Source organism: Uloborus diversus, chromosome 2, assembly GCF_026930045.1.
Source record: "Uloborus diversus isolate 005 chromosome 2, Udiv.v.3.1, whole genome shotgun sequence".
NCBI classification, from domain to species: domain Eukaryota; kingdom Metazoa; phylum Arthropoda; class Arachnida; order Araneae; family Uloboridae; genus Uloborus; species Uloborus diversus.
In genome coordinates, this window is record NC_072732.1 from 2325144 (window position 1) to 2397232 (window position 72089).

At 34.5% G+C, this 72089-nt stretch overlaps 1 protein-coding gene across 1 annotated transcript; it reads right to left on the minus strand.

The window, feature by feature from the left end:
• Window positions 1–2794: 2794 nt before the first annotated feature.
• Window positions 2795–50147, minus strand: LOC129217741 (centrosomal protein of 83 kDa-like; the record flags this gene model as incomplete). Its single annotated transcript, XM_054852080.1, is given in 8 exon segments — window positions 2795–2903; window positions 9358–9478; window positions 19365–19488; window positions 28697–28872; window positions 33580–33861; window positions 36298–36407; window positions 40723–40811; window positions 49956–50147. Coding segments are annotated over 8 exon segments (1050 nt in total), but the record flags the coding sequence as incomplete, so codon positions are not given.
• Between the last annotated feature and the right edge of the window lie 21942 nt (window positions 50148–72089).

The window sequence follows — 72089 nt, forward strand, 5'->3', positions numbered from 1 at the left end:
TTCACTTCTGTGTATTTCACTTCTGTGTTAAGAAATATGTGATATCTTTGAGTCTGTTCATATTGTATTTATTAGGAGTTATCATTATGTTCAGCAGCATGTGCAATTTTCATTGCTCTAAAAGTGTTTGAGAGGGGCAGACAGGAAATCTGTTGTGAGACTTTCACCTTAAGAAAGTGTGCCTTGCATATGTATATTTGTAAAAAGCAATAAATGTAATGTATGTGTCAAATTACGAATAAAATGTTAAGGGTCTTACTTCCCCCCTCCCCCCAGCACATTTTCTCTTGACAGCTTTCAGGTATTCTTCAAGAACTTGCAATCACCCCTGAAACCTGTCTAGGGCTTTTCTATAACGATACGACAGCTAAAAATGCTTTAATATAATCTTTTACAAGAAAAAAATCACAAGAAGGTCTTTTTTACAAAAATAAAGAAAACTCACACAAATATTTTGCCTTTTCACAAAATGGGGACCCAAAAAATAAAATCTGGATCCACCCCTGCCCTGTATAGCCTTCTACTTTTAAAAGATTGGTCATGAATCTTATTTTAGGACATTATTGTTGGAAGTGCCAATCACTGGTGACTTGCCAATTACTGGGGGGGTGTTACCCTAGAGTGCCTTATTTTGAGCACAAATGCCAATCATATGTTTTTTCTTACGTCAAATAGTGAGGAATTTTTTTTTAAATATTGAATCGTCAGAAGTTTCGGCAGAAAAACAATTTGCTGTCACAGAGCATATAGGAGCAGAAAAACTTATTAAAGCAGTTAAAGCTCTGAAAAAAAGTCAATCATTTTTCTAAATTTAAACAGCATTTTCTCCAACTTTGAGTTTTTTTTTTTTTTTTTAATTATTATTATTTAATTGACTATTAATTTTGAGTAATACATGAGTTTTTTTTTTTTAATGACTCATTTTTTTGACAGGAGTTGCAGCCTTTTCTTTAGTTTGTTAAAGGCATACATACATGTGTGTACATGCATTAATAGAAAATATATTTAAATTTTTACTTAAAAATTTGTGTGCGTTGTGGAAAAATATATGCATACAATTTTTTTAAAGCATAGTAAATACTTTTAGGCACTTATAAACACCCCTCAAACTGCTTTAAAGCATTCCTTAACCATTACAGTTTCTTCCATAAAGAACTGAACGTTTACTGTATTTAAAAAATAAAAAAACTGCTATTCAACATGAAATTCTTAAGATGCACAAAATGAATGACCAATGGGAGTAAAAGATATAGAATAAAACAACACTGTACGCACTGCATGCAGTAAAATTAAAATGATGCACAAAATAGTACTGTACAGTAGATACAATAGTAATATTTACGAGTTAAAAAATGAGGATACTAATGATGATTTATGCTCCAAGATCAGATCGTTATTCTTATCTAATACATTTTTAAATACGTTTCAATTTGTGGCTACATCTCCTCTACCTGATCTTTTTATTAATCCACAATGCAAGAGCGCTCGTAGCTTCCATTTTCATAATTTTTACTTTGCTAGACTGCTCTGCAAGCTTCAATACTGAAACTAAGTTCTAAACTTTTACGGACATCTTTTTGTTTTGACTTTTAATTGTACATATGGAAGATTCACTCATACTTATTGTCGCGCTACCTTCGACGTTTTGTAATTGTTCAAGCATATTAAGAATCTTAGTCTTTTAAAAAAAAATATCAGAAACTTTCTTTTTCTTCACATTTTCAAACTTTGGATGAAGTTGACACTAAGGTGCCATTATGGTTATTTGACGCACTAGACTAGTTTGGCGTGGGAACTTTGGCTGTCAGTGATGCTCAAAGGGACGTAATACCATTCACGAAATCAATATTAAGTAGCCAAAAACGAAGCTGATACTTCCTTCTAAAAAAATTCATGTTGTGGGCGAAAAATTTGCGTCAGCTCTAAAATTCGTTACGCATGAAAAATTCGCGTTATAGCCATTTCGCGTAAGTCGGATCGCATTGTAGCGGGAGTCAACTGTACAAGAATATTACTTGCATTATCAAAATGAGTGTTTTCATGTGGGATACTGAACAAAAAAAAACATTTTACAGGGTGGCGACAGAAATTGTGAAAAAAGTTCCCTGACATTTCCCTGATTATGTTCACCAAATTTCCCCGATTTATGTTTACCAATAATAATAGTTTCCTTCCTTCGCTCTACTTTAAAACCATTGATATTAAATAAAATGCAGTGTTTAAAATGTTTTAAACCGTTAATTTAAAATATATTTTTAAAAGACGCTCCATTTTTCAGTAAAAATAGTACATTAAATTCTCTACAGGGAAATATTATAGGAAAGCTAAAACAAATACTTTACTTCCAATAACCAGTTAGCATAATAATTCTAAGAAATTATTAAAATAAATCAATGTTTTGACGTTGAGTAAAAAAGATGCACAAATATGCAGCAGGGTATAACTGAAACTCATTAATTTTAATTTTTTAAAACAGATAATTGGGGGGGGGGGGAATGCATAGAATTTGAGTACTTAATTTTGCAAACGAAAATTTTTTTTTCCTTCATTTAATCAATTTTTCCTGAATTTTGGTTATTTTTTCAAAATTCCCTGATTAATAAAGTTCTCTGACTTTTCCCTGATCTGTCACCACCCTGTTTTAAATATTGTTAATTTCTGAATGCTGTGCCAAAAATGTTTAAATTCAAAAAAACAAACTCTCCAAAATTTCTGGGCGTTCCCATCTTCATAAAGGATTTAATACATAAAAGAATGAGGCAGACAAAAGACAGGATAAAGAAAAGAAACAAACCTTTGATATCAAATCCTCAGAATTATTCTTATGTATGTCCACTTCGGTTTTCAAGCTGGCAATCTCAATCTCGTAGGCCGAGATCGTCGCCATTAATTTCGCTCGAGACCTGAAAATTCAAATTTTTTTTTTAAAACTTAGTCGCCATTGGTTTAGTAGCCACTTTATCCCAGATACTGGTCAATGCCACATTGTACATACATGAATATTTATACTTTAAAAATGGAATAATGAAAATTTAAGAACTGCAGTCACTTCAACCGTGCGTTTTGGTAGAAACAGAAGCGAGGGGGAAGTGAAATATTTTCATAGCTTGCAACACCTTTTATGGAACACTATTTCAACTACGTTCTTAAACATACAGGGGCAAATCCAGGATTTTTTTTCTCACTACCTATTTTTGTGAAAGTACTGTATCAATAATCTATTTTTGTGAAAGTTTTTTTTTTATTAGCATTGTGTTTGGGATCGTTCAAAGGCACATTCGACTTTTTGTTAAGAAAATTAGAGCAATTTAAATGGTAGTTAGAACGGTTCAACAGTCGTTTACTATTATTTCTAACTTTTTTTTTTCTTGGGGGGGGGGGAGAGGGCTAAGAGGTAGAGAAATTACCATTGTATCTCAGCTCAATAGACTTTGTACTGTGTACAATTCAGGAAATTATCGTCCCCCAAAACTGATGCTACGTTGCGTAAATGCAATTTGGCGGAAAACAGCTAAAAATGAGTTTAATACAAAGAAAAAGTTGTTACCTAAGCGATTGTTCATATAAATCATCTTAGCATTTCATTTTATGAGTAAACTGTGTTTTGAACAGAAAAACAAGTTTTCTATTTTAGAATACAGATTTTTGTAAAATTTTCGATTTTTTAATATTGTTTCTAGAATGTGCCGATTTTCAAAGTTAGTTTTGTGAAGCTGCTGATTTTATAACTTGATTTTTGTGAAAGTACCGTGACATCAAATTTCGTGACATCAAGGGTTTCGAGATAAAGAGGTTCGAGATATCAAGGTTCGACTGTATATATAGATATTAATATTTTCATTCATTTGACGAAAAATATTTTTAATAATCAAGTTTAAAATATTTCAGTGGAATAATATTCGATTTTTCACCTTGCCCACGGCAAAAAAAAAACGAAAACACCCTCCCACTTTTTTAAAATACAAATTGGTTGTCAAAAACAACAAAGTATTGAAATGCAAGTTTTATTACACATCTATTACACAAGTTTTATTATACGTTGTTGTCTGTTTAAGTACTGTCACTATCCAATTTCTTCATTTTGAAAAAAATTAGTAATCTGAACTCTTTTACTTTGCACCATGTGATTTTCTAATGTCATTATGATACGGAACATCCAGTGAGAAACCGAGGATCATTTTCACATTATCGATTGAGTACGACGAAATAGGAATGACATGTCATAGGCAGGGATGGCAAGTTTTTGCCGGAGGCGGAAAAAACCATGGTTTTTACTGCCCGGCAAAAATAGGTTTTTGCCAGTTTTTGCCAAAGTGGCAAAAATAGATTTTGTGTTAACAACTTATGGACAGTTTTTTTTTCCTTTTATATAAAAGTAAAAGCATGTAAAGATTTTGATAAAAGGCTTTGCCATTTTCTGTAGAGTGAGCTAGTATCACTAAAAAGAAGAGTGAATATATAATGCACATATTGATTAGCTTTTTTTCCTTCTTTTTAAATTCTTCTCTTGGCTATCCATTTTCCCAGTAAGTGAGAAAAAATGCATTATTTCTTTAGTGAGGAAACATTAATACTTTTCTATATTCAAGTAAATATTCTGTTATTAATTAAATAGCTTAAAAATCTTAGTGGGATCAAAAAACAAAAGTAATTAATTAAATATGTGTGTATATATAATTAGAATTCAAACTTTTTATTAATTTACTAAGCTTAAGTAAACAATCTTTGTTTTAGCATTGAAGGAATTGGCTCATTCTGGAAAAATTGTTTTAGCAAACATTTAAAATCTTAAGTTTTGCAATCCCAACATTTGTTTTTTATTTATTTTTCACCTTATAAATTAGAAGTAACATGGAGAGACATAACTAAAATATTAAAGTGCATTATTTATATTATAGTGTCACTATTTCTTGATTAACACTATAATGCTACTTTATTTGCAAATAGGTTTTTGCCATTTTTTCCGTTTTTCCATTTTTGCAAAAATACCTTTTTGCCGGCAAAAAACCCAACCCTATCATAGGGTCATGTCAATAGGTCGTCATGTGAAAGTCATTATTTTTGGGTCCAGGTTTTTCGATTTCAACATTGAAACGTAATTGGTGAACCTCAAAATGAATCCAATTTTATTTCATCATACAAATTATTCAACACTTTTATTTAAATCATACTCAACAGTCACTCAAAAGCAAATTATTTAGAATTATAACAGGACTTTTCAATACAGCTGGCTCTCTGTTTAACGACGCTCTATTTAACGACTTTCTCTACTTAAAGATGACTTTCCACGGTCCCGGATACTCCACTGTAGTTTTAAAAGCATTCTATTTAAGAACGCATTCTACTTAAGGACGATTTTTTGTGGTCCTTTGAAAGTCGTTGAATAGAAAGCACACTGTACTAATACGTGAAATTCACAGCCAGGTCAGTCCATACCAGCCGAGGACTGCAGTTTCGTGCTCATTAGCACTCATCAGCCCGGCATAGGAGTGACAGAGCCGGAGGTGGAAAACCTCTTAATGAAGCCTAGAGTGCGAAACAAACCGGTGGCTAACACAGAATTAGCACTGACCAGACGAGTGACCGAAACAATGGTTCAGTTCAACTCGAAGATTGAAGGCAAGGCAGGTATATTCAGTAAGTTACCGCCCTATTGCCAGGGCTAAGGCAGAAATAGCCTTAATATATATTTCTGCCTTAGCTCTGGTAATAGGGCGGTAACTTACTGAATACACTGTACTAATGTCCCATTTTTAGGCAATTCGATGGAGCCTTTAAGACGAAAAGAGCTGCTTTCGCAAATGAAATTTTGATAGGACTCATTTTAAGGTGTGCTATTTGGCAAAGAAGTCGCTTCCACAGTTTAGAATTTTCTGAAGGGGTCGTAATCGTTTAGGGCTCGACATCTGCTACTCCGTGAACACATTTTTCCCCTGATAAACATCAGAAAATGGTTGTCGAATCCTCCCGAACGACGAGTAACTACATTCTAAAAATGCGTTTCGATCTCCCAACGCCAAAAGAAAACATCTTTTCCGCCTGAAATAAAACAACAGAGGTAGAAACATTTGCAGCCAAACTTGTTTTAGTGCGATGGATAGGGACCGCATAAAAAAAAAATCGCTCAAACGTTCATGAGAAATTATAAAAAAATTTCACAACAGTTTTTTTTTTTATGCAGTGAAAAGGGACAGCGTCTCACGTTGAAAATGATAACTTACGTGTTTAAACGGAAAGCCAAAAGGCTAAGTTCCATAAGTCAGTCATAAATATTACTTATTATTATTATTAGTACATGACTATTACTATATCTTTATACATTATATTATACTTTATATATAATATAATATATGTATTTAATATAATATAATGTATAAAGATATATATAATGTACATATCTTTATACATTATATTATATACATTAGTATAATATTATTATTAGTACATGAATATTACTATATCTCTGCTTACATAAGCAGAGATGGATACCACACAGTGGAAGATGTGAAGAAATGAACATTGGAAACTTGTTTCACTATTTATACTTGCATGCCTTGTTTGCATGTCAATGGGCATCTAAGGATGCCAACCAAAAACTGGAGCTTCACACGTGCCGAAAGAGTCGAGAAGTTACATTAGGAATGAGAACGCGGTAGAATATCGTTTACCGATGTCCATCAGAAAATGACCCCCAAAACTACGAAATAACTAGGAATTGCTTCTTCAAAAGAAATCAAAATAAACCAAATGATGATGATTTTCACGAATGTAGAAACTTTCTTGAATAAGGAATTTTTTGGGAGGTCGCACTCATTTTATAAATAATTTTTTCATTGAGTCCCAATTTGATTAAATTTTTATATAACACAAAAGAAAAAAAAAATTATTTGAATTTTGACATCTTGAATTCAAATTAAGTTTTTTGCAATCACGAGTGTGTGTATGTAGGCGTGTGTGTTTGCGTGTGGGTGTATGTGTATGTAGGCATGTGTGTTTGTGTCTGTTACAGGCATGAATGTGTGGGTAGTCATGTGTACGTGTTGGTGTGTGTGTATGTGTAGGTGTCTGTATGTATGCGTGTGTGTATGTGTAGGTGTCTGTATGTATGTGCGTGTATAGGTGCATGTGTGTGTATGTGTTTGTGTGTGTGTAGGACATGGATGCAACCTGGAGACGGTTTTCGCTATAGGAGCAGCATCGTGAAGAGACTTTAAAAGAAATCAAAATAAACCAAGTGATGATGATTTTCCCGAATGTACAGATTTCCTTGAATAAGGAATTTTTTGGGAGGTCGCACTCATTTTATAAATAATTTTTTCATCGAGTCCCAATCTGATTGAAATTTTCATATAACACACAAAAAAATAAATTAATTTGAATTTTGACATCTTTTGAATTCAAATTATGTTTTTCGCAATCACGAGTGTGTGTATGTAGGCGTGTGTGTTTGTGTGTGTGGGGTTTGTGTGTAGGGGATATGTGTATGTGTGTGTGTGTGTAGGCATGTGTGTATGTGTCTGTGTGCTGGCATAAGTGTGTGGGTAGTTAAGTGTATGAATGTGTGGGGGCGGGGTCTGTGTATGTGTGTGTAGGCATATGTGTTTGTATTCAGTAAATTACAGCCCATCAGCCGTCACTCGGCTGGTCCGTGCTAATTCTACATTAGCTACCAGTTAATTTGGCCCTATTGGGTTCCATAAGAGGTTTTCCATCTCCAGCTCAGTCACTTTCCTATGCTGGGCTGATGAGTGCTAATAGGCACGAAACTGCAGTCCTCGGCTGGAAATGACTGAGCTGGCGGTGTATTTCATGTATATGTGTTTGTCTGTGTGCAGTCATGAATGTGTGGGTAATTGTGTGTATGTTTTTGTGTGTGCGTATGTGTAGGTGTTTGTATGTATGCGTGTGTGTATGTGTTTGTATGAGTGTATGTGTATGTATGTTTTTGTGTGTGTGTAGGTGTTTGTATGTATGCGTGTGTATATGTGTTTGTATGAGTGTATGTGTGTGTGTATGTTTTTGTGTGTGTATATGTGTAGGTGTTTGTATGTATGCGAGTGTGTATGTGTTTGTATGAGTGTATGTGTGTTTTTGTGTGTGTATGTTTTTGTGTGTGCATATGTGTAGGTGTTTGTATGTATGCGTGTGTGTATGTGTTTGTATGAGTGTATGTGTTTGTGTATGTATGTGTTTGTATGAGTGTATGTGTGTTTTTGTGTATGTGTATGTTTTTATGTGTGTATATGTGTAGGTGTTTGTATGTATGCATGTGTGTATGTGTTTGTATGAGTGTATGTGTGTTTTTGTGTGTGTATGTTTTTGTGTGTGTGTATGTGTAGGTGTTTGTATGTATGCGTGTCTCTATGTGTTTGTATGTGTGTGTTTGTGTATGTGTGTGTATGTGTAGGTGTCTGTATGTATGTGTATATTTGTTTGTGTATTTGTGTAGGTGTATGTGTGTGTGTGTATGTATGCGTGTGTGTATGTGTTTGTATGAGTGTATGTGTTTGTGTATGTATGTGTTTGTATGAGTGTATGTGTGTTTTTGTGTATGTGTATGTTTTTATGTGTGTATATGTGTAGGTGTTTGTATGTATGCATGTGTGTATGTGTTTGTATGAGTGTATGTGTGTTTTTGTGTGTGTATGTTTTTGTGTGTGTGTATGTGTAGGTGTTTGTATGTATGCGTGTCTCTATGTGTTTGTATGTGTGTGTTTGTGTATGTGTGTGTATGTGTAGGTGTCTGTATGTATGTGTATATTTGTTTGTGTATTTGTGTAGGTGTATGTGTGTGTGTGTATGTATGCGTGTGTGTATGTGTTTGTATGAGTGTATGTGTTTGTGTATGTATGTGTTTGTATGAGTGTATGTGTGTTTTTGTGTATGTGTATGTTTTTATGTGTGTATATGTGTAGGTGTTTGTATGTATGCATGTGTGTATGTGTTTGTATGAGTGTATGTGTGTTTTTGTGTGTGTATGTTTTTGTGTGTGTGTATGTGTAGGTGTTTGTATGTATGCGTGTCTCTATGTGTTTGTATGTGTGTGTTTGTGTATGTGTGTGTATGTGTAGGTGTCTGTATGTATGTGTATATTTGTTTGTGTATTTGTGTAGGTGTATGTGTGTGTGTGTGTATGTGTTTGTGTGTGTACGTGCGTGTATGTATGCGCGTGTGTGTAGGATATGGATGCAACCTGGAGACGGTTTTCGCTAGAGGAGCAGCCGGTCGACGGTGATGCTGCAGAGAATGCTGGTGGGAAAATAAAATGATAGGACGCCAAAAACAGTCAAATGAAAGCAATAAGCAATCGTGATTGTTCAAAAAAAAATGCACAAAAACAAGTTTGAGTGTACTCACTGATTGGCGGAGCTGACAGTGGCTTCCAACGCTTCGCTTCGAGCGTCCATCGACTGGTCTCGAGCGTCCGCTTCCTCTTGAAGTTCCCTGACCTTCTCTTTCAACTGCTGGAATTCCTCACCTGAGAAATATTAACAGACATTTTCATAGCTGCCAACCAGGGTTGGCAAAAACCGGGTTTTTTTTTTTTTTTTTTAAAGCCCATGGATTTAGGGTTTTTTGGTTTTTAAATAAAACCATACTTGCCAACCTTCGAAGGGAAAAAAACAGGAAATTTTACTAGAGGTATATAGGTGATTCACCATCGACATATCCTCGCTACAGAATTATTAAATTATGCTTTTAAATAACACGAATACTGAATTTAAAGTGAAATGGGGATTTTTTGCAGATGTAAGGAAATTGGCAATAGTAAGAAAAATAGACTGCAAAGAAAAAACTAAATAATAAGGAGTGAATTTGCTTAAAGTTTCGTACATTCTACCAGAAAAGTAGTTACAAAAATTTAATTACTAAAATCCGAAAAAAAAAGGAAATCAATATATAATGAAAATACAATATAAAATAAGTAGGTATGGGGTAGCACACGTTAAAATAACTTCAAATATTCAAAATAATTGAAATAATTTCAAGATGCAAAAAGATTGAAATCTGCAGCAATTTTCGGCAAAGCATGTGCTTCGTTGAACATGCAATGTGGAAAGCTTCTAAAAAATTAATTTTTACTAAATGAGTTATTAAGTGGAAAAATTCTTACTCCCTGACATTGGTCGACTAGAAAATGGCGCCATGTATTGAGAAGAAAGTGAAACTTTTTGATGATTGACTGAAAAAAATACAAAAACGGGAGAAAATCATAAAAACCGGGAAATAGGGAGATGGAAGCAAAAAACGGGAGTATCCTGTTAAAAACAGTAGAGTTGCCAAGTATGATAAAACCCAAAAAAGAACCCAACTAAAGCTGGGTTTTTTAAAAAGAAATGTGGGTTTTATATATATATATATATATATATATATATATATATATATATATATATATATATATATATATATATATATATATATCTATTTTTACTGAATTCCAGCTTAATCAAGACATTTCTTTGAACTTTATGTTTCCTGTTTTTCTATTTCTGTGTACAGAGTAAGAAATATTGAAATTTTTCGTAAGATACTGTACATCCTATTACGTTTTCTGTACGACCGTTTGAAAAACCTGTTAATTTCTAAAAAATATACCTCGTTTATTCGAAATTTGTGATGTGTTGGTTTGCTGAAAATAATTCACATGAAAGCCTTTTAGATAGAGTAGTTTCCCCTGTAAAATCTACAAATATTGAGAAAATCAAATGTGACAGGACTTAGTCAAGATAATTTGAGTTATTTATTGACCAGTTAAAAAAAAAGTTAAATACATTTATTTAAAAACTTTGAAGTATTTTTTAATGCTGTTAAAAGTGAAGAAATACTATTAAAGTTCAAAATTCATTTTTTATGTCCATTGGCTGTGGTGAAGAACAAATAAAAAAGTTTAAATTGTGAAAGTATTTAAATTAATTAATTTTTTTCAAACTTCCAGGGGTCATAGCGCATTTTGACGGTCAAAAAGTAGGAAAATGTAGGACCAGTATTTTAATGCAAAAATAGGAAATTTTCAAAAATATTAAAAAGTAATTAAACAATATTTTTCATGAAAAACTTCCTTTCATATTTTTAACTTGCCAGTACATATCTTACATGCAAAATATATAAATAAATGAACAAACAAACAAAGTACAAACATAATTATATTTAACTGGAGTACAATATACACTTTTTTTTGAGGTCAACTCAACTTTTTATTCCAGTTATTAAAAATTACATTTCTTTGAAGTTTTTTTTTTTTTTTTCAAAATATCATTCTACCTTGACCCCGGAAACTTGAAAACTTTTAGAACTGTTAGTACATAAGGCTTTGCTATTTTAATTTATTATTTTTAAAGGCTACATTCTTAGTTAAATGCCTTATCCTAGAGGAAATTTGAGTTTATTGTTTCAAAGCAGTTTACGTATTACAGGTAGAATTTGATATGAAAAACATTATTATCCAGTATCGCAGGTTGACAGGCAGTATCTTGAACATTAATACGAACGAATATGTTAAGTTATATCACTGAGCAAGAACAAATGAAACATGGGTGCCCCCCTGCAAAATTAAGGGCGCACCACTCTAAATATCACCAAAAAAAACCCTACATAGGAAGCCCCTCCCCCAAAAAAAAAAAAAAATTTAAAAATTCAACGACACAAACTGCGCCATAACCCCTCTAGGTAGACACTAGGGGTGCGACATCGATGTCGATGTTTTGGAAACATCGATGTTTTTGCATTTTAATTGAAAATCATCATAAAATTTGCTACAATTTTCTTGCTAGGTAATTAAGTTTACTTATGGAGTTGCCAAAAAAAAAATCATTTTTTGCACGAATTTATAAGATCAATTTTTCTGTGTACAGGATGATTTTTGGGAAGATCACTACAAGATAGTAGATTAACTAGAGAGTGAGGAAGAGGTCAAAGCTATTGTAAAACCTGACACTAGTTGTCTAGTGCTAGAACTTGCAGTATATTTCAAGGCTTTAGTTCTTAAACTAAAGGAAAATCCTATACGTTACTACGGTGAAAATTATAACTTTAAAAATTTAGAGCTGGTAAAAGTTGCTTTAAAGTATTTGATAGTGATGGCAACTTCTGTTCCATCGGAAAGAGTTGTTTCTCTGACTGGCGGGATAGTCTGCGAAAAGAGAAATGCATTTCTGGGGAACAAAGTAAACAAACTTCCTTTTCTCAAAACTGTCAACACAAATATTCGGGGTTACTTATCGATTTCCCCCACCAAGTCGTCCCTTTATTACTTACAATTTGTGTTTAATTATTAACTAACAGTACAACACATATTTCTTGCTCTTAAAAATAATTGCTAGAACTAATTTTGTATTTTTAAAAAAATTAGCACAACTTTTTCTCATCATTCAACTGACGGTAAGTGCTATGACACATTTTTTCTTAGATTCTTTTTTGATGTAAATTTACTTTCAGTTTCAATAAGTTTGAAAATATTTCCTTATTACTATAACTAGTTTGTATTAATCGGTGCTCGTCTTATATTATCAATTTTTGTCCTACTATAATACCAAGATGTTGCGAAATTATTCTTATTAAATTATATTCATTATTTGAGGTTCAGTATTTTCAATACATTCATCGAGTACGTATTCTTTTGTATTGTTTAAATTAGTGTAGTATATTCAAAAATGTATGTTATACATTGACAAAAAGATCGATGTTTTAAAACATCGAAGTTTTTTGGTTGATGTATCAATACCATCGATGTTTTGATTTCTAACATCGATGTTTTTAAACGTCATGTTTTGCCATCGATGTCGCACCTCCAGTAGACACCCCTGATTAAGAATAAATACTTGAGCCAAATGCTATTCTATTTCTCAGAGCCCATTTCCTCCCCTTTTTTCCTTGAGACTTTGTTCAATACACTAGTAGAAACATTAAATCAAATATACAGTTTTTGCTGCACCACTTCTAGAAAAGACTTTTAAGTCAACAAGAATTTTTTCACTCAAGAATTTGTGGGTCATTCGATGTAAAATGAATACAATTTTCTACTAAAATTTATGTTACCATTTAGGGTTTCAATGAAATTGGTGCAGGGGTGACACATTCAAAAAAATCTTTTTTTTTTACATTTAAATATGAACCCCATTATGATCCATGCCATTTCCATACATACATTTTTTTTTTTTAATTTCTGAAGAGTTGCATTTTGGAAAAAAAAGATTATTTTAAATTTTAATTTCAAGAAAAGTTTGTACATCCTTCAAAGTTTGAATTTTTTGGATTTTTACATTGCTGTCCTTTCAAAATGGATGAATACTTTAAGATGTTTTTAAAGGACTTTTTATGCGTTATCGATATCATCCTCTATAATTAATTTAATCAAAAAATGCTATTGTGCAGCTAAGGGCAACAGTGGGAGGTCACTGTGGTTTTCCAAAAATTTCTTTATCCCACAAATTAGGGACATAACTGCAATTTTTTGGTACCCAAATGTCTTTTTTTATTACCACACTTTTATTAACTTTACGTGTATGTATGTATGTTGTAACGGAATCTTGCAACTCAAATTTCGCCCGCTTCCTGCGATCAATTCTTTTGAAATTTGGCATGAGACCTCATACCCGATTACAATGCAATATTCTATAATCAAATTAATTAACTATTAATTGTTAGTTTATTTCAATTTTAATCAATATTTGGCATAAATCCAACAATGTGAAGAAGAAAAATTAAAAATATATATATTTGAAAATATCTATAAAAAACCTTGGATTTTTCTGCATCAATGTTGTTCCAATGTTCTAAGGTAATCAGAACATGAGATATAATTGTTTTCAAGTAATTTCATGCCAAAATTTAGATGAGCCTTCAATTGGCATTTCATTTTTGATCAGGCCATTGACGAATGGCTTTTATTAAAATATATCTAAAATTTTCAAAGTAATATAAATTTCCGCACTCATACATTGATGACTGAGCTGGATTAGCTGGTTTAGACAGTTACTCCACAGGCAATTTATCAGCACAGTTGAATGTTTTTACAGGTCGGCTATTACGCTTTAAGGAGCATAGTTATTCTTTTTGAAGTTCACGAGACTGCGTTTCGAATGCTGCCCGAGAACTATAGGCACTTTTGTTTGTTTTGTGTAGTTTTTGATTTTTGCGAGTTCAAACACACAGATGCTTTTTAGGAGACATCATTTTACACTATGTAGAAAAAAAGGGTCTTTTCTGTGTAGTGACTCATTGAAATTTCAAATTTCAGTAAAAGAAATAAACAATAGGCTTTGACATTAAAGACAAATATTTCAGATAAGACGCAATTTTTGAACTTTCACGGTGTCTGTTCCAGATCTAGTTTCAATTAACCCCTTTCCCTCGACTTTTTTGTACCAATGACATAGAACTTCCCAGTTTCAAGTCTTTGAAATGTTTTTTGGAAAGCATCATTAAAAAAGCACTCGTAACGCAGGGGTAGAAGTGATCGACTTGTCACATATAGGACATTTTCCACAAAAAATATAGGACAAATATAGGACACATTATATGAATAGTTTTGCTATGAAAAAAGAAATAATACATACATATTATTTATTTATTCTTATCAATGGTTTTGTTTAAAAAAACCCTCAAACAAAATTATAACTTACACCTGAAATGACTTTCCTGTAGTTGAAAGAATAATTTTTGAAAAAAGTGTAATTTGTAGACAAAAAAAAACAAAGTGAAATTTATTGACAATTAACACAGCAACTCACAATTTTGCAGGGATAGTCACAAACGTTTTTATTTATTTATATAAGCTATGTCACAAACATAGCTTATATAAATAAATAAAAAACCGTCTTTGTGTTGAGAATTAAGAGGAAATAACCAATGCTATACATGAAATACACCCCCAGCTCAGTCATTTCCAGCCATAGCACAAATATACAAATATTTTGCTCTATAAAATTCCACAAAAAGAAAAGATTGCAAAAAGACTATTGGAACATTCCGATCAGAAAATGCACTGAACACAAAAATATAGCCGCGAAAACAAAAACCGAAAAAAACCACGCTGGAAAAACAAGACAAACTGCTGTTGCCAAAGGCAAAATTCTAAAACCAACTTCGGAATTCGTTCTCGAAACTCCACCCACTACAGTGACGTCATATTACTGTAGCCAATGAGAGAAGATGCCTGTCGCAGGATTTAGTGAGTTGCGTTTTTTAATTTGAAATTCGTTTGCACACGTACTTTCGACGAAAAATCCGAAGTCAGATAGTTTATTTACTGTTGTTTTAAAGAAATAAATTGGATAAAAAACAGGAATATAGGAAATATAGGACATCTTCCAAAAATATAAGAAATATAGGACGATTTTGATGCTTTTTTTTTTTGAAAATATAGGAAATATAGGATATATAGGACCACTTCGACCCCTGTAGCTGCCAACCAGGGTTGGCTAAAACCCAGGTTTTTTTTAAAAGCCCATGGACCGAGGGATTTTTGGTTTTTAAATAAAACATAAAAAAGAACCCAACTAAAACTGGGTTTTTTAAAAGAAATGTTTTTTTTTTAAATCTTTTTTTAGGGAAAATGTGGGGTACTTGTAGCATATTGTAGCGTAAGTATATGGACAAAGCGCAAAAATGGACTTGGGGTAAAAACAGCTGGAAAACAATTTAAAATTCAGCGATTTCTGAAGAAAAGTATAAAAGACGACATAACCCAAGAATGGCGAGTTTCAGATTTTTTAGTTTCCAGATTACCAACAGTTAAGGCAAAGTTACTTCACAAGTCTATTGTTCATTTTTAATTTTTTTTTTTTTTTTTTTTTTTTTTGGCATTTTACTTTATTGTATTTCATTTTGTTATGCAAAATTTCTGTAGGACTTCAAGTAGTTTAAATCCCTTCTTACTGAATTCCAGCTTAATCAAGACATTTTTGAATTTTAGGTTGCCTGTTTTTCCATTTCTGTGTACAGATTAAGAAATATTGAACTTTTTCGTAAGATAATGAAAATACTGTACATCCTATTCCGTTTTCTGTCCGACCATTTGTAAAACCTGTTAATTTCTAAAAAATATACTTGTTTATTCAAAATTTGTGACGTGTTGGTTTGCAGAAAACAATTCACATGAAAGCCTTTTAGATAGAGTACTTTCCTCTGTAAAATCTACAAATAGTGAGAAAATCAGATGTGACAGGACTTAGTCAAGATAATTTGAGTTATTTATTGACCAGTTAAATATATTTATTTAAAATCTTTGAAGTATTTTTTTAATGCCATTAAGAGTTAAAAAATGAATTTTGAACTTTAATAGTATTTCTTAGGTTTTTCGTCTGTGGTGAAGATCAAATAAAAAAGTTTAAATTGTGAAAGTATTTAAATTAATTATTTTTTTTTTTTTCAAACTTCTCAGAAAATTTTTAAAAACCCAAAAGTGGGCTAAATAATGGATTTTTTCGATGGTTTTTTTCAAAAAAAAAAATACGGGTCCAATTCGGTCAACCCTGCTGCCAACATCTACTAGAAAAAAATTCAGTAGATGTTAACGACAGATTTTTCATCTTTGGTCAGGAAAGAAAAGAATTTTTCTATTATTCTTGTTAGTACAACCAAATGTACATCTTGATACACAATCAAGAGAAACGATCAAAATCAAGGAATCGCCTGGAAAAATCAGAAGAGTTGGCAGGTGTACATGTTAAAAGAAAAACACACATTTTACAATTTAATTTATTTTAAAAATTGAGGATTCATTCATTTCAAACATTTCAATGCCTGGCATCCTTCTGAAAAGTTATTTACAGTGTTCAAACATTGCAAACTCTTCAAGTAGGAGGAATAAAATCAGACAATAAATGTAATGCCATGAAAAACAGAACCAACAAAGAGACTTGCACGGTTGGGTCATTTCGCTAAGCTACAGGGTTCGTGATTTTTTTTTTTTTTAATTAAAAAAAAAAATCGAAAAAGTCGGGTTTTTTTTTTATTTAAATCAGTTTTTTTTTAATGTTCAAAAACTTAAAAATATTAATTAATTCATTTATAAAAATAATATAGTTCATACAATAGAGGAATCCACTCAGCTTACTTTTAAAATTAAGATGAGTCCTCTAACTATTTAATACATTTTAAAGATTCATAAATACTTTATAATGGTTAGATGTAATTTTGTTATATGCTTTGCTTGAAGATAAGGTTTCCATAATCATGTACGTTTTTAGTGTAAAATAATATGTTGAACAAATCCTTTTCTAATTATATTAGTCACAGGGTTGGCCAGATTAGACCCAACTGGGTTGGACCCAATGGGTTTTTTTTTTTTTTTTGAAAAAAAAAACATTAAAAAAAACCCATTATTTAGCCCACTTTTGGGTTTTTTTTTAAATTTTTTGAAAAGTTTTTTAAAAAAATTTATTAATTTAAATAATTTCACAATTTAAACTTCTTTTTTATTTATTCTTCATTACAGACAATGGACATAAAAAATGAATTCTGAACTTTAATAGTATTTCTTAATTCTTAACGGAATTAAAAAAATACTTCAAAGACTTTAAATAAATATATTTAACTTTTTTCTTTAATTGGTCAATAAATAACTCAAATTATCTTGACTAAGTCCTGTCACGTCGATTTTCTCAATATTTGTAGATTGTACAAAGGATTACTCTAGCTAAAAGGCTTTCATTTTAAATATTTTCTGCAAACCAACACATCACAAATCTCGAATAAACACAAGGTATATTTTTTAGAAATAAACAGATTTTTCAAACGGTCGACAGAAAACAGAACAGGTATAGTATTTTCATTATTTTACGAAAAAGTTTAATATTTCTTACTCTGTACACAGAAATTGAAAAACAGGCAACATAAAATTCAAAGAAATGTCTTGATTAAGCTGGAATTCAGTAAAAAGGGATTTAAACTACTTGAGGTTCTACAGTAGTTTTGCATAACAAAATGAAATACAATAAAGTAAAATGCCAAAAAAAAAAAAAAAAAAACCTAGTAATTAAAAACGAACAAACGAGCAATAGATTTTATCACTCGAGGAGTAACTTTGCCTTAATTGTTGACAATCGTGGAAACTAAAAACTTTGAAACTTCACCATTCTTGGGTTTTGTCGTCTTTTATACTTTTTTTCAGAAAACGCTGAATTTTCCAGCTTTTTTTTACCCCAAGACAATTTGTGTGCTTTGTCCATATACTTACGCTACAATACGCTACAAGTACCCACATTTTCCCTAAAAAAAGACCAAAAAAAAAAAAACACATTTCTTTTAAAAAACCCAGTTTTAGTTGGGGGGGGGGGGGTTTATGTTTTATGTAAAAAACCCAAAAAAACCCTGGGTCCATGGGCTTTTTTAAAAAAACCCAGGTTTTAGCCAACCCTTGTACCAGTGACATAGAACTTCCCAATTTCAAGCCTTTGATACGTTTTTTTGGAAAGCATCATCAAAAAAGCACTCGTAACGTCTACCATGTTGCCACTGCGAAAACTCGAAAGAAGGCACTCACGCAGTATTACAAGCCATCGATAGAGTGCTGCCGCAAAAATGTATCGAAAGATTTCATCATGCATGGCTCGCAAATAATCATACATCAAACATTTGTAAATGAAAAAATAAATAACAATAAATTTCATATCTAACTTATTGCAATACAGTAGAAGACCGTTATAACGCACTCCTTGGGACCAGAGCTTTTGTGTTATACAGGTTTTGGCGTTATATAGGTCATTGAAACTAATATTCAGAATATATATATATATTAGCACTTCAGAATGAGTTCTATCTGCAATGAGTATTAAAACACTAATTGTGCAACTACTCATTCACAAATAAATATACTTAACAATTAAAAGAAATTGAATTATCCTGCACTTCTGCTAGCTTCATGGTTTGCATAACAGCTGCATTTTCAAGAGCCATCTGATATTTTCTCTTTACTGTGAATATTAATTTTCATTTAAAAGATTTGAATTAAGCTGGAAAGATGAATAACCGTTTCAAAATTAAATTTTCCTAACAATTTTTATGTTAGCAAGGCAAAATAAAGGGATTTTTTAAACTTAAAAACCAATTGTTTACTTCTGGAAAGTGGTGTGGTTTATAGAGAATTGCGTTATATAGGTTGGCGTTATAAAGGTATTCTACTGTATCTGCCAGCAATTTCGAAAGCATGATTTTGTGGCATATGGATGTGGACATCTGAGTGAGACGTAGCATTATTTGATCCAAAAGACCTTTATGACAGTAATCCGGTGCTTAGCCGCTGGATCGAAAGGAAATATGCTTTGATGCGACAAACATTAAAATGGCTCAAATGTCAGAATGAAATAATTTTAGACAAACTATCCCTAAAAACTGGAGTGTATTAAACTTTGAATGAGAATTACCTCTTTTATCCAGGTCATTCCTCAATTGCTCGATCATGACTCTCTGATCGATGATTTTATTGTCAGCGAGCTCCAATTCTCGACGTAAAATCAGGATTTCTCTCTCTTTCACGGCCATGTTGGACTGTAAAGGATAAAAAAATATCATTTCAAGATGAAAAACAAAGTAGAAAATATTTTTTACATCAAACACAAACATATTTGACATTCACATTCAAAAATGAAAAAGATCTGTAATGATTGCCAATCTTAATCCATAGGGAGGTATAGAGTCATGGTAAAACTCAAAACTTGCGGTCGCCAGTCGCCGAATGCGACCAAAAAAAAAATTTTTTTTTTTTGCAAGATTTTTGATTTTTTGTTTGAATCATATTTATTGTTTTTCCTTTTTTTTTTCTGTTTAAAATATAAAACCTACTGGAGGAGAGGACATATTCGTTTATTTACTTTATTTCTCCTAAAAAAAACTTAGTTTTAAGTTTCGGGGTAAATTTTCAAAATGCCGTCCTGCGTTTTCAAAATGGCACAGCGTTGTAGATTGTTTCATTTTCACCAGTTAGAAGAGGAAAATGTCTGTTCCAAAATAAATAAAGAGTAGTACAATCGTATTTATAAAACACATAAATAAAAAAAATGGCACCCTTGCGTCTAGAGAAGGTGGAAAGAACACTGCTGAAACCCTTTTTTTCTTCTGCTGGATCTTTTATTTCATTTTTTTTTGTTTTTGTTTTGTTTTATATTGTTTGCCTTTCTTTTATTTATTCATTTTTTGACACTCAGGCTTCGATTTTTATAAAATTTTGCATGCGTTTGAAAAAGCAAAAATATATTTTTGTAGAATCGCAAATGGTTTAGGTTTTACATTCTGTTCAAGTTTTTGGTATTTTGTTGTTTTCTTTGTCAAGGAACTAACTCGTCTTTTGGTTGAAAGCTGAATAATAATATTCATTTATTTATTTTTTTATAGTGTTGTGTTTTGCTTAAAGATGCATAAATGCAGATTATAGTTTGCAAAAGATGTGTTAAATAATGTCTGGGCAGGGGTGCCCGTTCCCCCCCCCCCAAGTTCAATTCACCCCCCCCCCCCCCAAAAAAAAAAATTTCCTCAACCCTCTTTTCCTTTTTTATTTTTTAGTTCCCTTTTTGTTTTGTTTTTAATGTTTTTTATTTACTTATTTTAATTATTATTTTATAAGAAAAGTTCTTTGCTATGCCAATGACATATACACACACACTAAATAAATAAATGGAATAAAATAAATTAAATAATTTAAATTAAAATAAAGTTTTGCTATCATTTTTTGAGATTTGGCTACCATTTTGTAAGAATCTGGTAGCCATTGGCTACCAATTCAAAATTTGAGTTTTGAGGTAAAGTCATTGGCATGCAGCTGTAACTAACATGTCGCATCAAAAACATTGCAGAAAATTGAGGTTTTATGCAATAGTAGTTTTTCAGCAATTTAGTCTCAAATATTAAAATACTCACAAAACAATAATATCGTACAGTTTACTGGTTAGTTTTTTGTTGTCAAAATTAATAATGCATATTTCAAACATGCATTACTTACGTTCAGAAATTCTTCTAAACTATGAAATTGTAGGGTTTTACTAGTGATTATATCAATTTTACGTCACCACGCACTGACTATGTCAAATCAACATCAGGGTTCGAAAATATCATGATATTTTCGAAAATATAAAAAATATCCTATATTTTGATTACATCAGGTAATTTGATATCAATCCGATATTTTCAATCAGCACAAACTCAAGTCTTCCAAAAAGTAAATGCATCTTCAAATCACCCTTTATTTTCTTATAGCGTTATTACAATATGTAAGCATAAAATTAAGGTTTATTTCATTATTTATATTCAATACTTCATTTAACATTTTTATCAATTATATTGAAGTTAAATTAGCATTAGCTGTTTTACTCATTTATCTTCTGCTAGCTACTCATGCAGTGATATGATTTAGAAATAAATAATATGCATTAGTTCGTGCATAGTCATGGGACATTTTCTTTTTTTCTGAACAACAATATTTAATTAGACAGATTTAATATGAATTCAAATTATTACATTACTAATAATTTTATGAATGTAAAATAATAAAATAATAGTTTAAAAAACTAAAAAAACACGCTTTTGTAGCAAAATGAACTAAAAAGTGAAAAATAATCTTTGAATGATAGTAGTTGACCAATCACTTAATTTTAATGTAATACAAAAAAGCGTGGGGTGCTGTCTATTTAATTTTTGCTTGGACAACAAACAGAAGAAATTCAGGACAACTGATAAGAAGCCCCCCCCCCCTCCACGCTTTTTTGTATTACATTAAAATTAAGTGATTGGTCAACTACTATCATCCAAAGATTATTTTTCACTTTTTAGTTCATTTTGCTACAAAAGCGTGTTTTTTTAGTTTTTTAAACTAGTATTTTATTTTTCTGTTTTTTAGTCTTATGTTGGAGAATTATGAGGCGACGAAATTATTTATAAAACAAGTGCGAGGTAATATCTTAAAGTTAAGACAAGGGCACCCCGATGGGAAGCTACTGTGAGTCATCGATGTATGTTTGCGGAAATCATATTCATATTACTTTGAAAATTTGAGATGCATTTGAATAAAAGTTTGTTCAACAATGGTCTGATCAGCAATGAATTTCCAATGGAAGGCTCACCTAAATTTTGGCATGAAATGAGTTAAAAACAATTCTATTTCATGTTCTAATTACCTTGGAACATTGGAACAAATTTTGTCTCATGCAGAAAATTTAAAGGTTTTTGCAGATATTTTTAAATAATTTTTGTGAGCATTTTTTAATGTATTTTTTAAAAATTTTCCTTTTTCACATTGTTGGATTTATGCCAAAATATTGATTGAAATTGGAGGAAACTACCAATTAAAAGAGTTCATTAATGAATTTGATTATAGAATATTGCATTGTCATGGGGTCTGAGGTCGCGTGCCAAATTTCAAAAGAATCCGATCGCAGGAAGTGGGCGAAATTTGAGCTGTGAGATTCCGTTACAAGATACATACATACATACATACATACATATATATATACATGCATACATACAGGTGAAGCTAATAAAAGCGTGTTAAAAAGGAATATTATATTTCTTTGTTATATTAATGATGTATAAATACATCATAAAAATGTAGTTCATAACTTTGTGGTTATTTTTAATCATAATTTAACAATATTACTATGATTAACGTACTTTTTATATTGAAAATACTGTTGCTGAAAAAATAAATTACAAAAATATCAAAATATCATGATATTTTCAGAATAAATATCAGATACATGTCCTGACATACATCATGATATATATCGGCGAACCCTGGTCAACATTGTGCAAATTTTGTGTCAACAAAGAGTGTTAAATTCAGATTTTAAATCAATAGCAAGAATTTCTTTCCCCAAACTTGGAGTCATGTCGCTTCTGTCTTGCGGGGGTGAGACATCATTTTAAATGCACGCACAGGAACTGGAAAAAAAAGTTCCCCAACTTTTCCCTGATTTAGTTCACCAAATTTCCCTGATTTACGTCACCAATGATAATGGTTTTCTTTCTTTGTCCTCTTTGAAAAGCATTGCATATTTAATAAAATGCAGTGTTTAAAATGGCTGTTAATTCAAAATATATTTTGAAAAGATGCTTCTTTTTTTTTTTTTTTTGATAAAAATAGTATATTAAATTTTCGACAAAGAAATATTATAGGAAATCTAAAACAAATAATTAAATTTAAGGAACCAGTTAACATTAGAATTCTAAGAAATTAGTAAAACCACTCTTAGAGACATGGAATCATGATACAACTAAAAAATTTAAATGGAAATAATCTTGAACTGAATTTTCAAGCAGTATAATTGTTGCTGCACGAATAATGATAGTTAAAGCATAGAAGTAACGTTTTACTTACATAAATCATTAATAGACATATTTATGTAAAACAAAATTAAAATCTTTCAACAACATGTCATAGTGAGCTATTCTCAAACCAAGAAGTTAGGTTTTAAAGAATGAATACAGCATTTTAACTATTAAAAAATAATAAAAATATTTCTGTACACAGCTCAATTTAAAATGATTTCATTAGTTGTCGAAAAAAATTTTAGATTGTTAGATTACTTGAGTGACAAACAACATTGAAATGCAAAAACAATTATTAATTTCAAAATATATATGCATATGGTTTTAAAATAAAAGCATTTTAAGTCTGAAAAAAAAAACCTTCGTGTAATCTGAAGTGACAGCAAATAATACCATAGCAAAAAAAAATTCATTTTCAGCCAAAATTCAATTTCTTAATGACAATGTAAGAATTTATCACCATTAATTCAAAAAATAAAGATTTCTTCTTGAAATTGTGATACTCTCATCGAATGCGTGGAAGGCAAATTCAAGCTAGCTAAAATGAACAACTTTACAGACACAGAAGCAATCGTAGGAAGTTCATCCTAAGATTGAATACTTTGACCATGAGGGAAAAAGATGCATAAATATGCGGGGGCACTGTATAATTGCAACGAAAAATTTTTTTTTTCTTCATTTAATCAATTTTCCCTGATTTTTTTGTCACTTTTTTTTCAAAATTCCCTGATTTTTCTCTCAGTGATAAATTCCCTGACTTTTCCCTGATCTCCCTGATCTGTAGCCACCCTGACACACACAGAAATCAAATGGGTGTCAAAAGATAAGAATCGGCAATAGGACATCAAGAGCGCCTTTTCGATGACACTACGGTTTTGCGAAGAATTATGCTCAAACACAAGCTCATCCAATGTATATTTACATTTGGCAAAAGTGGCACAGTCAAAACCTGCTCATAATGAGCCCTGATTTAGCGAGGAAATCAGAAGAACTTGGTTGGTACCACGTTAAGTCTGCGGGAGCGAAACTTGCCTCTTGTCTTACGAGCAAACCCTGCTTAAAACGAGCAACATTATTGAGATTCGTAAAATTTCTATTGACTTCCAGCTCAGCTTATCTTTTTTTGGTAAATTTTCTTTAGCATTTCAAAGTCAACCAAAGTTAGTGATAAACAGGGTTCGCTGATATATATATACATATATATATATATATATATATATATATATATCAGTCGATTATCTGATATTTATTTTGAAAATATGATGATATTCTGACATTTTTTGATATTTATTTTTTCAACTTTGGTATTTTCAATATAAAATTATATTAATCATATTAATATTATTCATTTATTATTGAAAATAACCAAAAAGTTATGTACTATATTTTTATGATGCATTAATACATCATTATGCAACAAAGTAATAAAATATTCCCTTCTTATTTTATATTTATGAAATTATCAGTTATGTCACAATTTTAATTCATACTGAAAGTGTACCAAACTAACAATTAAACAATGGTCAAAAAAAAGAAAGAAAATGTCATATGACTGTGAACTAAGGCATTTTTTTTTTTTATCTATGAACTATTCTGTAAAAGTAGCTAACAGAAGAAAAATGAGTAAAACAGCTAATGCTAAATGAACTCCATTAAAATAGATAAAACTGTTAAATGGAATATTAGATCTAATGAAAGAAACCTTAATTTCAAGTCTACATATTGTAATAACAATATAAGAAAATAAAGAATGACATGAGGATGCATTTACTATTTTGAAAAGACTAGTTTGTGCTGTTGAAAATATCGGCAGGGGCAAATCCAGGATTTTTTTTCTCACTACCTATTTTTGTGAAAGTATTGTATCAATATTCTATTTTTATGAGGGCTTTTTTTTTTTTTTTTTTTTAATCAGCATTGATTTTGCGATCTTTTAAAGGCACATTCTAATTTTTGTCTCAGAAAATAAGAGCAATTTAAACTTTAGTTTGAAAAGTGCAAATGTCATTAACTAATATTTTGAACGTTTTTTTTTTTTTTTTTTGGGGGGGGGGGGTATCTAAGAGGTAGGGAAAATATCATTGTATCCCAGCTCAATAAGCTTTGTACTGTGTACAATTCAGGAAATCACCATCCCCTAAAACTGATGCTAAAAGATTGCTTAAAAGCAATTTGGCAAAAGACAGTGAAACTTGAATTAAATACTATGAAAAAGTTGTTACCTAAGCGATGGTTCATATAAATCATCTTAGCATTTTATTTTATGAGTAAACTATGTTTTAAACAGAAAAACATGTTTTCTAAAAACACAGGTTTTTGTGAAACTTTCGTTTTTTTTTAATATTGTTTCTAGAATGTGTCGATTTTGAAGGTTAGTTTTGTGAAGCTGCTGATTTCATAACTTGATTTTTGTGAAAGTACCGATTTTAAAATAAGATTTTTGTGAAAGTACCGAAAAGCGGTAGTAAAATCAACCTGTATTGGGCCCTGATCGGATATGTATCAAAATATCCGATATATATCAAAATATCAGAATTTTTTTGATATTTTTGATAATATCATGATATTTTCGAACCCTGATGATAAATCAGAAATCCTGAGAACAAGCGATGGTAGCACTTTTTTTCATTTGCGAAGAAAAGAAACGTAAAAAAATATGTGCGTGTATATACGTGTATTCCTCAAAAATAATGACATAAGACATTCAGACAGTTCAAAGCAAAGTAATAAACTTCTTCAGCACTGTACAGTGATTAAAAAGAAGAAAAAAAGCAGCTATGATACATTTTTTTAAATTTTTTTCACGAACTAAGAGTACTCGGTTAAAACGGGGAAAAAAATATCGCAGTTACATGGCTCTCATAAGGAGCGAGTTCAACTGTACTTTGGTTTTCTGTTTTTTAGTAATTTTGTACCGCAGTTTTTCAAACCCATTAAATGAACTATAACTTCAGGATAGCATTCAAGAAATTGGATAAGTTCAAAAACTGGAGGGAGGTACGGGGAAGGGCAAAACAATCTCCTTGTTGAAGAAGGGGAAACAAGTATAACAAAACGTGGAAACCACTTCAGCAATGGAACCATGATTTTTTTTCACCCAAAGAGTTCAAGAGTGAAGAATTTTAGAATGCATTTTAACAGGTCCACACAATGAAAAACATTAATACTATTTGACGCAATCGGGAAAATTTGAAGTGAGGAAAAAAATTCGAAAATTTTCGAAAAAAATTCGAAAAATCTCATGTAGATAAAAAATACCAGGTGTTCGTTATTTTCAAAGAGGAAAAAAACTGGAACAAGATTGCCCCTGCATATAACAAATGAAATGGGTAAGTTATATGCATATGAAATGCGTCCCTATGTATATAAATAATGCACTTCTCTCTACTGGTGGTTTTAGAATGGTGTTTCTCAACATTTATTGACCCAGGACTGGCAACAGCTTTTGAAAAAAATTTGCAGTCTGAAAACGATTTTCTTCTTCTCTTCCTATTTTACTTTTACTATTTTTGTGTAGCAAAAAAAAATTGCATTTGTGAACCATGAAATACAAATGAGTTATTTTCACAGATTTTTTTTCCCCTATATTATTTTCTTTTTTTTTTCCGAAAAAAAAACTTTTGCCTTGAGGACCGTTACATACCTGTGAAAAAATTTTGCAAACAGATAGAGTTTTTTTTTTTTTTTAACAAAATAATAATAAATGAATGAATAAAACTTTTTTTCTTAAACTTTACTTGGTGCTAAAGAATTGCAGCAAATAAATTTTAGATGTTAAGAATAAGATAAGTAGTTGTTGTCAAGGGTGCCCATATAGGGGCCAAGTGGGGCTCAAGAACCCCCCCCCCCCTTAGAAATGAGAACTTCCTTGCTTTTAGTGCTTTCTTCTTTGCAAAAATGCATAAAAATTTCTTTCCCAGCCATTAATGAAAAAGTTATTAAAAATGTCAAATTTCAATATCTCTTATATGTACTCAAATCGATTTCCATGGGGAAATATTCTGCTAAACCATAGGGAAAATTTTTAAGCCCCCCCTTCAAATTTTGCATATGGGCACCCTTGGTTATTGTAATATTTATACATAAGTACTGCAGGGTTCATACTCAATTTGGATTTAAAAATTCCATGATTTTTCGAAGACTTTTTCATGACTTCATAATAATTTTCATGACCTTATTACACAAAGAGAATAGTACTATTTAATGTCAAACTTGCCAATTTTTTCGGAAATGGGCATTGGAAAAACTTTTACATGAGTGCCATTACCTCATTGGAGAACTTTCTGGTGACTTAAAAAATATCAGTGCATACTACTGAAAGTAATAAATTATTCTTATTTGCCTTCATCACATAAATTCAAATAAAATAAAAATATAATGAATGCGATACATTGATGTTTAAATGTCTAATAATTTTTTATTAAATAGGGCAGAATAGTAATGAATGGGATAAAAATTGAATACGTTTAAAAATAATAAATTTACTTCATAAAAACATTGCCCTTTGATGTCAATAGTGCATCTAATCACTCATGTAACTGGACAGCCTATTCGTTCATTAAAGTAAACCCACTTTTTACAGTAAATTCATTTTTCCAAACCAGATATTTCAGCTGGCTAAAAGGATCAGTTTTGTGAGCTATATGCTGGGCACTACTGATTTAGATTATTAGAATTCCCCTATTTCTATGTTCTATTGCCTGACTAAAGCCTTCATTTTAAAACCTTCAACATATCAAGATAAATTCTGATAAATTTAATAATGAACTTTTTACAAGTAGTGGAAACGAACTCGGATGCAATTAAATTACACTTTTTGAGGGGGCTAGCAAAATCAAGAAAGTGCGAGTCCACTACAGAACATAAAATGTAAGAAGTACTGAAAATAATGGTGGGATCAAAATTAGTAATGCCCCACTAGTAAAATCACATCATAAAAAAAGGTGAGCGGCTGTTACAGAAGCGGATGAAACTGGATTCCAAAACTCGGATTAGTTTTTGAGATCGTTCAATTTATATGCAATATAACTAAATCACTCAATATTTCTGGCGCTCTTTTAGCAATTGTTGCTTTCTTACTGCCCAAGACATTTTTCCATGACTTGAAATAAATTTCCATGACTTTTATGAAAATATTAATTTTCTATCACTTTTCCAGGTCTGAAATTTGTTAATTTTTTTTCCACGACTTTCCAGGATTTCCATGACCCGTAAGAACCTTGATACTGAAAGCGGCTGAAAAATCACAGACAAGTACGGAAATTAATGAAAAAATCCACACAAAAGATGTCGTGTAGGATATTATTATTAGTAAGGTGTTTTATTCTTCTTTCTTTCAATGAAGGAAAATTTTTTTCGTGAACGAGCTTATGTCTCCGAGGACCAGTCAAATGCGGACCTTTGCCGATCAAGAACCGCCGTCTAAGGAAAATCTACTTACCCAGATTTTCACTTTGGGAGAGTCCATCATCTGCAACAGAATTTTAGGCCCCTCGTCAGAATTGGGGGGAGTAGAGCAGAGGGAGGTCTCGAAGTCGGCGAATTTCTTGGGCCTGCCTCTTTTTCTGGGAGTCGCCATCAACTTGGCAGGGCTGTTGGACACCCTGATTAATTTCTCTGCAAGAAAAGAAAAACTTTCATTCGGGTTTTTTTTTTTATGTGAGAGTGGGGGTCATCGAAAACAGAAGGGGTTACATTCGGCACATCTCTAGTTACTGTCTAACCACCGATTGTAAACAATACAGTAGAAGACTGTTATAACGCCGACCTATATAACGCAATTCTCTATAAAACGCACTACTTTTCAGAAGTAAACAATAGGTTTTGAAGTTCAAAAAATCCCTCTGTTTTGCTTTGCAAAAATAAAAATGGTTACGCAAATTAAATCTTGAAAGTTTTTCATCTTTCCATCTTATTTCAGAGCTTTTTAATTGAAAATGAGTACTCATAGTAAAGAGAAAATACCAGATGGCTCTTGAAAATGCAGCTGCTATGCAAACCATGAAGCTAGCAGAAGTGCAGGATTTTGATTCTGGAACATATTTATTTGTGAATAACTGATTGTAATATTGGTGCTTTAATGCTCATTTCAGATAAAACTCATTCTGAAGTGCTAATATAGAGACATATTCTGAGTATTAGTTTCGAAATTTGTGAAATATATAACGCCAAAACCTGTATAACGCAAAAGCTCTGTTCCCAAGGTGTGCGTTATAACGGTCTTCTACTGTATGGCAATCGTCCAAGTTAAGATGATTCCATCTGAATGAATCTGACAGGGGGAAAGTGATGGGGTTATTATTTATTTAATTTCTCTAGAGCTTTATTTATTTCTCCTTTTTATTCAGGTGAAAATGAAGGGAAACAAAATGTGTTTCTACGGAAACAACAAAAAGAAAACAAAATGTTCCCATTCCGTTCGGAAATGCAACAGCATGATGGTGAGCTCAAAATTAAGTGGCAAACATAATAAATCAATTAACTTTTGAGTGAGAATATAGATTAAATCTAGTTTTGATTTAAAAATTATTGCAGTGAATCAATTCTGTTTAAAAAAAAAACGAGTCAAAGTAATTGAGAGGCAAAAGCACACACACATCTGTATATGAGAAACTACCTTGAAAAATAATAGACATGTTCAATTCCGCCCGTACATCGGATATTAGCCTTTCCATATAAATGGTGGTCTGACAGTATAAAGATAATTTTCGGAAACCAAAGGAAGCGACGTGGATGAAATAAAGCTTCTTATTCAAATTGGGTTGTTATTGATAGACGTCAGTAAAAGATATTCAACTGTGTCCTCATTCTTAATGTAAAGTAAGCATAGCTGCCAACATGCCAACTTAAAAAATCTTACAATGTATGTGGTGGCCATATTTCTATGCTTTTTTGACCATTATAAAGCAAAGTATTAAAATTTAAAGTATTATAATATTTCGAAATCCTTACCTTGACTTGATCTGTACTTTTATAAGCAAGAAAAAAATAAATAAATTTAAAAATAAGTAAATAAAAAAAATTTTATTTCTTTGAACTGAAAAAGTTGCCGACTTTCCAGCTTTCAAAAATTGTCCATCAAAAACTTGTTCAAAATAACTTTTATTGTAAGTTCTTACAGACTAAAATGTACTCCATGCCATTATTCGATAAAGAAGTGTGCAGTTCTCATACAAATCTTACAAATCTGCCATAAGACCGTACAATCGTACAAAACCTCCAAAAATCATACAGTGTACAGCTGAATCGTACAAGTTGGCAGCTATGAGTAAGGTAAAATCGTTTTTATTCAAACGAGATCGACTTCTCAACTTTTTCGGCACATGTAAAGTTGTAGTTTTAGGTTGGCATCCCTTGATGCCCAACCACGTGCAAATGAGATTATTTGAGTGATTTTTGAGTGAATGAGATTATTTAATCGTTCTCTCTCTCTCTTTGTTTCCTCTTAGCCTCTGAGGTGTTCGGTCTGGAGTGAAACTCTGTCTCCGTTTATGGCCAGGGTTTATTCTTATTAGTTTACTTGTTCGTTTATTAATATTTAGTTTCTGATGGACTAATAAATTTCTGTTAAGCTTTTAAACAAGTTTCTAATGTTCATTTCTTCACATCGACATTGATTCTGTATCTTCACTGTGTGGTATCATTTCTGCTTGAATAAGCAAGTACAGGGATGTGCCGACCAAAACTCGCTTTTGGAGCAACCTCTGGAGCAGGAAAATGGTGAGCTTGGAGCAGTAAAACGATGAATTCGGAGCAGCCTGGAGAAGTAGAATTGCAAATTTGGAGCAGCAAAAATTTTAATTTTGCATCAATTTGGAGCATCTATATATATTTCATACACAGAAAAATGTGTGACATGATAAAATAATAAAAAAAGAGATTAAGAATGCAAAAACACCAAAACGATCAGAGTTTTTCAAAAGAAATGCAATTGGATTTTGAAATGCCCCAAAAATATGGGACTAAGTCAAAAAAATCGTCAAAACAAGCCCCAAATGCATAAACGATGATATTCTGCAAAAACTGCCAAATATGTTGAAGGAACTACATTAAATTCAATGCAAAATCGCACTTTTGGCGCAATTTTGTCGCAGAACAGCCTATCTAGCAAATTGCATAAGAAGTAATAGTCCAAGCTTTGCTAAGAATACTAATAATTCAAAGCTAATAAACTAGCAAAGTGTGATGAGTAAATGGAGTTAGCAAAACTATCAATTTGAAATTCCTTTTTCGATTTCATGAATCATCTTAAACTAAGTGATGAATAAGTTTTATCATAAACAATAACAAGTTTATTAACGATTAACAATTGTATAAATTAAACTCACAGAAAAAGTTAATAATTCAAAGCCATATTCAAAATTAAACTTCATCTGAAACGATTTCTAAATTCAATCTCATTTCTGTTTACTGATCCCAATTTACTATTACCGAAGATCGTGTCGAAAACGATTCCATGATCTGCACTCCTAGATACTTGATACTATCATCAATTCAAGATACTCAAGGAACACTAAGTTCAGATAATACTTGATGATTCAATCATATCATATCTATCGACGATCAAAAACTAAGTTTCAATTAATAGATCCTAAAAAAATATGAATGGGGGAACTTGATGGCGTGATAATGCCAGAGAGTCAAAACCCCCCACTGCAATCTAACAGCAGGCAAACTAAAATGAAACGTTAGTGATCTCGTGCAAAAATAGCATGTGGAGGGATTATGTTCTTAGTACTTATTTTTATCATTTACAGCGTGCTTTAACTATTTACATTACTGTTTAAATAAACGTCATGAAAGTTAGAAATTGTTAGTCTCATTTCAGAACTCACTCTGCTAGTATCAAAGGAAATATTGGGGAGATATTATTAGATTAGAAATTCTCCCCAACAGGAGCGCTATCTTCTGCGAACTGCCATCCCGTTAGATAAAAATGCTATATTATGTTTCTCGCTTTTTACTATTCAATCTGCATTATATTAATCTAGTATCAGTAATTTCCTACATCCTATTTTTCACCGATTCCTAATCGGAAATTTATCGGATGTTATCTTGTTCTCTTTTCGTCCGCACGTGTGAAGGTCATTGAAGGGGAGTGGCACGAGTGTGACGCTGAAGTAGGAGTGGCTTATCTCGTCATTGCTGACTCGAGCCAATCGCATTAGACATGTGCAGTGGGCATTGGCATCTGGTCTTAGGTGGCTTTAGTGAATGATACGGTCATTAGGTGGAAGATAAAAGAATCTGGTCTTCGTCTCTTCGCCACTCCACGATCTAATACAAGATGTTTGTGTGGTCGGAAGACTTTTTCCCTCACAATGGGATTGTGTTAGAAGATAGTTTTACAGAGTTAGTCTATTGAATAATAGGAAAATGATTATTACCGGTGATATTCATTTTATCTTGGCAACTCATATTAATAGTGCAATGTTTTTCAAAGCTTTTTACTTTGGATTCAATGGGTCATCGTAGAAATATTCATTTAAAATGATTATGTTTTTAAGTGTTGATAGCAAATAAAGCTATTTCTTCTTTTAAAAAAGCTTAAAGTCATTTATTATACAGTAGAAGACCGTTATGACGCCGACCTAAATAACGCAATTCTCTATAAGCAGCACTACTTTTCAGAAGTAAACAATAGGTTTTGAAGTTTAAAATATCCCTCTGTTTTGCCTTGCTAACATAAAACTGGTTAGGCAAATTAAATTTTGAAACAGTTTCTCATCTTTCTATCTTAATTAAAAGCTTTTAAATGAAAATTAATATTCATAGTAAGCAGATAATACCAGATGGCTCTTGAAAATGCAGCTGTTATCCAAACCATGAAGCCAGCAGAAGTGCAGGATAATTCACTTTCTTTTGATTGTGAAACATATTTATTTGTGAATGACTAATTGTAATATTGGTGCTTTAACACTCATTGCAGATAAAACTCATTCTGAATTGCTAATATCTAGATATACTCTGACTATTAGTTTCAAAATTTGTGAAATGATCTATATAACGCAAAAGCTCTGGTCCCAAGGTGTGCGTTACAACGGTCTTCTACCGTACTCTGCTAATTTACGAATTCATTAGAGATGATGGGTTTCATCCCATCATCACCCCCCCCCCCCCCCAGAACTAGTTTCTGCCGGCAGAAAGCCAACCCTGTTTTAAACTGATGTTGACAACAACTGATGTTGACAACATTATGCAGGGAACTATGCAGATTTTTTCTCCGGGATCAAAATGAACCCCGACGTATTTCCAGGCATGCGAAGATCGCCGTAATTCTCGCGTCAGACGAGTCGTCTGGGGGGGGGATGGAACCGGACTGACCTTTGATGAGGGTGGACCGTCCGAGGACCCGGACCAGGTCCGCCCTCCTGAGGTCCGAGGAGGGGTAGACCATGATGCAGTCCATGCACTCCCGGATCTCCACCTGGATGGCGTCGTCCAGCTGGGAGAGGAGAGAGAGGCGGGGGTTGCCGAGGGGCTTCTCCAGCAGCAGGGTGACCGTGATGCAGAGCACGAAGGCGGCCACCTTGGCCAGCTCCACCTCCGACCCCCTCAGGCAGCCCTCGTAGTCGATCAGCTCCTCGCTCGACACACGCAGGGTCTCTGCAAAGGAAAAAGAAAATTAATTTCGGCTTCTTGAGTTCAAATCACGTTTTCCGCAATCACCAGTGTGCGTGTGTAGGCGTGTGTGTTTGTGTGAAGGGGGTATGAATGTTTGTGTGTATAGGCATGTGTGTTTGTGTGTAGGGGGTATGTGTATGTGTGTGTGTGTAGACATGTGTCTCAGGGTTGGCAAGTTTTTGCGGGGGGCAGAAAAAACCATGGTTTTTACCGCCCGGCAAAAATAGGTTTTTGCCAAAGTGGCAAAAATAGAACGTCTCGAAATGATGAAAACATTGAAACAACTCGTGGAAATCACTGAGTCTTTGTTCAAGCTTTGTAACTTTAAGTTTAACTGTAGGTGGCGCAGTTGGGACACCGATATATATTGCATGTCTGTTTAATTTGTCCTGCTTGTTATTTTGTTTCTTCTGAGTTCTTGTACTTAGTTCATTTAGCCTTGGTTTGAACGTTGTCTCTTGACTCTTGAAATCAAATGATTAACTTTAATTTCTTTAGCATTATTTACAAAAGTTTTAGTTGCTTTTAATATTATAAGTAAAATAAAGGACTTTTTATGAACTTTTTTGAGTTGTGGACTGAATTGCAAATTATCTGAAAATAGCACATGTAGTTACGATACAGTCTTAGTTTTACGATTGACGAAACTTTAGAAGAAACAAGAGTGAGTTGGAGCTTGCGGGAGCGTTCGGAAGGATGGTTCCTTCCCCATGATAATGATTACGTACACACAGCCTTCACTAGTAACCGCTACTTGGCCTCTCGGGGGTAGTCAGTTGTTCCTTGACCCCCCATATTTGCCAGACTTTGCCCCGTGATTTTTTTTTTTGTTCCCGAGGATGAAAAAAAATTCTTGAAGTGAAGCGTTCTGATGATGTAGAGGCTGCAAAAAACTGCTTCACAAAGGACACTGGACATGGTCCAAGTTAAGAGTTCCAGGCAGTGGCGTAGCTAGACCCGACTTTCGGGGGGGGTTACTTCTTATATATATATATATATATATATATATATATATATATATATATATATATATATATATATATATATATATATATATATATATATATATACATATATATACATATATATACATATATATATATATAAATATATATATATATATATATATATATATATATATATGTGTGTGTGTGTGTGTGTGTGTGTGTGTGTGTATAATCGCTTGGAATTTTTTCCTTTTCTTCTTTTTTTTTTCTTTCTCTTCTCTCTTCTTTTTCTCTTTTTTTTTTGAGACTAACTTTTCGGGGGGGGTTTTGTCCCCAAAACCCCCCCCTTAGCTACGCCCCTGGTTCCAGGGGAGCTTCCAACTTTAATGTCATTTCCCCGTTGCTGGCAATTTTAACGTGATTCAATAGTTTACTCTCTAAATATCACCAACACTGGCCAAATTGAAACCAAATTTTAAAAAAAATCGCCAAGTTGGCGATCAAAAGACTGGCGATATATCGCCAAGTGTCCGACAAACCCCACTTGAGTTTACATCGAAATTAACAATGATTTGCCCCCAAAAAGGTGCAAAAGACCTTATTAGGAACATCCGAATGCAACCAAAAAGGAAGGTGCACAATTAGGTCCTACAGTCGAACCTGTCTATCTCGAATTTTACGGGAGAGAAGAAAAATTCGAGATATGGAGGTTTCGAGGCACAGAGGTTTTGAAAAAAGTTCTAAAAATAAGGAATTGGAGCAATGACTCGAAAGTAAAACTTTGGAAGCAATTTTACTAATCAACAATGTTCCCTTCCTCTCAGTTTCCGAATGGAAGTAATTCCTGGAAAACTTGCTTCTTGCACATAAAGTTTTAATTCTGGAGCATTATGTGACTGCTAATATTAAGAAAAATGGTTTTTGTCAAAAAATTTCAGTTAATAAAGATAGTTGGGAATCGAATTCAAGAAAGACACTTTAGTCAAAATTCGAGATATACAGGTTTTCAGAAAATTTCATTTGAGACAAACATGGGGGAAAACATTGAATTAATACTTTATGGTACAGGGAAAATGAAAAACTTCGACATAGAGAGGTTTTCGAGATAGGCAGGTTCAAGATAAACAGGTTCAACTGTACTAGGAGTCTATGCACCAAATTTCAATTTTCCAGGACATACCATTTTTGAGTTATGCGAGATACATAAGCACACACATACGTACATCACAAGAAACTTCGTTGTAATTAACTCGGGGGTCATCAGAATGTATATTTGGGGTGTCTGTAGGTTCCTAGGCACTTATCCACATGTGGTCGGGTCAGGAAAAAAACTCAACATTCATTTGGGGGTGAGAAAAATAGAAACGAAGGCCAATTTTTGAGTGAATTTTTTCGTGAATAAAATATTTCCTTTTTTGTAAAAGGAAGTAAAAAGAATTAACAAGTGTATATTGCACAAAAGAACACTCACCATTGATATGCTTCTTCACGATTTCGAAAATCGCTCTCGAGTCCTCCTCTTTGAAAAAATTATATTTTTTATCATTGGAGGTTACGGCCCTCTCCTGGGACTCCTGAGTTCTGTCAAAACAGAAAAAAATTATTACATCATTACCGTTATTAAATTAATTAACAGTAATGCAAAGCTCTTAGAGAGGTATAAAAAGACTGAGTACAATTTTAGGTTTTCATAATTTTATTTTATATAATACAGGACAATCGGATGTAGCATGTTACTGCTCACAGATCATACGCCACTGCATGATTTTTATTCAAAACATTTTAAAGTATGCTACTGAAGAAATCCGGATTCGCAGAGCACACTCTACTAACCATCATTTCCATATTTTTTGCATTCTCATCACATTTATGATAACTATTACAGTGAAACCTGTGTAAGTTGACCACTCGCGGTGCACTACTTTGGTGGTCAACTTAAGACAGGTGGTCAACGTATAAAGGATGGTAATGATTTTTTTTTTATTTTTTGTCATTTCTTGAACCATGTATTCATTTTATGAATAATTCACCCTTATTCTTTCTGTTCAACTCACTTTCATTGTTTAACATTATTGAAAGTGAAACAATAATTAAAAATACTATTCAAATAATTTTGTTATTTTTTCCTTGTTTTTAACTGTATTAGACACTGTAGTTTTAGAAATTCCATATGTGCCGACTAATTTTCTCTGGCTTTCTCCATTTTCAATTAATTTTAATATAATATTTCATAATTTTTATTAATCATAAGTTCAACTAACTTTCTTTTTCAAGCCTTTTTTGTGCAACTTATAGCACAAAGAGCAATAAGCGCAACTCTCCCAGTTCATAAAGGCAAAATTAAAATGTCATATATCTTAAACCCTTGCTCAAGAAACATGTAACTTTACTCATTAGCAGGCCCAGGTCTGCATACCCGCGTCCTTAAAGGGGCTAACGGCCCAACAAATTGAAGAAAAAAATAGAAAAAAAAACTAGCACTAAGCCTTATTCACTTTACATATAGACACTGCTGGCCACTAGGGAGGGGCCCTACATATTTTGTTGCAGGGGGCTTAAAATGTATAGATCCGGGCCTGCTCTTTTTAGCTCAATTCCTGTGTTGCCACAGCATATTGCAACTGAAAGAAAAGACTTTGAACTTTTCTACTGACACCTATTTTCATTGAACAGAGTACAAAAAGCTATCTCAAATAGAACAACAAATGAAAAACAAGTTTGGAGAATAAAGAGCAGCATTAAGCTTTATGCTGCTGTTTAGTTAGTAAAATGCTGTTCTGTCATCAAAGCATTAAAAACATTCTTGGAAAGCTATGAAAAAAAATAATAATAATAATTTAAAAAAATAACTAATAAAATAAAATAATTTGCTGAAGAAAGTTAAAAAAAATAAACCAAGTGGTCAACTTACAAAGGGTTTTTTACAATACTCCAAACCAAATTTGGCGAACATTAGTGGTCAAGATAGACAGGTGGTCAACTTTACAGGTTTTACTGTAGTAGGGTATTTTTTACAAATAAAATAGACTAATTGAGACTAGTTGATGTAATTGAACTGTACATACATTTAATATCGTCTCAGAATTCTAAAAATACTTTTAAAACAGCATGCAAGTGACATTATATAATGAACTTTAACATTTATTTCCTAAACAAAAAACACCAATATAATTTAGATTAGTGTCATTAGCACTAAGAAAAGACACTATTGTCATCTTAACTACAGTATAAAGGCACTAAATTTGACACTGGGGAACAACTTCAGTACAAATCTTGGGTAGTTAGAAGGTTTGCTGTAAAATTCAACCACCATAGCACAGATTGGCATAGCAGTCACAAAATGTTTCCAACCAAAGACGTTGCAACACCCATTTTACAAAAAAAAAAATCAAAATAATCGGACTTTTTTGGACAAAATTCGGATTTTCATAATACTAGACTCTCGTATTATGTGGGTTTATTTTACTTGGCTTCGATTATATGCGGTTTAAGATTTGACACCTTTACTTTATTTTACGCGAATGAGTTTCGGTTTTACACGGATGTGGCAATGCAAACAGATAACATTTTCCTCCTAAAGATTGCAGATTACACGTCATCAACTGCATTTTGGCGTGCTAATAACTGAACTAGGGCCCCTGGCAGGGTTGGCTTTCTGCCGGCAGAAACTAGTTTTTGCCGTGCCAGTGGCAGAAACTGGTTATAACCGGTAAAAACCGGCAGAAACTGGCAAAAACTTAAAAATGTCTTTAATAACTCAAGTAATTTGTAAATGATATTTTTTTAAGTAAACTAAAAAATTAAATATCATTTCATCATTTAAAAAAATAAAATCCCATACTAGTGCTCTTGATTTAGTTCAGAAAGAGAACTTTCCTATTGCAGAGGCTCGTAGTATTTGGATTAATTTAACATAGGATAAAAAAATCATACAGGAGTGCTTAGGAAAGAGGAGTGACATACAGGATTAAACAGGCATTACTGATTGTAATTTGCTCCCTCTAAATTGTTTGTGATTGAAATTATCATGTCATGTGCTTCGAGAAGGAAGTGTCAGAATTTTACTTGCCTAAATTTTGTACCTAATGTCGCAGCTTCGCAAAACAAATTGGCCCCACTTCTCAAAACTTATTTTTCCAGTCAAATTTTTACCACAACCCTAGTTACTACATGGTGGACCAGTTATACAATAGATGAAAGTTTCACGAACATTGCTCGCTCCTTGATGCATTGTCTGCTAGCTCTTCTGTTTTAAGATTATTCTAAAATTTCTTATTTGTGCGTAGTAAATTGAGAACTTGTTTAGATTTTTGAAACCACCTTTTCTAAGAGGCAATTGCAGGGTCCAAACAGTGTAACATTTGATTTTGAATTTTGTAATAAAATTACAGTACTTTGGTTAACAATTAATTATTTTTTTTCATGCATTTTCTGTTTTATATCAAGAATTAGTTTTTCATTTTGTGAGTTTTTGCCAGTTTCTACCGCAAAGTGGCAGAAAGTGGTTTTTGCCATGCCGGTTTTAACCGGTTTCTACCAGTGGTTTTAACCACCTCGGCAGAAACTTGCCAACCCTGGCCCCTGGAGACATTTTATGTGATGAGTTCCAGAGCTCTTTTCAGAAGTAAAATGATTAAACTCACACAGTTCAGAGCTCACTGAAAGACAAAGGAGGCCAAAACCAACGAGGATACCGACATTGGTGACCCACAACCAAAAACGTTCACATTGAAATTGTTGAGCCGTTCCTAGACAATAGAAATGATTTTTCTGATTTGTCAGTGAGGGAAGATTCTATCATGGAAATGATGTAAGTGGTCATGGATGTGTTCATGCACTGCAAAGAATGACAGAGAAAAATTCTTGATGACTGCCGAAAGACGATCATAGCCAGCTCCCTCTTTATCAACAGGACACGAAATTAATTTGTGTTTTCTTTATGCATGTTGTGCATAAAAGTCTATATAAGTACACATTAAACTTATTATTCAATTAGTTATCACTAGAATGAAGTATTTTATTACCTACAGAATCAAACCCCTATTTTAACACTAGTATTAGCAGGGGTGATTGTGACTCCATGAAAAAATACCTGAACTTCCCCCCCCCCCCCAAGAAGAAAAAGTGTTTTGATGGGCATATATATATATATATATATATATATATATATATATATATACATTATGTGTATGTACACATTATATTATGTATATAAATCATTTATATACATAATTATTTGTTGGGGCTAAAACTCGAAGTTTTAATTGGACTTAACACGTCTATGTGCATGGTGGGAATTAAATTCTTTTAATTTTTCTCATTTCTTAAAATTTTTCAAGGATTCTTCTTATCTAGCTTTTATTCAATCCCCCACCCCAGCTGTTCTTCGATAATTACCATAGAGTTTACAAACCATGACCGTAGCTTAAGCTTTATACCAAACAAAACGTCTTCAATTTGAACTTTTGGCATTTCATTAATCGCCCTAAATTTTACAAAAGTGGGTTTTTCTGAAAATGCAGAAGTTCCGGTATTTTCGAAGATGAAAATACCGGAACACAATCACCCCTGTATTAGGTCTCAAAGTACGCGGTTTTGATTCACGCAGCATTTCCGCAGAACGTAACCCCCGCGTAAAACGAGGGTCTACTGTATTAATACTACTCTGCGAAAAACAACAGCAAAAGTTGTTACAAGTTTTTCAATGAAACTTTTTTAAATAAATCACAAAAATTCAAGGACTGAAGACTCAGCTTGACTTAATTTAAGTACTTGAAAATGAAACTTTTTATTTAAAGTTACCATTCCTGCATGACAGACTGCATATTTTAAAAGCAATGCAAGTGACATTCAACCATTGAAAAAATTTCCCCATCAATCCATCAAAAGAACTTACCCTTCATTAATATGATTTTGAAGAATAGATCCATCTTTCAGTTGAGATAATGAAGAAATGTTGTTGCTCGGGGAGGTGAGAGAGTTGAACTGCGAAAACAAAAACATAATTAATGGGAGAACAACCATCATAACAAGCTTCTTGTAAAGACTTTTTGAATGGTGCTGGGGAAAATAAAGAGATTAAAAAATTTCAAAAGTAGTACAGTAGAACAATTTCGTAATAAACATGAACTATTAACATTTAAGATAAAATGATTTATGTATGTATTGAATTAATTCAAAATTATTCAAATTTCAAAATTTATTTTTTAAATAGTTAAAATTTAATCAAAATTTTGATTACCCTAAAGTTTTGCAAGATACATGAATTATTTTGAAGTAATTTCTTACATGGATTTATTTGATTTCATGCAATTTAAAATTCATTACAGTATAAATTTCAATCAGTGTTCACATTTCAATTTTTTTACTCAAAGCTATTCATGGGCCGATGATTATCCATCGGCTGTTAGCCTACTTGAATAAAGTGCTGAGGGGGAAAAGAAACAGGCATGTAAATTTTTAGCAAGACTTTTAGAATACGTTAGTATCAGGGTTGGCAAGTTTTTGCCGGGGGCGGAAAAAACCATGGTTTTTACTGCCCGGCAAAAATAGGTTTTTGCCAGTTTTTGCCAAAGTGGCAAAAATAGATTTTGTGTTAACAACTTACGGACAGTTTTTTTTCCTTTTATATAAAAGTAAAAGCATGAAAAGATTTTGGTAAAAGGCTTTGCCATTTTCTGTAGAGTGAGCTAGTATTACTAAAAAATAAGAGTGAATATAGAATGCACATATTGATCAGCTTTTTTTTTCTTCTTTTTAAATTCTTCTCTTGGCTATCCATTTTCCCAGTAAGTGAGAAAAAATGCATTACTTCTTTAGTGAGATAAAGGTAATATTTTTCTATATTCAAGTAAATATTCTGCTATTAATTAAATAGCTTAAAAATCTTAGTGGGATCAAAAAAAGTGATTAATTAAATAAACTTTATTTTAGCATTGAAGGAATTGGCTCATTCTGAAAAAATTGTTTTATCAAACATTTAAAATCTTAAGTTTTGCAATCCCAACATTTGTTTTTTATTTATTTTTCACCCTATAAATTAGAAGTAACATGGACAGACATAACTAAAATATTAAAGTGCATTATTTATATTATAGTGTCACTATTTTCTTGATTAACACTATAATGCTACTTTATTTGCAATTAGGTTTTTTCCATTTTTGCCGTTTTTTTCCATTTTTGCCATGGTTTTTTCCACTGTCCCGGCAAAAATACCTTTTTGCCGGCAAAAAACCCAACCCTGGTAGTATACGTTCATGTCAACCTTTCTCGAGTTGAGTTAAAGACTCTCAAATTCCGGTAAATTCAATACTTTGTATGCATTTATGCATTAATTTTTGTATGTTTTCTCTGTAACTGTCCCTTAAATAGAGTGTCCCTCATTCAGAGGCAAATACATGGAGCTCCCAATTCAAAGGGACTGGGACCAGAAAAAATGTCCCTTAAATAGAGGTGTCCCTTAGAGGAGGTACTACTGTATCGGTAAATGTGCGCTTCTATTCTTTCTGTATTTTTTTGGCACCCTCATCGCTATTTTGAAGTGCGTAAAATGTAACTTTTTGAATCTAGTTTAATTTGAATAAAATCTGAAACTTTCTAAGTCCTTAGCATATTTTTTTTATACAAGACATTAAAAGTGAGTTTTCAATAGAAAGTTTTACATCTTGAACGTTCTCCTTTTACAGAGTTTCATTTTTGTTTTATGGATAAAAATACACTCAAAATAAGAAGAAAAAGCTTTTTTTCCCCCTTTCACACATTGCTTTGGTTATCAGATTGTATATCATTTATTGATAAGGATGCTCCTTAATGTCTAGGTTGTTGCCAAGATTGCTTGAAATATCGCCGATCGAATCACTTTTTGCCGCGACCATGGGCCTGAAATTTTGATTGAGAAAAGTAGCCTTTATCTTACGAGTGACTCAAATTATCGAGCATTTAGGGCAAAAAGGCGTGAAAATAGCGGTGATTGAGCTGTATATTATTGTGTATGATCCATAAAATGTAGTTGAAACTGCTTTAACAGCAGTGGTTTCATCTCCAGCAATTCCGTAACAAAGCTGAAGTGAGCGAGGAATAGGGTCATAATGAAAGAATACTTGAATATCGAGGTAAATATAACGATGCGTGAATCCTCGTTCTATGAAAGACTGTGCAAGCTGTTCATAGAGAATGTTTTTACAGATTATAATGAAGAATCTTTACTGCCTACAACAGAAAATATCAGATTTTGCAAACATTTTACTGTAATCCCCGGGGAAAAAACGAAAAGCGAGTCGAGTCGAATCGAGAAAACAAACTTAATGACATTGAAAGACATAAGCAATCAAAAATACCTTCCTTTTTCGAAATATCTTGATAAAATTTATCACATTTTTTTATTGTAGAAATTTTTAAATTAATCCAAACAATAAACAACCTATAATCTGCTGTCCCTGAAAAAGAAAATAAAAACTTCTCGAGAAGGGCGGGCAAGGTACATCCGATAACCCGAACTACAGATTACTAGAGAAGGTTTTAGCCAGTTCCTTAGGACTTCCAAGTTATGGAGAGTTGAATGTAGTACACAGAATTGTAAAAAAAAAAAACGAGCATCACATGACTTTCTTTTACTCAATTTAATGTCATTTCCCCATTATTGGCAATTTTAATGTCGTTCAATAGTTTATTCTCTAAATATCACCAACAATGGCCAAATTGAAACCAGATTTTTTTTTTTAAAAATCACCAAATTTGTCGCAAAGTTGGCGACCAAAAGACTGCCGATATATCGCCAAGTGTCCGCCAAATTATAACACCACTTGAGTTTACATCGAGATTAACAATGTAATCCATCAGCTGCAAGCTGTAATGTCCATCAGCTACAAGAGGATCTAGATCATATTACAGAGTGGGCTGATAAATGGGGTATGGCTGTTAATGTTGGGAAATGTCAAGTGCTACATTTAGGGCATGGAAATAAGTGTACAAGTTATTATTTGCAAGGTTCAGTCATCAGTCAGGCAGACAAAGTGACTGATCTGGGGGTCTTAATAAGTCAGGATTTAAAGTTCAGCCAACACAGTGAAGCATTGCTAGCAACAAAGCCAATAAGATGCTTGGGTTTATCAATAGATCTATTTCAAACAAATCTAAAGAAGTTCTTCTGCCGTTATATAGAAGTTTTTGGTAAGACCCCATTTGGAGTATGCTGTTCAGTTTTGGTCTCCTTATCTCGAGAAAGACGTTAATGTATTGGAAAGGGTTCGAAGGCGGGCTACGAGGCTAATAAATGGACTTTCCCACTTAGACTACAATTAAAGGCTTAGAAGGCTAAAAATGTACAGTCTCGAGCAAAGGAGAGACCGAGGGGACATAATTCAGCTGTTTAAATTCATTAAAACGAAAGATGTTACGGGGCTCAAGTTTAGCACCGAAAACAGGACGAGGGGTCATTGTTTTAAGCTGTTTAAATCTCAGGCTAACATGGATGTTAGGAGAAATTATTATTTTAGCAGGGTAGTGGAACCTCGGAACAGCTTACCGGAAGAGGTGGTAATGAACAAGGGAGTAGATAGTTTTAAGAGGGCCATTGATCTTCACTGGGGATTGTCAATGGACTACCACCAGTCTAGCTGGGCCCAGAGCCTGTTGCTGGTCGTCACTTTTGTATTTGTATTTGTATTTCCCTCTAAAAAGGGGCAAAAGACTCCTTTAGAAACACCTGAATTCAACCAAAAGGGGAGGTGTAATAGAAGACCCCACTAGGAGTTTACATACCAAATTTCTACTTTCTAGGACATATCATTCTTAAGTTATGCGACATACATCGCACATCCGCACATACAGACGTCACGAGAAGACTCGTTGTAATTAACTCGGGAAACGTCAAAATGGATATTTCGAGTGTCTGTAGGTTCCTAAGCACATATCCACGTGTGGTCGGGTCGAAAAAAAACTCGACATTCGTTCGGGGGTGAGCAAAATGGAAATTAATGTTGATTTTTAAGTGAAAATTTTTTCGCGAATACAATACATTCTTTTTTGTAAAAGGAAGTAAAAAATGAACGATTTTAATATACAATATTTCTGTTAAAAAGGACCATTGTATATATCTGTATTCTATAATTCTATTTGAAAATCAACTTTTCACTTTGTTTCATATTTTGATGAAAATTTATTACTTAGTCAGCTTTTCTCCCCCCCCCCCAAAAAAATATCCAGTTTTAGGGTATTTACCCAGGCCAAGGGTACTAGGGTAAATACTCAAGAAATATTGGCCTACCTACTGGACCCAATTCACATCAGTGCCCTCAAGCCTTTGTTTCGAAACACTAATTGCTTATCCTAAAACAGAAGTATCCTAAAACAGAAGTAATAGAAAGTTTAGACCCCCCCCCCCCCCCCCAGAAATTGAATTCTGGCTGGGCTAGAAAAATTCTTGTGTTTTCCTTGAATGAGTATACAGCAATAAAAAGGAGCAAACACTGATAACTTGTATAAGAGAATTAATATCCTGATAGTTTCAATTACGAGGAAAAAATATTAAAACAGAAAGTAAAGAAGAAGTCATTAAAACTGAAGTAAATATCATAAAATAATAAAAATTAGCAGAACAATAAATATTGATGATTAATATCATGCTTTCTCAACTAAATTAGCACAAAAATTCAAAATTCATGTCAAAAAAACATTCAATAACGTTTGTCTTTGTGATCGATATCTTAATATTTACCCCCTCCCCCAAAGAAAAAGATACTATTTTTAATTTTATTAAACTCATTTATCTTTTTAATTTTAACTTTTATTAATCAATTTATTTATTTATTGGTAGTTTATGCATTTGTGCAACATTTTTGCAACTTCCATTTTTAAAGTCTTGAAATTCCCTGGATTTTCCTTTTTTTTTTTCCAGGTTTTCCTGTGGTGTGGCAACCCTGTAGACTAACTCTTCTTATTGTATTGTCAGGGTTTCAGATTCGGTTGAAATTTATTGCGTGAACAAAAACAAAACAGAACTAAGCATCAATTTTTCTAACTACATCCTTATTTCACTTTTGCCTGCATCTGCTTCCAACTCATTTACCCTCTACTGATAGTTGGGGGGGGGGGTGTTTCGGAGAACTCCACTTGGGGTTTGGGGGGACTGAGCAAAAGAAATGGCCATTTGAAACCAATTTACTTTGAACTTGCACTATTTTAACAATAAAAAAACAAGTATTTTGGTTGAAGGCATCTTTTATCCTCCTTATTTCAGCACTGCCTTCCTGCTGTAAGTAAAGAATTTGCTTTTTTAAAGAAAAACTGCAAAAAGAAAGCAAGTTAGAAATAATTTCTAGCTCCCCGATGAAATATTTTCAACTTTGAGTGCCTAAAAAGGAATAAATTCAATTTTTAGAGTGATTCTCCCTTTGCAAATGCAAGAATCAAGGGTCTGGCCAGAGAAAATTCAGGTTGTTTAAGGTCCCTACCAAAAATTCCCATTTTTGTTCAATTATTTGTCAATATTCCCATCATTGACCCTTTCCTTTACAAAATTCAAATGAATCAAAATGGACTCTTCACAGAATTTTGATTGCCCTTTCACAAAATCATTTATTAATCAAGTAGTAAGCAAATCGGAAATCTAACTGATATTGATGCATTTACTTTTGGTTTATATTTTAAAGGTTCACAAAAAAAATTGAGGTTTCAGAAAAAAATGACGGTTCCCCCCCCCCTCCCCAAAAAAATAGGGCCCTGCAAAAAAAATCCTAGAGACTGCTAAGAAATTGTATGATCTAGTATCGTAGCAGTGCTTCAGGGTTGGCAAGTTTTTGCCGGGGGCGGAAAAAAACATGGAAAAACCACGGTTTTTTACCCCCCAGCAAAAATAGGTTTTTGCCAGTTTTTGCCAAAGTGGCAAAAATAGATTTTGTGTTAACAACTTACGGACAGTTTTTTTTCCTTTTTATATAAAAGTAAAAGCATGAAAAGATTTTGATAAAATTTTAATTCAATTATTTTTATAGTTTAAAAAAAGTTTAAGGTTTAACTTACTTTTAAAGTTATGGAGCATTTTTACTTTTAAATGTTTAAACATTAACATAAAATTTCAGTTATTAACATCTAAGACACATAATTAACTTACAATGAAAATGTAATTAGCTTGTTTATTATAGCATTTTTTACAGAATACTAAATATCTATATAAAGTATACTTAACCAAGATGCAACTATAAAATGAAAGAAATAAAAGTTGGCGCATTCTGAAGGGATTGTTTTAGCAAACATTTAAAATCTTAAGTTTTGCAATCCCAACATTTGTTTTTTTATTCATTTTTCACCTTATAAATTAGAAGCAACATGGAGAGACATAACTAAAATATTAAAGTGCATTATTTATATTATAGTGTCACTATTTCCTGATTAACACTATAATGCTACTTTATTTGCAATTAGGTTTTTGCCGTTTTTTCCATTTTTGCCAGTTTTTTCCACTGTCCCGGCAAAAATACCTTTTTGCCGGCAAAAAACCCAACATTGATTGATGTATTTACTTTTGGTTTGCATTTTGAAGGTTCACAAAAAAAAATTGATGTTTCAGGAAAAAATGTTGTTTCCCCAAAAACAAATAGGGCCCTGAAAAAAAACCCTAGAGACTGCTAAGAAATTGTACGATCTAGTATCGTAGTAGTGCTTTTGATTCGCACATAGACCAAGAACAATGTAAAATAAAAAGTAATGTAACTTAGTTTGGATTTGGAATTCATGCAAAATCAAAAAAGCACACTCAATTAACATCCACCACCTTGATGAAAATCACCCAAAATACTTGGAACCAACTAACTGGGTGTCCCTAAAAACAGGGAATTCAATGCCTATCGTTGTATGATGTAACAACAGAATGTAATCCATGGGAGGACATTCGCCAGAAGAGGAACAAATCTGGGTATAACTTTCATATACACCCCCAAAAATTATACGCCAAATCTGGCACTCCCTACGGACTTTTTAGGGTTGCTGTTTCTTATTTTGGTGTTGCCAATTAAGGTTTTTTCAGCTTTTAGGTTTTTGCTGTTGCCAAATTTAGTAGTTTCTTGTATTTTGTACCATTTTTTGAGTGTTTTTTTTTTTAAGTTTTGTGGCAACAATTTTTGGATTTCATATACGTTTTAACGCCATTTCATTCATTCGCCATTTCTTTGTGAAGTGATCAACCAGATTCCGATTTGCCGTATTTTGCCGCAAATCTGGTTGTATTTTCCAATAATATTTTTTTTCTATTTAATTATTTTTATCTTTTAGCTTTCAATATGCCTACAGTATGTAGTGTTGAAAAGTTTCAGGGAAATTTGAGCCATAAAACAGGTATTTTGCTCGGCGAGAAAAAAAAGTCGCCAAATTTCCGATTCGGGGGGGTGTATCAAAGTAGTTCCGAAATCTGCATTATTTGTACCAAAGAAACAGAGTTCATACTCAGTTTCAGAAATAAAATGAAGGAGTTTTGAAGGAGTAAAATGAGATTTTGAAGGAGTACTAATGGAGTGTCATTATATGTCACACTTCTTTTCAATATATTTGACCGTCAGCACCCTTTATCACAAAGTGTCACACTTCACCCCAAACTTCTACTCTTGTCACATCATATTTTTTACAAACATATTGTTACAATAAGGGTGGGAACTACTTTGATATACCCCCCCAAATCGGAAATTTGGCGACTTTTTTTTCTCGCCAAGCAAAATACCTGTTTTTGGCATTGGCGCAAAATACCTGGTTTTCAACAACACTATCCTATACAGTAGGCATATTGAAAGCTAAAAGATAAAAATAATTAATAAAAAATATCCATAATTGGAAAATACAACGAGATTTGCGGCAAAATACGGCAAGTCAGAAATCTGCTTGATCACTTCACAAAGAAATGGCGAATGAATGAAATGGCGCTAAAACATATATGAAATCCAAAAATTGTTGCCACAAAACTTTTAAAAAAAAACTCAAAAAATGCTACAAAATACAAGAAAATACTAAATTTGGCAACAGCAAAAACCTAAAAGCTGAAAAAACCTAAATTGGCAAAACCAAAATAAGAAACAGCAACCCTAAAAAGTACGTAAGGAGTGCCAGATTTGGTGCGTAATTTTTGGGGGGGCATATCAAAGTTATACCTAAGTGTGTGATGTCACTTTTTGTCACCCTCTCTCTTCCCCTTGTCACAATTTCATGAGCTCGTCTCCACCTCAAAGTGTGACATCCCTTGTGGATGACCCTTTTTACAATATTATAACCGCAATTAACTTAACAATAGTTTTTTTTTAATGCAATCACTTAATGCAGTACACTTAATGTATTTTTAAATATTTAAATAATAATTAGACAACTTGACTTTTGCTGCTGAGAGTGTGGTAGAGGAAAAAAACAATAATCATAAAACTCGAAAAAATAACCAAGCACCATTTAAGCTTGTTTTACTTCACTTATGAAATGTCTTAGTCTTCTAATAAAAATTTCATCTTCAACTTTTATGAATTAACTATGATCCATTTGTAAATCGAAAAAAATGCAAGAAATGACTACATTAAAATCGCCTTAGTGACGAAGTTAGTTGTCAATCGAAGTATTTTAAGTTTCTGTAATAGAGGAAGATTATGTAGTCTTGAACTAAAAAGGAGTTTTGAAGGAGTTCAAACCAAAATGAAGGAGTATGAAGGGTCCTTTAAAGAAATTTTATAAATGAGAGTATTGGAGGAGTTTTGAAGGAGCGTACGAACCCTGGAAAATAATTATTTCAAGTGAACAGTTCGAAGGATGACTTTAAGGTGTCATCATAAAATATCTTTCTCTTCTCTGAAGTAAACGAAGAACATTTTGCAAACGATAATTTTCATAAATAGTGTTTGATACAATCATAAATTGATATATTTTCCTAAGAGGTACATAAAACAGCTTTCTTTCTTCGTCCTACCGTTGACATGACGCTCGAATTTCGGTATTTCGAACAGTGTCGTGTTCCGAGATGAAACTTTTTAATTTTAATTAATCGGTCCACCCATAAGAAGTGACATCCGCAGACTTAAAACTGAATAATAGATAATTAAATAAACGAAGAAATCAAAAAAACTTAAGAGCATAGAATAAAAGAACGGCAAAAAGAAATCCACTTACCCACTGAACAATCGCGTTATGTTTTGCTTCGCACAACATCTTAACATTCGAAACCGAACAAAAGCCGAAAGCTAAGCTACAATTTTCCGTTAGAAACGGTTCATCCACTGCTAGGTAAATAATCTTATCACCTTTGAAGAAATAATGAGCAAAATAAACAGAGAATAGAACAAGAAAGAACACAAAAGACCGCACTCGTACTCCGGTGTCCTTTCTGATAGCACAACCGAAACTGAACTGAAGAAATTTAAAGAAAAAGCACTACAACTTTCTTTTGAAACTTGTTGCCGCACGGAGAAATTAAGGCTGGAGTGCGTACAAACTGGAGGAAAGACTCAGAATGACTCGAGTTCATTTAAGGGGACACTGAACCTTGAAAACTAGAGTCCCTATTCAAAACAAACTTTTTAAATTATGGATGGATTTGCATGACATTTTAAGCATATACTTTAAACACTAGTACAAGCTTAATTATTAAATTTCATTAAAAGATTTTAATTAGAAGACCAATTATTTTAAAAAATGTAAATAACCTTAATGATAATTAACAAAACTTTGAAAAGTCCCTTGCGTAATTATTTTGATTTCACAACACTGAAACTTATTTTAAGTCATTCTCTATACTATAATAAATGAAACAAAACTCACAAAATTGTCCTCATATTCAAATAAATTCAAAAAATAAAAATTTCAAAAATTTGACAAAAAATTCTTTCTTTTGAACGTCCGGTGTCCCCTTAAAAGTATATCATTTCATAATAGTTTAATTTTTAACTAAAAATTAAAATACATTGTGAAAAATAACATCATTTTGCAGTAGCATCAACATCAATAATTGAGTGCATTGGCGAATCAATCCAAGAGAAGGGCTTGCTTAGGGGTTGCATGACATGACACCCGGAAGTCCCCCGCACCTACCGTTTACACGGTTTACCTGTTTCAGATATTGGGGAGTTCCCTCGACAAATGGAACTTCAAGGACAGTTAAGCACCGACCCAAAGCATTTAGTTAAGCATCCTTGCCAGTTCATCGTAACCACCACGCTCGACAAGAGAAATCTCGCCCATTTATTAAACTTTAAAACAATACAGTGTCAGGGGTGCCCACTAGCCCATCTGGGGGGAGAAGCGTCATGGAGCAGACTCGCCTGAGAAATTTTTAGGGGGTGTTGACAGGGCCGATCCTAAGCAGGTGTGCAGAGTGTGCACCGCACAAGGGCGGCCAAAGCAAGGGGCGGCCGCAGGCCGCATCATATAGTTCTTTTAATCAAGCAAAATTCCTCGAGAATTTCTCAAAAGATAACTTACAATAAGTCAAATAAATGTGCTAAATTTTAAATGTTCAATTATCAAAGTAAGTGCCGATTTCCCGATAGCATAGCATAGTTTAAAAAAATAGATTGTTAGGGAACATTGTGTTGGTTCATTGTCCATTAATATATACTCTTTACACACATGCTTCATTTGGTTACAAAATTTATGACAGAACCGGTAATCAGGCATAAATACAGGGGAGGGGAGATGAGGGAAATGGCCTCCTCCTGGTGCCTTCTAAAAGGAGCACTCAGGGCCCAGGGCGGCCACTAATGCTTACCCCCCAAGCTTTTGCAGACCTAAACAATGAAGACGTATTTTATATATTATATTTAAAAAAGCTATACTGATTAGATACTCTTACTTAAAGACTTTTCCCCTGAAGCCTCGAAAAAGTTCCTAAAATGGCATTATTTTACGTCAATTTCGAAAATTTCTCCATGCACCTTGAATGCACCCGACTCTTTTCTCCTTGCAACCAAAGATTACTAAAACTATTTTTCGTACGCCAATTTCGATAATATTCTGGGAGCAATCCCCCCTCCCCTGATTTCCCCTCCTCCGTTCTTTCTCTGATGTCACCGAAGACAGACTATAAAATGCGTTTTTACGACTAGTAAATTTTGGTATCTATTACTTTCTTCAAAGATATAAATTGTACCTAAGAAGTTTCTTACTATGAAACTTTTCTTCCTTTTTATAAGTTCATCATTCTTGCTTTTTTTCCTTTTCTTTCCTTTTTTAAATTAGAACTTGATATAGAAATTTGAAGAAATATTTATATGGAGGTCAAAAACTAGTCAAAATATGCAAATTACTCTTGAGGGGCGGCACATTAGGTCTTTGCACACGGGCGGCCGACAACCTAGGATCGGCCCTGGGTGTTGAGGGGTATTTTTTACTTTTGAGGGGTCTTCACGACATTTAGGGGGGTGCGCCGTTATTCTTACGGGGGTGAGCACCCATGACATTGTTACTATGCTTAGGGATTGCAGCAACCCTCCCTCCCCCCCCCCGCTTCGTGCCAGGATGCCTGATCCACCAAAGTCCTCTAAGATTACCTTACAGTTTGGTTTAGGAACTTTCACACCTAAACATTTCCGCGAAAGAGCCCTGATTCCTGAATTCACCTCTCTGTAACATCATCTAACATATCGTTTTTGGAACGTCAATTTCGAATAACTTCTGTGAAATATTCTTTACAAACAAACAACTCTTATCCTGAAAGATGTCTTGTATTTGCGTTTTTAGGACTTAGTTTTGGAAATATTCCGAGAAGAGCCACAAACTCCCGTCCCCCCCAACTTCATCAAAAATGGCCAAGAGATAGATTTTTAGGATCTTAATTTAGAATTCGAAAAAAAAAAAAATTCAGAGGGATGCCTTCTGTCCATATTTCACAAAATTAACGACCGCATAAAATTTTGTTTTAGGACTTGCATTTCAAAAGATTCCGGGTGAGAGTCTCCGAACATTTCACCTGTTCATCAATTAAGGGGGTCCGGGAAACATTTTGAAAAGAATTTTATTATATACTTTAGAGTTTTGAAATTTTTTGCACTGATTCACTATTTATTTAATAAGAAAAATCATAACACAAATATGAAAAGAAAAATTATTTAAATTTAATTAGTTTTTTTTTAATGGGGTTGCTTTAAATTGCTCTTAACTCAATATATTCTTGATCAACTTTCAATTTTTTTTTTCATAAATTACGCACAAATATCTAAGCTTTAATTTTTATTCGACGATTTAAAAAATATTGATTCAATAAAAAATAAAAAAATATTTGAAAAAAAATTTTCGAAAAATTCGAAGATACTTTTTTCTTTAAATCATAATTTTTGCAGTAAACGTTTTTTTTTTTTTTTTTTTTTTTTCAAATTCGTCGAATAAAAATTAAAGTAAACTGTTTGAAAAAGATATGCTCCAAGTTTCATTACTTTATCTTTATCAGTTCCTGACTTATAAGAGTTTGAATGCAAGAAATCGGGAAAAATGGCATCATGGAGAAAAACGCGTTTAAAGTTTTAAAGTTATGTACACATTAGTTAGGTGCATGCAACAAAAATAATTATATCTTTCGTCCTATTTAAGATAGAAACAAGATTCAAACGTCCTTTTAAGCAGAAAAAAAAGGAGTAATTTTTCACATGATAAAAAAATTGCAAAATTTGACGATTTTTGTGTCCCTTACCCGCTTAAAGGTAATCTACTGTTCCGTTTTCGAAACTTAAATTTTCAAAAATTTCCTTGGGAGAACCCCCAATCCTCTCCCCCCCCCCCCCCCACATCATTAAAACTCGTCTCAGATTTCGTTTTACAGGCGTGCCCACCTAGGGCATGGCACAGACAGCGCCACATAATAAAAGAAATGTTTTTCTTTTTTTCCATTGAAATTGAAACCTCTTACTGCAGAGCTCTCTCTGCCTCTTGCTGCTAGAGCAGAAGAAATTAACCCAGAGACAGGAAACTTTGCATGGTGATTTGTGTTAAGAGTTTACAAAATTAAAGACAGGCCCGTTATTTCGAATTTTTCCAGGGGGGGGGGATAAAGGGCCGGAACTCAATGAAATTGTATGGGAAAACCACAAAACCCTGCCTACTAGCATATAAAAACTTTATTTTTTAAGGGGGGAGGGCATTGACTCCTTTCCCCTTAAAAATTTCAATGACGGACCTGTTTCAAGGGAGTGGACTCATGTCGTTGATGTGGTTAAAAATTAGAAGAATTGCAATGGTTTAGGTATGTTGCTACTTTGGAATGTGCCAACCATTTTTTTTTTTTTTTTTTTTCGGAATTTTAAGCAAAATTCTCAAACTTCAGGCCTTTTGCCAGAGCAGAAAAAAATTAACTCACCGACTTGAAATTTTACGCAGTAGTTTATTAAGAAGTTAAAAAAATTACTGAGCTAAGGCTCAAAGTCCAGCGGAGTTTAAAGTATTTTGTAAATTTTCTCTTTTTGATCTTTTTCTAAACATCTTAAAAATTCAAGTCTCTTGCCAGAGCAGAAGACATTAACTCAGAGTCACGAAATTTTGCTCAGTCATTAGTGTTAGGGAGTCACAAGTTTTCCTCACTAAGGCTAAGTGCTCTGCTTATTATTCTCACTTGACAGTTTTGATGTCCTTTGATTTTATTATCCCACCGCCACTCTCAGCAGCATCACCATCGACCGGGTCCTCACGATGCTGCTCCTCTAGCGAAAGCCCTCTCCAGGTTGCATCCATGTCCTACACACACGCGCATACATACACAACTACACACACGCACGCACACACACACACACACAAACACACACACATACACACATACACATACCCCCCCACACACACACATTCATATACACAACTACCCACACACTTATGCCAGCACACAGACACAAACACACATGCCTACACACACACATACACATACCCCCTACACACAAACACACATACCCACCACACACAAACACCTACATACACACACTCGTGATTGCGAAAAACATAATTTGAATTCAAGATGGCAAAATTCAAAATTTTTTTTTTTTTCGTTTTGCCCATGAAAAATTTTTTCACTTCCAATGCAAACTTATTTCAAAAACTTCCCAGTATTACATAAGGAAGATGATTTATGATTTATCACTGTGATTATGACACGCAATTGTCAAATCCAACGCGGCTAATTATATAAATACAAATACAAATACAAAAGTGACGACCAGCAACAGGCTCTGGGCCCAGCTAGAGTGGTCCTAGTCCATTTACAATCCCCAGTGAAGATTAAAACTATCTACTCCCTTGCTCATAACCACCTCTTCCGGTAAGCTGTTCCAAGGTTCCACTACCCTGCTGTAATAATAATTTTTCCTAATATCCATGTTAGCCGGAGATTTAAATAGCTTAAAACAATGACCCCTTGTCCTGTTTTCAGTGCTAAACTTTAGCCCCGTAACATTCATTATTCATGCCGAAACACGTTCGATTTGTCATGGAAAAAGAATTGATGGAGCCGAATAAAATCAAAGCTTAAAAACAAATACTTCACCTTTTTTTATGCAATCATTTCAATCATTTTAAGAGTTTTATTATTTGCCGAAAAATGATTTTCATTTTTGATCCTCTTTCTTTGTCCCTTTCAAAAAGTATGGTGTCATTTGAGGAAAATGTTTATGATAACGATAAAATGAAAGTCCCCCCCCCCCCAAGAAGCAATAAGAGACTGTCCATGAATGACGTCACACTTTTTAGTCGTATAAAAAATGTCTTTTCGTTTAACAAAGTACGTCGAATTGTGATTTTTTTCCCCTGTCTGCTTGACTGAAAAATGAAAGGCATTTTAGACCTCCCGTTCCTAAATAAACACATATTATACCAAAGCACCTTGCAATAAGGGTCAATCACGTGACTTCTTTTCAACATTTTCGACACCCTTACCCCCTCCTCCCTCTTTGCCGCCGTTTCCGTTCCTTTGTCGCCATGAGCCGTTTCTAGAAACAATAACTCCAATGAGTAGGGCCCAGTCGCAACTCGTGATTGCGAGAAACATATTTTGAATTCAAAATTTCAGAATGGGGGTCGTTTCCAAAATTTTAATAGGATTATTTTTTTCTGAAAGAGCATGCTTCCAAACATACTGTGACTGTCCCTGTGACATTTAAAAAGTGTGTCACATTTTTTAAATTAATTGTGTGACACAATTAATAATTTAATATAAATAATTAATTTAGGGACACAAATTTTTTAAATTAAGTCACATTTTTTAAATAATTTGTTTACGTTTAATATTTTTAAAAAATTACTTAAATTGGAGCGCTTTCATTTTTTACGGCTTCTGCCGATGACATCACAAATGATGAAATGCCATTCAGTGTTGCCATTCACGGAGAAAAATATTTAATTCGCATCTTTACTCACGTGTATTGGCAACGATAGGGTTGATAGCAATTGTAGAGCGCAATATTTAATTCGTTTCTTGATTATCATAACGTGGAAACGTAGTAGAAAGATGCGGCAAAGTGCATCGTTTGTGACGTCATCAAGACCCCGCCTGGTTTGAAAAATCGGACATTTAAAAAAAAAATAATTAAAAAAAACTGTTGGGAAAATAAAAGTATTTTCTGGGTCCATGTTTTTTTTTTTTTTTTTTTTTTTTTTGCTCATTCTCTCCATTTTATTGACTAAAGGAAACCACCCCATTCAATTTTTTTTCTTTTATTTACTGAGCAATCACGATTGCTTATTGTCCTCACTTGACCGTCCTTGACGTTGCGTTTCCTTTTTCAGCTTGGACCAGGGCCGTCTGCAGCACCACCGCCCACCGGCCTCTGCAGGTACATCGGAGTGTTGGAATCCGCTTCTCCTGGTCGAAGGCGTGTCCTGTACATACACATCCTCACACACATACACACTCACATTTACACACATGCCTACATGCATACACACAGGTCTACGAGCACACACAAGCCTACACATGAATGCAAGCTCGCCTACAAACACCACACTATACACACATAACCGCCCAGGAGGAGGGCGGCTCCGGCTGCTCTGGTCCTGAGCTATCCGCTTCTCCTGGTCGGAGGCGTCCATGTCCTACACACACGCATGCTCACACACTCACACACATACACTCACACACGCCTACGTGCATACACACAGGTCTACGCACACACACAAGCCTACACACTTACACACACAACTATGCACACGTAACCGTCCAGGAGGAGAGGCAGGCTTGGTGGGGGGGGGGGGACAGGAGCCAATAACACCAATAGAAACAATAACACCAATGAGTAGGGTCCTGTCGCAGTTCGTGATTGCGAAAAACATAATTTGAATTCAAACTTTCAGAATTCAAATTAATTTTTTTTCTTTTTTATTTATTTTTTGTTTTACTTATTCTTTCAATTTCAGTGACCAAAAGTCGTACTTTTGGCCGAAGGAAACAACCCCATTGAAAATGGATTGAGTGAAAAACCTCTGAAGTATTTGAGATCGCGTTCGGCGGAGTGTCGAAAGAAGACCGGATCGAGACCTACCTGAGGTTGGCATTAATTATTGATTTGCCTCGTGAGTCAGAAGTCTATCACACCACAGAACAAAGGTTGGAAAACGAGGCCTTACCAACTATAAATAGCGGATCCCTATAGTCCCAGATAGGCTCCTATCAAGAACGCTGTCGCAAGGGCGGCGCATTGCCCGACATTTTTGGACTCAATTCACATCCTGGGAACAGAAAACCCTCATTAAAACGGACCCTGTTAAACCGGACTTCTCTTCTTCCGATATCCGATTACGATTAGCTGCAAATATTGTAGTAGAGGACTCGGCAGGCGTTGTTCTGTTCAAACTTTGTAAATTAAAAAGTAAAAAAAAAAATTCAAAAAGACAAATTAATTTGAATTTTGACATCTTGAATTCAAATTATGTTTTTCGCAATCACGAGCGTATGTAGGCGTGTGTGCTTGTGTGTGGGGGGTATGTGTGTTTGTGTGTATGGGGTATGTGTATGTGTGTGTAGGCATGTGTGTTTGTGTCTGTGTGCAGGCATGAGTGTGTGGGTAGTTGTGTGTATGAATGTGTGTGTGGGAGGATGTGTATGTGTGTGTAGGCATATGTGGTTGTGTCTGTGTGCAGGCATGAATGTGTGGGTAGTTGTGTGTGTGTATGTTTTTGTGTGTGTGTATGTGTAGGTGTCTGTATGTATGCGTGTGTGTATGTGTGTAGGTGTATGTGTGTGTAGGTGCATTGTGTGTAGGTGCATGTGTGTGTGTGTATGTGTGCGTGTGTGTGTGTAGTTGTGTATGTGTGCGTTTGTGTGTGTGTAGTTGTGTATGTATGCGCGTGTGTGTAGGACATGGACGCAACCTGGAGACGGCTTTCGCTAGAGGAGCAGCATCGTGAGGAGCCGGTCGACGGTTCTGCTGCGGAGGGTGGCGGTGGGAAAATAAAATGATAGCACGCCAAAAACAGTCAAGTGAGAACAATAAGCAATCGTGATTGCTCAATAAACTCTGAAGTTTTTCAAACGTTTTGTTGGAAAAAGTATGTAAAAAGAGAATGTTTTTAAGATACTTTGTGTCACAATGCGTATATTTATTTCAATTTGATTTATCTAATGCCCACTGAGCAGCTGTCGTATTAGCTATTTTTTCTCGCGTGCTTGAAAGATCTTCATATGTTGCATGGTTTGTTCCTTAAGTCATAGGATGAAAATCAATCAAATCGAAAATTAATCTCAAAAGGATGAAAATCTTTCTCAGATATTTAATGTAAAAAAACTAATTACTCAATGAATCTCCCACAACAAACGTAAAGTCCCGCAGCAACGTCCTCATATGAAAAATAATTTAACTATCGAAAAGTTATCATTAAAAAAAAAAAATGACAAAAGAAAAAAAAGTTCCTTGAATAAGCGAAAATACCCCCCCCCCCACCCCCCTTACGATGTAAAATGAACACAACATTTTTCAAATGACTAAACACTCTTAAAACGAAAAACAATTCTTAGTAATCTTTATCTTTACTAATAATAAAGTTGAAAGTTTCTCTGTCCGGAGGATGTGTGTAGGATGTCTGTGACGCGCATAGCGCCTAGACCGTTCGGCCGATTTTCATGAAATTGGGCACAAAGTTAGTTTGGAGCACGGGGATGTGCACCTCGAAGCGATGTTTCGAAAATTCGATGTGGTTCTTTTTCTATTCCAATTTTAAGAACAAAAATGTCATAAGATGGACGAGACAATTACGAAATTATCATAACGTGGAACCGTAACATGGGCACAAGCCAATGGGCGAGATACAAAATGATCATGATGTGGAACCGTAACATGGGCACAAGCCAATTGCCGAGATACGAAATTATCATAACGTGGAACCGTAACATGGGTACAAGCCAATGGACAAGAAAATTCACCATGCATTATTTGTAAATACAGTCGACGCTCGTTATAACGGTTCCTGTCGTCCAAACAAAATCGGTCGCTATAACGAGAGGTCGTTATAACGTATTGCATGTTATTTAGTCATTTTTACTTAAATGCACGAATAGTTTCTCATAGTTATGCTTCTTTTTGAAAAGAGAATCGAGAAACTAACAAAATAACGATGTAATTTTTTAAATACTTTGAAAGTTTCTTTCTCTTTTTAAAATTGTTATGCTGCAATAGCAGAAACTTTCCGTTTGTTTGAGTTTTTAAAAAACATATAATTCGTAATGTCTACCATTTATATGCGGTTTTCATCACTTCTTTGACCCTATACCAACAAATAATTCTCTTCAATGGAAATATTTTACCTTTAAAAACATAAAATGTTTAAGTATTAGTTTTTGAATAGTTAGTTCTGAGAATAATCAAAAAACTGAAGCTTAGTTTTGGACGTTATATTAAAATGAACGGATCAATTCATGCATCGGTCGCTATAACGGAAGGGTCGCAGTAATAGGAGGTCGTTCTATAGAGCGTTGACTGTATACAGGCGAACCAAAATACCTTTTAATTTTTCTATTACGGGCAAAGCCGAGCGGGTACCACTAGTTTAAAATATTTAAAATATTCGAATAGGGCCGAGGGTGGACGGGGAACCAAAATGGGGGGCACGGATCGAGAGCCCCGCTGGAATAATTCGCGTAAACAAGCGTTTCCATGGGAACCTCCTTGACGCAGAGGCGCGTGGGAGAATTAAAAGAAACCGTTGCCAGGGGCGACGAAATAACGAGCCCGGTTTCTTCTGGAAATAGCTTCTGAATCTTCGCGTCCGGGATCCGGCGGAGGTGACTGGACCTCTGTCTAGACTGTGGCTGGAATCCGGCCCCCATTGGTCGATGGCAGGAACTCCTGACTTTCCCGGAGAGAGTGCTCCGGTTTTCGTAAACAACTTCCCACGCATTTGCGCTTAAAATAATCGGAGCTGGGTTTTGTATGACGAACGAAAAATTGTTCATGTCCAAAATATATTTTCTGTACATGTCACGTGTTCTGTACATCAGGAGCTTTTTCCGGACAAAGTTTGTTAGAAGCAAATCGGCTTTTAAGTTCGGGATTTGTGTTTACTATAACTTACCAGCAGGTACTATTGTTCAGTTTTTTTTTTTTTTTTTTTTTGGGGGGGGGGCGGATCCAGAAATATTTAAAAGGGGGGTCAAGTTTCAATGGCCGGCGTTATATCTCCTACGTAAAAAATCGTCTCTTAAGCAGGGGTGCCCCCCCCCCATGAGATGAAACCCCATTCAGGTCTGTACCTGGGTCCACGGTGTCTAGAGTCGTAAGTGGTTGGATTTCGTTCCCGTAAGGGTTTAGGGGGGCCCCGGCCGAAAGGTCAGTACTCTGGATGAAGTACTCTGGGAAGTCAGTACTCTGGGAAAATACTCAGCTAAACCACGGGGTAAATAGCTGAGCCCCCCCCCCCCCTTACAATTTTGCATATGGGGGCCCTTGACCGCAAGTGGTCAACTTGCACAGGCTTCACTGTATGAGTGTGTTTGTTCATTTTGCAAATTCGCAGCTTTATGTCGGATCTTTTCTAAATTTGGCCTTTTGCTTCCTGAGTCCCACGAAACGGAATATTAGCGCATATCAATAGCGCTTGAGTTTCGGGAATTTAAATAATGCAAAGAGATCCTAATTTAAATTCTAAGCCATAAAATGACTCTTTTCAACACTTGCGAATTTTTACGCTTTTACTTTCTCTGATTTAAGCCTGATTGTTGAACATGTGAACATGCGTCATTTGGTAAAACTTTTGTTTTCGAGGAAGACCGTGCAGCGCCGGGCAACGCAGTTAGTTAAAAAAACGAACTGATATATGCATCACATGACTTCCTTTTAGTTCAATTTAATGTCATTTTCTCATGATTGGCAGTTTTAATGTGATTCAATAGTTTACTTTCTAAATAACACCAACAGTGACCAAATTGAAACCAGATTTTAAAAAAAATTAAAAAAAAAATTGCCAAATTTGTCGCCAAATGGGCGACAAAACTTGGCGACCAAAAGACTAAAGAATACATCACCAAGTGTCCGCCAAATTATAACACCACTTGAGTTTACATCGAAATGAACAATGATTTCCCCCCCCCCCAAAAGGGACAAAAGACCCCCTTAGAAACATCCGAATGTAACCAAAATTGAAGGTGCACAACTAGCCCCCACTAGGAGTCTACGTACCAAATTTCAACTTTCTAGGACATTCCGTTCTTGAGTTATGCGACACACATACACACATACGCACATACATACGTACATACAGACGTCAAGAGAAAACTCGATATAATTAACTCAGGGATCGTCAAAATGGATATTTCGGGTGTCTGTACGTTCCTAAGAACATAACCACGAGTGGTCGGGTTGAAAAAAAAAAACTCAACATTCATTCGGGGGTGAGCAAAATGGAAATGAAGGCCGATTTTTGGGTGAACATTTTTTCGCGAATACAATACTTCCTTTTTTGTAAAAGGAAGTAAAAAAGAGAGAGTTTTTTACAGAGAGAATTTGCCTGGCGTTTTGGCGACCATCGAAAGAGAACATTCCCTCCTCGCAAGTTATTTATATTTTTCACATTTCAGAGAAATGCCCGAAAAGAGAGAACCAGCACAGGAGACAACTCAACTCCGGCTTTCTTTGTTCCTAGGTAGCAATTACGCCACACTCCATCCTATTATTACCACGAAGAAACGCGTTCGTTACCCAACACTTCGCCGGTCCAGTACCGACTCCTTGCTGATTTTTTTCCCCTCAGCGCTCACCTGTTGCATTGAAACAGCAAGCAAACCACTCTGACCTTTCGTCCTTCGCCAAGACTTCTCGGATGGCTTTTTTTACTTTTACCATCTGAAGAGTAAGGTGGAATTAAAAACCGATCGAGTTCCCATTTTACTTATAATTTCGCGGAATAGGAGGTAATGTCCTTGTTCAGTTCATCAATCACCTGGTGGCATTTCCAAGGCCTTAGCAACTGAGTAGGGACCGTTTCCAGCCTGACGCACACAGAGCCCGATCATTCTGATATTGGACATGGGGCACAATTCAATTTCAGGGCCCCCCTTAGGAACTAACTAAGATTTTTGAAGACACTGGGCATGAAACTCATTTTAACCCCCCCCCCCCCATTCTGAAGCTATAAAGTATTTCGATACTTGCGTATTAACACAACCATGCTAAATTTGGTTGTGCCTCATATTACAACATTTAAAAAGTAACAGAGATATAGCATACGATAATTATATAAGATGTGGTTAAACTTTGCCAGTTTACAGTAAATATGAGTTATCTATGATGTAACTTTTAATAGCAAATGCTGACTAAACTTAGAGTGGTTTTGAGACTTACAAATAAATCAAATTTTTAAGGGGAATTTTTATCAACAAATAAGAGATTTTTTCCTTGTCTTGGCATTTGTAAAAATACCAATGACATCATTATACTCTAATTCTGAGTGAAATCATTATTTCTTATTGATAAATTAAGGGGATTTTGGACCCCCTAGAAATCTAAGAGGAGGAGGGCCTGTGCCCCACATGCCCCTGAGGTAATCAGGCTCTGGACGCACATCAAAAGCCACATGTTAAAATTTAAAACACTTAGTATGTGTATTGTGGAAGAAAGACCTTTATTTCTTTCTCTCCATTTGCAAACGTATTTCACTAATTATTCAGCAACTAGTGGTACACGCACGGCTTTGCCCGTAGTAGAAAATGAAAAGGTCATTTGTTTCGCCTGTATACAGTAAAACCTGTCGACAGCGATACTGTTGGGACTTGAAAAAAGTATTGTTATAGACAGGTTATCGCTATAGACAGTTTGATTATTAATGCTGACATATTGCAGGCGGGACCACGGAAAATGTCGCTATAGACAGGTTTATTGTTATAGACAGTATTGTTATACACACGTTTCACTGTATTGACAAATAATGGATGATGAATTTTTCGCCAATTTGCCACGTTCATTTGCTCGCCCATGGTCGCATATGGTAGTTTGCTCGTCCACTTTATGGTAATTTACTCGTCCATGTTATGATAATTTTCTCGGTAAAAGGTTCTTGAAATTGGAATAGAAAAAAAAATTAATTTGAACATTGACATCTTGAATTCAAATTATGTTTTCCGCAATCACGAGTGTGTGTGTATGTATGTGTAGGTGTGTGTGTATGTGTGTGTATATGTGTGTGTGTGTGTGCGTATGTGTGTGTGCGTGTAGGCTTGTGTGTTTGTGTGTGGATAGTTGTATGTATGTGTAGGTGTGTGTATGTGTGTGTATATGTGTGTGTGTGCGTATGTGTGTGTGTGTGCGTATGTGTGTGTGTGTGTGCGTGTATGAGCGTGTAGGTGTGTGTGCGTGTATGTGTGTAAGTGTGTGTGTGCGTGTATGAGTGTGTAGGTGTGTGTGCGTGTATGAGTGTGTAGGTGTATGTGCGTGTATGTGTGTGCGTATGTAGGTGTGTGTATGTGTGTGCGTATGTAGGTGTGTGTGCGTATGTGTGTGTAGGTATGTGTATGTATGCGTGTGTGTGTAGGCAAATGGCGCAACCTGGAGACGGTTTTCGATAGAGGAGCAGCATCGTGAGGCGGCCGCCCGACGGTGGTGCTGCAGAGGCAGGCAGGGGGAAAATAAAGTCATAGGACATCAAAACAGTCAAGTGATAACAATAAGCAATCGTGATTGCTCAAAAAAAAAACGAATTTTCGAAAAATCGCTTCGAGGTTCTCCCGTCTATGCTAAGAACTCATTTTGTGCCGGAAGACACTTTCAGCTTTATTATTAGTAAAGATAAAAAATATCGACAAGTTTGTGTTTGTTTCCCAACTGAACTTCTCTTGGACATAACCATTTGGCGGGTTTGCCGATGACTATTACATGGACACGGATAGATTTTCTCAACGCATGGAATGGATAAATTTTGCATACAAATGAAAAGAGAAAATGAGAATCCAGTGATTTTGATACATAACAGAAAACATTATTTCTCAGCAAAGACGACTGCTGCGGTTCGGTCGCCAAGCTGTAAAAGTTGTTTTCCTGCCAGCGTAGTGCTCAGGCAGGAAAACAAGCCGCTCTCGCTCCACTCTGGGGGACCAAGCACTGGCAATTTTTCCAAATTGAAGTTCGAAAAATGCAAGTGCTGACCTTTTTTGATGACGATGGGAAAGGAATGGGGTTCGAATCACCCACTCGGAATTGAAGTTACAAAATGGCAATTTTAGACTGTCTTCTATGATATTATGGGAAGGCGTTTTGAAGCATTCCAACGGAAATATTACGAAATTGAGAATCTAAAACACAATTTTAGACTACCACACTTTTCAACGGAAAGTTAAAGAAATAGGTTCAGGGACCTCCCTGGCTAAATCTCTATATTTTAGTTGCTTCTGGTGAAAATGCTGTAGCAGCCTCTCCCCCTCCCCCCCCCCCCAAGTATAAGTTAAAAATGGAACCCGCCCCCTTCTTGAAACATTTCTAGGTCCGCCCTTGTTCCAGAGACAATAAGATCTTCGTGAATTGTCTAAACAGCATTCACTTTGAACAGAAACAGCAATGGGACTGAAAAGAAGGGTGGAGGGGGGGGGGCAAAAAAAATTAATTTGAATTTTGACATCTTGAATTCAAATTATGTTTTTCGCAATCACAAGTGTGTGTATGTAGGCGTGTGTGTTTGTGTGTGAAGGGTATGTGTGTTGTGTGTAGGGGTATGTGTGTTGTGTGTAGGGGTATGTGTGTTGTGTCTAGGGGTATGTGTATGTGTGAGTAGGCATGTGTTTGTGTCTGTGGGCAGGCATAAGTGTGTGAGTAGTTGTGTGTATGAATGTGTGTGTATGTCGGGGGGGGGGTATGTGTATGTGTGTAGGCATATGTGTTTGTGTGTGTGTGCATGTGTAGGTGTCTGTATGCATGCGTGTGTGTATGTGTTTGTGTGTGTGTGTATGTGTGTGTGCGTGTGTGTAGTTGTGTATGTATGCGCGTGTGTGTAGGACATGGCTGCAACCTGGAGACGGCTTTCGCTAGAGATGCAGCATCGTGAGGACCCGGTCGACGGTGATGGTGCGGAGGGTGGCGGGGGGAAAATAAAATGATAGCACATCAAAACGGTCAAGTAAGAACAATAAGCAATCGTGAATGCTCAAAAATCAGGAACACAGATTAATTGTCCTTGACATAATTCTATTTGACACTTGATACCGAATTCGAGTTACGATGCTCAAATGATTTATGATTCTGAGAAAACTCTACAGAAAGATAGAATTAAAAAAAAAGGAATATGCATAGCAGTGATGAATGCATTATGAATAAAGCCATAAATTTCGCTGAAGCTATGACTGCAGTCACAGTTTACTCAATACGTACTTCGAATTATTATTAAAATGAACTGTTAGGTAAAATCCCACATAAATTACCACAAAATACACACACGCAAGTCCTCGTGAAATATTTTGCGCTCTACTTGGAATTTCAAATAACATGCAACGATAAAATTAAAAATTAAAAAAAAAAAAAAAACCCCGACTAAGTCGCAACTGTAGAATCAAGAGGAAAAATTGAAAATCCTTTCAAAAGCCTTATATTATTAACTAGTAGTACCCGCACGGCTATGCCCGTAATAGAAAAATCAAAAGGTCTTTTGGTTCGCCTGTATATTTACAAATAATGTTTGGTGATTTTTCTCGCCAATCGGCTTGTGCCCTTGTTACGATTCCACGTTATGATAATTTCGTAATTGACTCGTCCGTCTTATGATAGTTTTGTTCTTAAAATTGGAATAGAAGAAGAACCACATCGAATTTCCTGACAGACAGAGGGACATTCAGCTTTATTATTAGTAAAGAAAATCAATGTCAAATATTTTATTTGCTATTAAATAGAAACTGGCAATAGATAAAATTTTTCAATCATTGCGTTTTATTTCCTTGTTGGACAACAATGAATTCGGTTTACAATCGCGTGACTAAAGGCTTAGCCATTATTAAAATCTGCTTTTAAAAAACGTTATAATTCGAATTCTATGAAACATGGAAGTTCCAAACATACTATCAGACGCGGGAAAGAAATTTCTTTAAATTGATATTAAATATAAAAATTGTTAACAATGTGTTCACTGAAAAAATCGCAAAAAACCTCTTTTAGAGGTTTTTTGTTATTAATATCTTCGTTAATGAATGTCATCCAAAGATGCAACTTAGCTAAGAACACTCTCGATCAACTCTAATTTCGTACATTTTTTGAGCAATCACGATTGCTTATTGTTCTCACTTGACTGTGTCTGGCGAGCTATCATTTTATTTTCCCGCCAGCACCCTCCGCAGCATCACCGTCGACCGGCTCCTCACGATGCTGCTCCTATAGCGAAAGCCGTCTCCAGGTTGCATCCATGTCCTACACTTACACGCATACATACACGCACCTACACACATATACATATATACCCCTACACCCACATACATATACCTACATACATACACAAACACATACACAAACACACACAAACACACACACACACTCACATACACACAACTACCCACACACTCATGCCTGCACATAGACACAAACGCATATGCCTACACATGCATACACATACCCCCCACACACATACACAAACAAACACACACACACACACTCACATACACACAACTACCCACTCACTCATGCCTGCACACAGACACAAACACATATGCCTACACACACATACACATACCCCCCACACACACACATTCATACACACATACACATACACCTACACACATACACACAAAAACACATACACACACGCATACATACAGACACCCACACATACACACACACAACAACATACACACACACATACACACAACTACTCACACATTCATGCGTGCACACAGACACATATGCCTACACACACATACACATACCCCGCCTCCACGCACACACATTCATACACACAACTACCCACACACTCATGCCTGCACACAGACACAAACACACATGCCTACACACACATACACATACCCTCTGCTCACAAACACACATACCCCCTGCACACAAACACAGACGCCTGCATACACACACTCGTGATTACGAAAAACATAATTTGAATTCAAGATGTCAAAATTCAAATTTTTTTTTTTTTTTTTAGCTTTCTTTTCTTAGTTTAAAGTTCAATCAAAGTCAAAATTAATGTATACAAGTTTTATTTGATACATACATGCACACATACCATAAGTCCAAAAATAACATTTTTCAAGTTATTACTGCGTTATAAGAATTAAATATTCCGCATCGAGTCATATACGACCACAATTCGTTTTTTAAAAAAAATTCCTTTTACCAGCGTCAAGAAAGCACGAGTCCCGTTCTTATTGCACGCACCAGACAAACGTTTTTACGCTCTCTTGCAAAGTTGTGAAAATGCGACATTCGTTCATCTGGCTTTAGGGTACAGAATTAATTATCTGTACAAAGAATTAATTTCAAAAGCTGAATCGGAAATTTTGGTATGCTGTCCATTTCCCAAGAAAAAAGAAGTAAAATAAAAAAACAAGAAATCAAATTGGTCACTACACTGGAACGCGTATCCGTCTTACAGAATTCTGGAAGACGTCACAAAAAACACTTTCGAACTAAAAGTTTAAAAAGCAAAAGAGAAGAGAGAGAGAGAGAAAATGAAATCACATTTCAATTTTAAAGACTATCCGTAGCTTTTGCTCGAAGAAGGTTTTTGAACTTTGCAAATTTTAATTAATTTTCCCAGAAAGAATTTTTGAACTCAGTTTTTTTTTTTTTTTTTTTAGTCAGAACAATCGATTCTCACGAAAAAGCAGAGATACGCGCGATTTCCAGGGCAAGGAACCAGCAGAGAACCAGTTTAGCCTCAACTAAGGGGAGCTGACTTTTCCGACATTTTGGTTCCAAAATTGTCGGGCGAAAAAAATAGTATTTGCGCAAAAGCCTCATTGCAGAAAACTTTTGTCCAAGCTTTAGATGTGTTGCCTGATTGAAGTTTGATTATTTTATTCTGTAGATGAAGACGATTTAATTAATACAAATTAAGAACAAATAAAATTAATTTGAATTTTGACTTCTTGAATTCAAATTATGTTTCTCGCAATCACGAGTGTGTGTGTGTGTATGTAGGCATGTGTGTTTATGTGTGTGTGGGAGGTATGTGTGTTTGTGTGTAAAAGAGTATGTGTATGTGTGTGTAGGCATGTGTGTTTGTGTCTGTGTGCAGGTATGAGTGTGTGCGTAGTTGTGTGTATGAGTGTTTGTGTGTGGTGGGTAATGTGTATGTGTGTGTGGGCATATGTGTTTGTGTCTGCGTGCAGGCATGAGTGTGTGGGTAGTTGTGTGTAGGTGTGTGTGTATGTGTAGGTGTCTATATGTATGTGTAGGTGTGTGTATGAGTGTTTGTGTGTGGTGGGTAATGTGTATGTGTGTGTGGGCATATGTGTTTGTGTCTGCGTGCAGGCATGAGTGTGTGGGTAGTTGTGTGTAGGTGTGTGTGTATGTGTAGGTGTCTATATGTATGTGTAGGTGTCTGTATGTATGTGTAGGTGTCTGTATGTATGCGTGTGTGTGTATGTATGATGTGTTTGAGTATGTGTATGTGTTTGTGAATGTGTGTAGGTGTATGTATGCGTGTGTGTGTGTATGTATGATGTGTTTGAGTGTGTGTATGTGTTTGTGAATGTGTGTGTAGGTGTATGTATTTGTGTGTGTGTGTATGTGCGCGTGTGTAGTTGTGAATGTATGTGCAGGACATGGATGCAACCTGGAGACGGCTTTCGCTAGAGGAGCAGCATCGTGAGGAGCCGGTCGACGGTGATGCTGCGGAGGGTGCTGGCGGGAAAATAAAATGATAGCACATCAAAACAGTCAAATGAAATCAATACGCAATCGTGATTGCTCAATAAGACGTGAAAATGAGGTTTATTACAGTAAACATTTCCCGATAGACTTTTGTTGAATTTGTGAACTAAGTTATCCTTCTAGATTCACCTTAAGTGACATTTTACCCAACTTATCAATTGTTTTACGACATAGCAACCAGCGAATATTATAACGTACAGTCGGATCTCCATATATCGAAGTAGCAAATTGCCGGAAAAACATTCGATATATAGAAATTTCGATATAAAGAAACGATCTTATTATATCGTACAAATCTCCTAAAACACTAAAAGTAAAGCTAATTTTCGGGTACAAAACCCAATTTCTAATTTATACGAGCATCGGATTAAATGAAAGTTGACAAATAAAAAATTAACAGAAATTACATTTTTGCGCCGTCATACATCTTTTTTTTCTGCAATTAACTTGATTCGCAACATGAGGGGGGTTTCGTCGTGACGGTGTAATCGAGAGAAAAGTAAAAAATCAATCTGCTTAACTTGAATGGTTTTTTCCGAAGCTAAAAAGACTAGGAATGATAATCAACAGACAATAGGGATAACTTGAAACTGATTTTACAGTGTTACTGGTTACAACTTAGATTTAAAATAAACTTGAGGGAAGTTAAGAACTCCAGAACGAAACATCGACCTATCTGCACACCCCTCAACCCCAGATTCCTTATGAGTTTCATAGCAACCGTAAGTGAACATAATTTTCTCCCCAAACCTTCCATTTTTCATGAGACAAATAGTCTGAAGTGGAAAAAAAATCTACGAATGTCTCGAAAAAAATTTCGATATATAGAGGTTTTTCCATACATAGAAACAATTTTTCTATGTAATGAACATAGAAATTGGCTGTGATTTTGATAGATAGAAAATTTTTATATGTAGAAGTTCAATATATGGAGGTTCGACTGTATTTACAAATACTAGACACGAGGTTGGATCCAATTTTGTCTTGGAACCAAAATGTCGGATAAGTTAGCCTATCCTTTTCAAGGGGCTCTAGCCTCAACTGATTGCGAAAAGTTGAAGAGTGAGTCAAATGTTATTCAACATTTTGCTCTTATTTAATAGTTTTTTTTTATTTGGGATACATTTCGTAATGAGGCACTAACGTAAACATTTCAGGGAAGTTTTCCAATCGCAGTTCTTAACCACCAATCCTATTGTGTTGGAGTTATTTTTCAGCAGTACTCTGAGTCATTGGGAAGTTTTTTAAACTTTTCAAACCGTCTTCGTGGCGAAGACAAGTTTGAAATAAATGGAGCGCTAAAAACGAAGAAACTATTGTTTGAACAATGAATCGTTTTGAAAAAGGAGAAAAAAAAAAAATTAATTTGAATTTTGACATCTTTTGAACTCAAATTATGTTTTTCGCAATCACGAGTGTGTGTATGTAGGCGTGCATGTTTGTGTGTGGGGGGTATGTGTGTGCGTGGGGGGGGGGTATGTGTATGTGTATGTAGGCATGTGTGTTTGTGTGTGGGGGTATGTGTGTTTGTGTGTGGGGGTATGTGTGTTTGTGTGTAGGGGGTATGTGTATGTGTGTGGGGGGGCATGTGTATGTAGGCATATGTGCTTGTGTCTGTGTGCAGGCATGAATGTGTGGGGGTATGTATGTTTGGGTGTAGGGGCATGTGTGTGCGTGGGGGGGGGTATGTGTATGTAGGCGTGCATGTTTGTGTGTGGGGGGTATGTGTGTGCGTGGGGGGGTATGTGTATGTGTATGTAGGCATGTGTGTTTGTGTGTGGGGGTATGTGTGTTTGTGTGTGGGGGTATGTGTGTTTGTGTGTAGGGGGTATGTGTATGTGTGTGGGGGGGCATGTGTATGTAGGCATATGTGCTTGTGTCTGTGTGCAGGCATGAATGTGTGGGGGTATGTATGCTTGGGTGTAGGGGCATGTGTGTGCGTGGGGGGGGTATGTGTATGTAGGCATGTGTGTTTGTGTGTGGGGGTATGTGTGTTTGTGTGTAGGGGGTATGTGTATGTGTGTGTGGGGGTATGTGTATGTAGGCATATGTGCTTGTGTCTGTGTGCAGGCATGAATGTGTGGGGGTATGTATGTTTGTGTGTAGGGGCATGTGTGTGCGTGGGGGGGGGGTATGTGTGTGTAGGCATGTGTGTTTGTGTCTGTTTGCAGGTATGAATGTGTGGGTAATTGTGTGTATGTGTGTGTATGTGTGGGTGTCTGTATGTATGCGTGTGTGTCTGTATGTATGCGTGTGTGTCTGTATGTATGCGTGTGTGCATGTGTGGGTGTCTGTATGTATGCGTGTGTGTGTGTGTGTGTGTGTGTGTGTGTGTGTGTGTGTGCGCGTGTGTGCAGGACATGGATGGAGACGGCTTTCGCTAGAGGAGCAGCATCGTGAGGAGCCGGTCGACGGTGATGGTGCGGAGGGTGGCGGTGGGAAAATAAAATGATAGGACGCCAAAAGCAGTCAAGTGAGAACAATAAGCAATCGTGATTGCTCAATAAATGAATGCTTCAAATGAAGCAGAGGTCTATACAACAAAAGTGTTTTAATACGAATGCGGAGTTTACTTTTGTAAAAGAGTTTTCGGGTCATTTGAAGGAATCTTAACTTTTGAACGCAAATATTTTTCAATTTTGGAACCTTTTGCTTTCTTTTTTTTTTCATTCTTACAAGAAAGTGTTACCTGCTAGAAGTAACCATAAACAATGGCCCAGCTAAGTTCCAATTATTTTACTCATAAATAAAAAAAAATTAAAAAACACCTTGTTCACGGGGAAAAAAAAAAAAAAACTTTCAAAGTTTAAAAATCGAGGCCAATTTAATTTCAAAGTATTAATTTTGTTAATTGTTTAAACAATGAGCTATTGTAATGATTAGTGGGAATCTAATATTAAGCACTCTTAATTAAAGTGTGGCTTAATTAGTAGTTATCCTTTTAGCTCAAATGTGTATTAAAAATAGTATTTAGTAAATTTGAGAATATGCTGGCAATTTATAA